The 72,089-nt window shown below is 50.4% G+C and overlaps 1 protein-coding gene across 6 annotated transcripts; it reads right to left on the bottom strand.

The window, feature by feature from the left end:
- Positions 1-2,561: 2,561 nt before the first annotated feature.
- LOC149340294 (uncharacterized) lies at positions 2,562-55,649 on the bottom strand. 6 transcript variants are annotated; one of them, XR_016283591.1, is made up of 6 exons: positions 55,138-55,649; positions 37,801-37,912; positions 27,633-27,957; positions 26,300-26,383; positions 15,092-15,214; positions 2,562-3,383 (listed from the first exon to the last, which is right to left on the bottom strand). XR_016283591.1 is itself a non-coding variant. In XM_089549039.1 (6 exons), exons 4-6 carry the CDS (start codon positions 26,305-26,307, stop codon positions 3,266-3,268), a joined length of 249 nt encoding a protein of 82 aa, XP_089405165.1. In that variant the 5' UTR covers positions 26,308-26,516; positions 27,633-27,957; positions 37,801-37,912; positions 55,138-55,643; the 3' UTR covers positions 2,562-3,265. The 6 variants fall into 6 exon arrangements, 3 of the variants coding, with proteins under 3 accessions (XP_089405165.1, XP_089405163.1, XP_089405164.1); XM_089549039.1 differs by having other exon boundaries at positions 26,300-26,516; positions 55,138-55,643; XM_089549037.1 differs by lacking the exons at positions 26,300-26,383; positions 55,138-55,649 and adding an exon at positions 53,485-53,794.
- Between the last annotated feature and the right edge of the window lie 16,440 nt (positions 55,650-72,089).

Genomic DNA, 72,089 nt, shown 5'->3' on the forward strand with positions numbered 1-72,089 from the left:
TTTCAATATGGCGGTCGAAAGGCGTCGTCCTCTTTTTTTTTTTACCTTTTACTTCATGCCTCTGTGATTAAGGGCGTAGAAATTAAGTGCAAAGTAGAGCAAAAATTGAGTGTACTTAAAAATTTCACGCCTTTACTGATATTGTGACCCCTGACACAGGCAAGATTGCGTTACGAGACTGCGTATGCCGAAGACTCGAAAGATTTCATCGCACTGCAGGTACAAATGATTACTGGCTGTAGCCAGGGATTTTTCTGAACAAGGCAAAAGTTTACTAAGTAACAGTGAACGCATAGGTTTTCGAAATGAAACCAGTTTCCAATATGTTACACAGAGGCGGATTGGATGTCCTATGACAGATAGATTACGCGCTTGCACCGAACGTGACGGAAATGCGAGCGTGTGTCAGGCAAATGAGGTCACTTCAGAGTGGGCAGTATAATGCAGTGGCATGGCGTCCCGAGATCCATTCAAATATGGCGTCTGTGCGGCCTTCACTTTTAAGTTCCCTTCATTGAACTCTGCTGCTGAACGCTGACGCTACAGACCGCGAAACGGCTAGAGAGAAGTTCGCACCAGAAACGCCATGTCCACGAAGAACTGACGGCGCAGGTACAGGTTAGCGGCCATCACTGAACGGTCCCGGTTTCCTGACAGCGCCTGACCGCGATCGATCGAGCGCGAGAGAAGCGAAGGGAGAAGAAGCAGGGTGAGCAGCACGGCTCGACTCACGGCTGTGGAAGGCGCTCGCCGTTTCGCCTCCTCCTGTCCAAGCGGCCGGTGTCGTCGCGCTGTGTGGCCGGCGACTGAGCAGGCCGAAGTGGCAGCCTCGGTTCTCCGCCGGGCTCTCCTCCCTCTTGCGCTGCGGCTGCCGGCCTCGTAGGCGTGGGACGGACCGAGAACGGGACCGGCTGTCTCCGTCGACGACGACTGGCCGATGATCGCCCGAAGAATGGAGGCCCAAGGTTCGAGCCTTCCGCGCGCTACTTCAGGTACCTGACTTTCGAACGCGTAGTCACAAGCACCTGATGCAGCACGTAGAGGCCAGGGGCAGACTGGTTGTGTGCGGAGGAGGCGACGATGGCGACCGGCGGGAGACGAGAAGGGTCGAAGAAGGATCTCGGATGCAGGAGGCAGGCGGGCAGAGGAACGGGGGTCAGGGGCGACAGAGACCAACAGCTGGGACTCGGGAGGGGTAGGACCACGACGACGAGGAACAAGGCCCGAGGGCGGCGCGGATCTGCGAGGTCCGCGGCCGCCGGCCGGGAGCGAACGGGTTGCGGGGGGAGACGACGACGAAGTGCTCCGAGCGGTGGCTCCGAGGAACCGTCTCGGCGCGCGTCCAGCCGCGACTACGCCCGGGCAGCGGCTGCGCCGCGGCAAAGTCCCCGCGCCGATCGATAATTCCGTTGCGGCGGAATGCAGAGGTGGACCCCGGCGCTTCGCTGAGCGGCGCCCAGCACAGAGCAGTAGCGGGCGGCGGAGGGAAGGGAAATACCGGGGGCTGACGCATGCGCCAACCGGAGGCCATGGCAGCACAAGCGCTCACAGCGCGACCGCACAGCGTCGCCAAGCGGCGGCGCCGCCGACGGCGCGCCGACGACGAGTGCACGCACCTTGGCGATTGCCGTCGCCGCCGCAGACGCAAGAGAAAGAGAAGGAAGAAGGGGGTCCTCTCCACCGCCGCCGCGTTTGCGCAGGCGCGCCAGACGGCTTCATCATTGTGCTCGCCGCCAAAAAAGAAAGGGTGAACGAGACAAAAGAGAACGAGAGAGACACGCCTGCGAGAAGGCGCTCGAAATGGAGGGGAAGGAGGAGGGAGACAATAAAAACGAAACGCGCGCACCGCCGCCGCCGCATGGAAAAGCAGCGCGAGCGCTGCGCTTCGCAACAAAACGCGAGACACCCAGGGCGGCCGCCAGGGGCCTTGGCCGGCGGGAGGACCGTCCCCGGCCGCCATTTTGGTTCTCTAGTCTCGAGACTGCCTTAGCTAGCCGCGACCTGGCTCCGGGAGGGAGCCTTTCACTCCAGTCGATACAAATCCCTGTCTGCTTTGCGCAACAGTTCGTTAAATTATCCGTTCGCGCATATCCGTACGGCAGACCCGAATGAAGCTCTGTAAGATGCCGGACGCGATAAGCTGTGGTACCCTGTCTACGCGATAAAACTTCCATTAATCATTACCGGCAGGTCGCAAATCTGCACATCTTCGCGCACAGTGAAGCGCGCTCTGGCATACCAGCCATTGATGAAGAGAGTACGCGACCGAACAAAGCGGCGCGATTATTAGGCTAATGATGACTGCGGAACGTCTCATGCACAATAATCAATTAACCGGTCAGGCTTTGTCTCAGTCTACATGGTGTCCTTCGGTAAAAAAAAAAAGAAGCCAAATAAAACTCACATCAAGGAATGTATCTCCTGCGCAAACCGTTCCTGCTCTTCATCCTCCTAAACGAACCGCAGCCGCATCATCTTCGTCCCTGGAGAGAGGCCGGTCTTGGAGAAGGCGTCGCGATCCTTTCCATCCTCGCAGGAGACGCAACAAGTTGCGCCGGTGGCTGGGAGACACGGCCGGCCCCCTTCTCCGTGCACCCTTCCTTCTCGCTCGCTACGCAGCCGTGGCGCGCACGCAGGGCCGCCCGTTCCCGCGCCACAGGCTGCTCGTGGGATTGCGCAAGAACGCTGGCCACTGCAGTCCGGCTCCTGGGATCTGCCCTCGTGGGGCTGTGTGCATTTTCGGCCCGCTTCAGTGGCATACCAATTTGGAGGAGGAGGTAGAAGAGGAAAGGCAGGGAGGTTAACCGGAAGAATAATCGGTTTGCTACCCTACACAGGGAGAAAGAATTGAGAAGATAAAAAAAAGAGAAAGGAGAGTAACAGAAAATTGAAATCACTCTAAAACGTCAGTGTTCGTTGAAGTCACAGACTGTCGTGCAGGCTATAGTTCTCAAGCAGCGGAGCAGTGCCTTGGAGGCCTTAAAGGAGGCCTTGGAGTAGGGTAAAGTCAACAGCGCAGTGAGTATTAATTCCCGCCCGAAAAAGGGCAGCAACTAGTGCTAGAAGAGATTCCGAATTCGCTAGTATGACGTTCGGGCAATCAAAGCCGTACGCGCTTCATGCCAGACATTTTGAGCGAAGCGTGTTTTTTTTTCCTTTTTCTCACGACGAGCTCTACAAAGTCCGGCTTCACGTTCCTGGCGGTGAAGCCGCAGTGGCATCAGTCTCCGACTCCGTGAACTTCGTCAGCAAGGCCGCTGGCTCTCTACCCGGTCACTCTGTGCTCCGCATGTCCTTCTGGGACAGGCCACCACCGCAACTGAGAAGGACGGTCCTTCAAATGCAGGCACGGTTGGACTGGACTGCACGGCCGGTGAACATTCCTGGAGTGAGAAAAACAAAAAGAGAAACGGCGGTTCAGAGCGCGACACGATCCATCTACTGCATTGGCGCGGATTTCTACTATCATTAGGTCCGCCGCGGAGCCGGCGACGGCAAGATGCGCCCGCGGGAACCAGTCCGCTTCGCGCCGAAACGATCCCGACGCGCTCCCGCTCCAGACGGTCACGAACCGCAAAGTATGCAAGGATCGCGACCAACCACCCTCTCTCCTCCGCGTGGGAAAGGATGCCCCAGGGCGAGAAAGGGTGGGATAACTAGTCTCCACCGCACTGGCTGCCGAGCTGGCGGTCGCAGAGTACCGTCTCTCTAACGGCACTGACCCGGTTCTTTCCTTGCTTCTGGACGCGGGTAACGGATACTACGGCCCTCGGGCAATGCGTGTCTGCTCACTGGGTGAGAGCTTTCGAAGCAGTGCTAGTTTCACACTCCGCGAGCCACAACGGATTCGCTTCCGCGTCGAACAGTGCGCGCCTGATGGATAGGGGCAAGGCGCAGCACGGGAATGGGACGCCATCGCAAGCGTTGCTTGTAAGAAGGCTCATAAAGTTCAATATCTTGCAACGCTTCACAACCGACCCGACTCGGACTGACGAGAACCGACAAGCATTACTCGCTCATGCAGAGCATCGACATAGATTGTACGCACGACGTCCTTGCTGTCCTGCGCAACTTTCTACGGCATCAATAATAGCCATAACTCAGCCCCACGTGCAGCACCACTTCTGCTGATGTAGACGCATCCTGACGGGTAAATTGGGGAGCCAGCACAGCAGCCATTCGCCAAAGCTGGGCCGAAATATCACGAGGAAATAGCCCGCACAAAACTCGTAGAAAGTCAGAGCACGAATCACCGCAAAAGCTGAGCGCGGCATAAGCAGATGAGACCAAAGAGATGGCGGAGTCGCCCATCAAGAAGCAGTCGCAAACCACGTAACCGACACCGTCGGAATCAGACTGCGCGGACACACTACACTGCCAGCCGTGCGCGCGCGCGGTCGAGGCGGTCCCGCGAAAAGACCGAGAGAGTGAGGATGACCGGCGAGGAAGTGGGCTTCCTGGCGCCATCTGTGCGGCCGGAAGAGAAACCGGAATCAGCAGGCGCGCTCGATTCATCGCGCGGGGAAATCCAGAGATGACGTCATGCGGGAGCGGCGGCGCGGACTACCGCGCAGTGGCGCGAGCGCTGGTCGATATTCTGGTCGGAGAGCACAGCGCATAGAAGTGACACTCCGGCAGACCCAAGGCACACGAATCGGTATCGAACGGACACCGTACAGCCATCGTCACGCAGGAAAAACCAGATGCATTCATTTTATGTCAATCTTTAAGCCTACTCATGCGATGCCAAAATCGATCTGCTCACACGGGACTATCCCCAGCGCACATCACCATGTCCAGTGAAATCTGACGGTACGAGGTACACACGTGTAAGCGCTGTTCCAGCTTTTGCGGCCGCGTGACACGATACGGACACGGAAAGCCTTCAACAAGAGTTTGTCTAGACCCTGACTCATGGAGGTCGATTCACTCGCGATTGCGAAATCAGTTAACGAGGACAGTACACAGTGATGCCGGATAAGCTGAGCGAGCACCGCAGCCAGCGTGGTGTGCACTAGCCGGAGGACGTTCTATTCACTGCGTCCACTGACTCATGCGCGCACAAGGAAGTACCAACATTTGGGAGGGCTTTTCCATTTGATTAAGAGAGGGGTTTTCCAGTGAGAGGAGGGCCACTGGCGGAATATACCAGCTATTTCATTACCTCCTCGACCAATTAGCAACGCGACTCAAAACTGATGCAGTGTCATCCTTAGCATCGCAACCAACGCTATCACACACAATGTAGAGGATGGATGTGTCATCTAACTGGGTACTACAGCACGAAACATCGCGAGCGGGCACTGGGTGAGCCTTAATTAGGAGCGAAACTTCTCTGAACCAACATGCGTTTACAAGAGAACTCATGCATTATTCGCTCCTTTCGTTAAGAAACACGAGCTCTAAGCCACTGAAAGTTATTGCACCTCACAGCGGACACATTCGTGCGCATTTTAATACCTCTTCCTTCCTCCTTAAGGCCGAGTTCTTGAAGACATTTGGTAACGCACGAGGAGGAACTTAGTGCAGAGAGATGGAGGTGGCCTTTACCACGAATAGGACGCCTGCTCCGAGCTTCTCGAGAAGCGAACAGCACTAGGTAGCGGTACACTGCATACCGCGAGATTTTGCTTATGGCTCGCGGAAGAGAGGCGATGGTACAATCATGGATAAAAGTATGCGGGATGCAGAATCGCCATAAAAGGTCTTTTTGCGCGATCAGGAAACGCAGATCAATGAAGAGTAAGGGTTTGAGGAGACATGCGTACTCCATCCTGTGGAACGAATCAGTTGGGTGGCTAAGCTAGCGTAGCAACACAGAAGTAAATATTTCTCCGCATCTAGCAAACGTTTGTCTCCTACTGTAAAAAGCGCTTGTGCGTCTCTCTTCTGTGTGCCGTCCTTTACAGCGCTCCATCGTCACACGGCGATGAGCCAACTTGTTCCACAACGTGTTCTTCTAAGACACGGTAGACTTTGTGCCGAAATCTAGCACAACAAGCAATACGACACAATTAAAACACAAGAAAGTGGGCGTAACAAGGCAGCGTACTCGTTTAAGCCTTACTACGCTGCCAGGAACCAAATGCCCCGTAAAAAGGAACATTGATTCGTACACTTCAGTCAGCACGTAGCCGCCTTATAAGCGCAAGAAGGCTGACGAGAATAAGGCCCGGGGCGAGCCCGTAGTCTTCGCCGCTGTGAGTGCGGAACCACTCAAGAAAACGGATCACAATGGCCCCCCTCCTCTCCCCCGCGCCGAGTCGCTGGCATGCGCAGCAGCTACGCACAGCCGCCGCGACGGGTGCGCGGCGTTTATACGGGGCGGCCCATTCATCAGACACGTGGGCCGCGACGCTGGCTGCGCGGCGGAGCCAGACCCCGGGGCCCGAGCGGCGGCGTCGGCGGTCGACCCAGGACGATGACCTCGCCGCGGCAGCCCGCGACGGCGGCGGCCAAGCCGTCGACGACGCGTGCGCTCTCTCGCTGGCAACGGGCCATTCAGAACCGACGGCTGCGCCCGCCCGCCCCGGCGCAGTCGTCGTGACGTGACGCACGAGACCCCGAGCGGTGGCAGCGGCCCGCTTCCGCCGCACCCACCGGCGCCACGTGGGTGTCACGAGGAGGACCCCGAAACGGAATGCGTCCCCGTGTTCGCTGTTTTATCGTGTGGAAGAGCACAGCTTCCATTCTCGCCTTCCGCATGCAGACTTAAAAGTAGATGTTTACGTCCTCGATGCAGTCAAAACTGTCCGGATGATAATTTTTTCTTGGCTGGAACCCAGATTTGAAGCGCGACCGGAAGACCACGTAAATTGGTAGCTAGCGGGACGTAGGCTTCGAAAAATACCGGATGGATGTAATCTCAGCCCCGCGGTGCAACGTCCACTTTTTATCGCAAATATATACATGTACACCAGAAAGGGCTCAATAGTTACCTCGCCGCAGAAGCGTGTTTTCATAAATAGCGCGCGTCCTTGACCTCCTGAAAAAGCAGATAGACTAAGGGTTTCGAGAACATGAAACGGATTTGCATACAAACAATTCAAATGTAGTCGCCCAGATTGTTCTTATCCTTGCGTACGCAGATCCATGAGTAGTAGCGCAAATTTCCTTCATCTGTAACGCTAGAACAGGGAGCATTAACAAATTCCATGACTCACCGCCGCGGTCTTCTGTGTGTGGTTAGCAATATGAAATCATTCTGTGGTCTAAGAAAACTGTGAAGTGGGGCGGGGGGGGGGGGGGGGGGGGGGGGGGGGGCTTCCCTGCCATGCGGGCAAACTGCTCGGTCCTTCTGAGACAAAGAACATTGTTAGGCTCACAAGGCAACGGGATTAACAAAATCATGTTGAAAAGCGCAAAGGAAGTCAGCAACAGACGGTACGGCCCGAAGGTCGAACAGACGAATCTAATGCGGCGTTCCGGTCAGCAGGCGGTGTAGTGGACATCATCACGGCCTCAGGACATATGAAATAATAGTAGTAATAATAATGACGCACGATTTACCCTGATTTGACCAAATACGAATTTGGTGCGCTAGCAACTTCGGTTTCGCTTCGATGCTCCGTTTTCAAGATCAAGCAGGTTTCATACAAAGATGGGCAAAATTGGTGAGTGGGGGCCTTTAAAACTGAGAGGCACACACAAGCTCTTCCTTAAGGGTATGATGCGATACCGTTAATGGGTTAATGCCCCTATATGCGGAATTGGTCAGTCGCTATTTTACAATCACAGATCGCTGGGAATCCTCACATCACTCCTCAGAGGTTAAGCGATGCGCCACTGCCCTGCGATGGCAGGTGCTGCCAGCGATGGGGCTTGTGAGACCCAGGTTCCTCTTCCCGAGCAACCTCTCGCGACCAATCACTGATTGAGCTGCCTCCTAGCACCGTGGGCAGTTTGCTCGCAATCAGGTGGACGGCTTGACCCAAGTGGCCTACCTGCCACCCAGAGCGGCCACATAGGTAACCGATGGGTGGCATCCGATTGTCTTACGTTCGGACACTAGTTTGCAAACGGGGACTGGACTAGCTGGGATAAACACACACTGTGGACGAAGCGTTGCTATCAGCTGTTTATTTTTGGAATAGAATACGGGCCTATACGCAAAAATCGACGTTGCATCCAGAGCAGAAAAAAAAAGTTAAACTACAAAGAGTAAATCCCGCCGCTAGGCACGGAAAAACAGAAAGAAACGGCATGTGCGAATCATAGGAGAGTAAGACTATGCTCCTCTATAAATTCAAATTCCATCTTGCCAAAGGGACCAAAGGCCAGCTGACTCCTGCATAACATAACATAGGTCAAACACCAACCAGCTCGCCTTAGATCGTCCGATTATCAGCTGGTCGCACCAACTTAGTTTCAACTTGCAAGGTGTCACTGTTTAGCCTTCAGAAGCAAGGCTCACCGATTACTTCAACTCGCACACAAGTTATGGCCTCGGACTTTCGTTAATGTTAGTACTGTTAGTTAGTTATGTTAATAGTAAGGTTGCAAGCGCGAGCTAGACAGTGCATCAACTCCGCCAAATGAGAGAAATTAGATATGCGGCTATGATCGCAGCATCCGCTACAGAAGAGTTCGGCGGCGAAGAGCACAGACCTGTGAAAAGCTGTCCTCTGTATCTCAGCCAGCTGAAGCGACAATCGCTGACCCCTCGCCTATATATGTAAAAGCGGACTAGGCACGCAGAAAAAAAAAGTTTTTCTTGTTTTATCTCTCATCTTCGATAAGAAGGCAGCGGTCGTGAAATTTCACTACGCTATAGCAAGCGACGTGAGCGCCACGGAAACAACTCGCACCCACTGCATGGAAAGCCGCCATCTTGCCATGCGAGCGGCAGTTGCGCACGCATCTCAATTCCGAGATGCAACGCGCAGCGCCGCCACCGCTGCGTGCAAAGGGGAAATGAGGGAAGCTAGATCAAGAGAGAGGGAGAAAAGATCATGGGGAGGCGCGCCGGCGCGCCGAGCCTTTTTTCCCTTCATGTCTCCCGTCTCGACCTCGCCACCATCCGCAGAAAGGTCAACAAGAGGCGCCCCAATCGATGTGCGGACTCCTCAAAAAGAACGCGTGCAGCGGCGCACGCTCACCACGGCACCTCTACTGCCGCGAACGCTCGCCACTGACTGCTGCTCCACGCCATTATTAGCCTCCGTTGGCATCACTCTCTTTTTCCGCCGTTTCGGAGAAAGAGTCGGCGGTGGTCGCTTCTTTTTGTTTCTACGTGTCTAGTTTTTTCCGGTCGCAACGAATGCGCTGCTTGCGACTCCGCCACAGCGGCGGCAGCCGGCGCTGGTGACAGCACGCATGCAGAGACACAAGGCAGCCATTGAGCATGCTGAGGTCGCCGTTGCGCCGACGGACGGTGCTTACGACATGTCTGGCTTTATTTTTTTTCTTTTTTCGATTTCATCCCTCGCTCTAGACATGACATCAGAGATCGCGTGGACTTTGTTTTCTTTGTATTTCAAGGCTATAAAGCAATAGTGATCGCTAGGACGTCCGGTCCGCGACGCGACAGTAAGTGGTCGATACTGCACTACCAAAGTGGAGCCATGCGGCCTTCCCAGCAGAGCCAAGGTCACAATGGCAGTGACAGCGAGGTTTTGTGAGGGAAAGAAAAGCTAGCCGGTTTTCACCAGGAGCGTGCCCGGCATGCGACGGCAGGAAGGTCCGTAATCTACAGATAAGGAAGCAAAATGTAAAGTAAAGAGGGCACACACAGAGCTTGATACACGCGAAGAATGCAGTAAGCGATTACTCAGGGCCATCGACTCCCTAGCGCTGCAGCAATGCATCCGGCGCTACGGGAAATTGAGGCTCCGAGGTGTGATGACCCTTTCTCGGGGAAAACCTCCTTCAAGCACTGGCAGGGCTTCCTCAGTTTACGAATGTGAACGCCTTTAATGTAGTCCGTTCCAGTGTCTGAGACGATATGAATTCTTGCGTGTAAATTGTTCAGCAAACGTGGACGAAGTGTCAAGAAGGCACGGCTGTTCGCTAATGCCTTAGAAGAGAGGGCAGTGAGGGTGCTGCCTGAACTCAAGCTGGCGGCAGATAGAGCGGAAAAGAATATATATATATATATATATATATATATATATATATATATATATATATATAACGTGTGCACGGTAAAATACAGCCGAGTACACACTAAATATTACATGAGGAAGGCGCTCTGCAAGTCGCACTGAGCGCGATTCCACATCTAACAACCACTTACGAATGCGTCGATCGTTTCGCACAGTCCGGCCGCATGGTACAGAAAAGCGAAACATAGCCACGAGGAAAGAAATGCGTGCCTCTCTTACGTCCGCTTGTCTATATACATTTCGCCTGACAGGCTCTCCTTTAGGAGCTGTTGCCTGTCACAAACTTTGCCACCTATGTCACCCCTACTCTGGCTTGGTCTCTTCACACTGACGAGATGAACAGCAACTCTAATCGCAGGATAGGCTACCTACGCCGTAGCTTTTCAACAGCTACAATTTCGTTAAGGCTTCTGCAATATCGACATTTCACATTATTCAAGAATGATTAATTACAACCAAGCTGACAGTTAATTAAATAGGTCATAAAATTAACTAGTACTCGGAAATATGCTTGAACAAAGTATTCACCACGCGAACATGAAAAGTATAGTGCTCTTTGACATTGAATGAATTGAGTCATGCTGCATAATGATCTCATTAATTCGAAATACAGTACACTATACTCCAATATTTCACCCATGCAAGGATAGCTGAACCGGTGCAGAACTTACTGGAACAGCACATATTTGAGCTGGTACAGAGTAACTACTCATACTGCGCCGGTTGCTCTGCCATAACATCTATGGAATATAATCCTCCCCTTCTGTCATTAGTGTATTAGTATACAGTACTGCAAGTCAGCTTACTCTTCAGGTTCGTTATACTTTGTGACCGCGACGATCAACCTTAGAGATGTGGCTTGATTCGCAGCACAGAACTTAACTTTTTTTTTTTAACTACGAAGGCGAAAAAACTCTTATCACCTCTCTTCCGATATTTGTTTCCTTTTGGAGTAATCATGACATTAGAGTTTAATGGGGCAAGGGAACTAAAAAGCCAAAAAGCGTCCACCACAGGGACAATTAACAATTTTAGATTAGGCGCGTTTTTATTATACCGTCGCTAATATTGCACAGTCATGAGCTTCCATTTGGTGTCACTTAATTTTGCAAACTTCGCGCCAAATTTTCATGCTCCTGCTTCACCCACTCGCCTGCGTAGCGACTCTGCTCTGAAGACAACCAATCAAAGAAAGCACACCGTGAAAAACATACCCCGCGACCTCTTCACGGAAAGCACCGTACTGCCAATCGGATCAACACGAAAGTGAGCCGTGTCTAGCGTGTTCGCATTAGTGTACGGATTCCTCACTCAGTCATAATTTCCTCTCCCTCTCCAAGTCAAGCTACAGCACTACGTTTCCGGCATCACCTCGAGGTCCCTAATCACGCAGCTCTGACCAGACCTGAGCAGCGATCGTGCAGCGAAGCACGCAGCCTACTCGTGTATACGCGCTATTGCAGTACGCGCTGCGCCCAACTGGGAGCCCTTATCAACTCGCTCTCTGATCACTCCGCGTCTCCATTCACAGTCCGGCGGCGCGCGTATCCTGCGGTGAGCAATTTAGCGACCAGCGGGGAGGCTTGACTGCGTATCGAGAGCATGCGCTTTCTCTCTTTCGTTCGTCCTTTCTGTTTCCTTGCTTTTTTTTTTCTGTTTCTCTACGGCATCACGCACGCTCGCGGGTGTGTGAGCGCACACTTTCATTCATGCGGTCGGGGAGGGGGAGTCTGTACATGTTCGCGGCCAGCTTTTACAAAGCCCGTGCGCTCGCTGTCGCGGGCGTGCGCCACTCATGCTCCATGCGTGCATGTGTAAGAGAACAGTGAATGACCCCCGTGCGCGGATAGCGCGGAAACGCGCCACGCGCTGTGCCCCGCCAGCTGCGACTGTGTTATCGCATGTAGGCACACACCGCAACCTGCAGCTAAGTAAAAATGAAAAGGAAAAAAGAAAAACAGCGCGCCTACCGCCCTTTATGCCACACGCATAGCGGGATCCGAATCAGCTAATCGCATTCGCGTTAAGGACGGCTTGAGGCCTCAACCACTCGTTTTCGAGATTGCGAATCGTGAAACGGCCGATGGATGTTTCGGGCTGTAGTAATAAAACGCTCGTGAACAGTTCTGTGTAGGAGACAACGCGATACGTCACCTCGCAATGCAAGAAGTGAGGGACTAAGAGAAAAAAAATGTTACGATGACTAAAGTAGGGTACCGCGAGTGGGTTTTTAGCTTCCGATTCCAGTCCACTGGGCATACCGTGGATTCTCCGCAGTACAGTGTCAGATACTCAATAAACGCAAAAGCGCCCGCGGCTCTCCCTTTGTGTAGAACTTTCCCGTATACGGACTGTTAGGCTTGCCGACATGCATCGCCGATCCTTTCGTCTGACACCCCAACCAGTTTAACTACACCTACATCCTCTTCAGATCTTAGCAAGAGTGCAGTCTGTCCAAGTTCTTATGGAACAAAACAAAAAAAAAAGAAACTTTGCAAGACCGTAGGTCCCGCATTTCTTCCCCTAATGTCCTGTCTCCATGCTCAGTGATACGGGTCTCTACATCTTCAGAAATATGCAACATTCTGTGATAGACATTTAGATAAATAAACACTGGATAGAATATACATTTAAAAGAAACTTACGAATAATCTCGAGGGGGAGCGCGCCAAACTTAGGAGTTATTTTCCCACTGTAAGCTGATTTAGCCGAAGCAACCTACCTGAAAGGAAGCAGCTAAGAACGCTCCCATTGCTGTGGAATTTTTGAGTTCACTAAGCGCCTGCTCTACGACGAGCGTTGCTACTTGGGCTGCGGAATTGAGTTTAAACAAAAATAAAACAAAAACACAAAAAGAGAGGTGTACACAGAGCCCGACAATGACAAGTCAGTGCTACTGCGGAGCGGCTAAAGAGTTACTCGCGGCTTTTCACTGTGCCATGCAATCTTCTGCCCTGGGATATGACGTCCACGCGCTGTTTACCGAACATGCGAATGTTCGCGTTCTGCGTCGAATGTATGTGCCGCAGAAAGCGCGCGTTGAGGATGCCCCCTCGAGGTATCGACGGTCAAATCGTACATGAATGAAAAAGAACACGATACTGCGCTTCACAGTACAGATGGCACACACGGCATAGAGACAAGCCACTCCGCTCAACTACTAGGCCTAGATCGCTGCGGCTCAAGTCATCTGTGAACCACTTTAGAAAATTGTCCGATAGCGCCGTGCACTGCAGATAGCACGCACAGTAAGAGACCAACGCCTGCCGCAGCCGCTACGTCCACGTCGCCCGCGCCACGGCACACAAAGACTTCTCAGCGGAGCAACGCACGATGACGTCCTCCCCTACTCGCGCACCCGTGCCTGACGACGGCGCGATTCGAAGCAATGACGCAACGAGGCCGCAGCGTCCCGCTATCCTTCGCGCGGTGTTGATACGGAGCTATCGCCCTCGAACGCACGCCAAGAGTTGGAACGGACCCACTCGACGCGCTTGGGAAGTCCCCCCTCCGGCCAGCTGCTGCTTCGCGGAATGCTCGCTAAGCGGGTTGATAAGGGGCCTCCGCTTATGCACCCGATATCGCACTCCAGGCCCATTCCGACATAATGTTGCACGAGTACGGTACGCGCAAACGGGGCGCGAGCCCGTGCATGGTTACGGCATTCTGACCGCTAAACATGAAGGCGACGTCTTACGCCTGCATTGTCCGCATTTCAATGGCGGCGCAATGCTACAGAAGCATTCGTGCATTGAGATTGAGATCGTGAGATCGTGCACGGTGCAGAATTCCTTGGCGTCGCAATTAAATAGACACTACTATGCTGCTACATTCACCGTAGCCAACAGAGTAGCTTCAACAAGGAAATATCCTTAAAATCACCAGCTTAGCGCGAAAAGGGAGATCAGAGGAGATGGTGCATTCAGACCGAGCAACGCTGAGCAAGGCTATAGGCAGGGCAAGGTCACGGAGGCCGTACCAGGACAAAGTGAGACAGGACACGAAGGGACAAAGCCACACGCAGCGTTGAAACGAATAAAATAAGAAAAATAGAATGAAGCAAGAACTAGAGAAGCAATGCAAGAGAGGGCGGGGAAAGGCAGCAGGTGAAAAGATAAACAAACGCGTCGCTGCGCACGCGGCTTATATGGCCGACTGCAGGGCGCTCTCGCATTTGGCCCGAGGGGGACAGAGTGTTAGTTAACGGGCGCCGGTTGGCCACGCGCCAGCAGCAACGGAGGCACGCGCCGCAGACCGTTAATCGAGGCCCGCGCGAGACACAAGGTTTCACTTTCCCCACGCGTACAGGCGCACCTAACCGTATACTAGTTAGCCAAGAACTAGCGCGGGGGCTGCGGAAGGAGCGGGTCAGGAAAGACGAGAGAGAAGCGGAGGGCTGCAGCTATACTTCCTGGGCGTGCCTCGGGCGCGATAGCACATTAACAGTTCCGGGAATGCGTAATGACTCCGGCGTCCTAACACGCCAGTTGCAGTGAAGAAAGACGAGCCTATACTATAGAGACTGTCGGTCTTGGCCGCTCGATCAACGCACGGAAATGGCGTTATTAGACGCTCTCCTCGCGGGGATGCGCACCTGAGAGCAGTGTTTTCGTTTAGATGGCTTGCCGGACGTGTAACGCCTTTTATTCAATTCCTAATGCTAATTTGTGCAACCCAGTAACTACTTTGCATGTTCCCAGAGCCTCGAAAAGACGTAAAAGGGCAACAACAAAACCGAAACAGAAAAGGAACAACGAAAGCGTGCAGACGACAAAAAGTCTTACGGGGATTAAGAAGATGAAACGTTATGCATGCGAACAAATTGATACAGTACGTGTGAAGCAGCAAAGCAAGGCGCTATAACTAATGGTGGTAACTGTCTCGCGACAAAATAGTAACCGCTTCGATAAGATGATAGGAAGGGTCTCAATTTCAAAAAAGAGCCCTACAGCCACAGAATAAATGCAAATAAGGGGTTGCGTACTCACTGGTGCAAAGCAGGCGCAAGGAGCCTGGTGCCGAGGTTCGCAGATGGCATGGTCACGCGCAATGTATACAGCGCCATCTCTCGGCAACAGCAGTCGCTAAACGCCGTGCACTGCACTTGTGGCCTGTTTAAGAGAAAGACAGAAAAAAAGAACACTGGTCAGTTTTCAGATCTCCTGACACCTTTAGGGCATACAATAATAAGATCCATATAAACGCCCTGGTGTTCAAGCAATTCAGCAACTACGGCAGCAGTAACACTCAGGCCCCGATGGTGGGTAAACAGTTCAAGAGCGGCCTTTGGAGCGGTTATTAGCGCCATATGAGAGAAATATGGACCTGACCATTGGGAATGACCTCAGGATATCAAACAATGCGTGTTTTAGTGTTTGCAGCGATGTTTTCATCCTGAGGTATAATAGAATGCGCATCAGTAAAGCGCCCATGACATGATCTTCCATTATCGGGACGTCACAAGCGCGGATAGAATGTTTTCAAGCTATGCATGGACGAATTTTTTTGCTTACGCTCTCGGTAGAGTGATCTGCCACAATAATTCTCCCTTTCTGCACATTAATTAACCAGGCTGTTTGCATAAATTTAAACGTTGTGTTCACTGTCGTCCATGCGCGCTTCACTGATCCTCTACCACGGGCCACCGACATTCCTAGAACATGACAGCTGCCCTGCGTCTCTCATTTATGGCTGTACTCCAGAGGTCGTCAAATCGCCGGAACTGAAGATCATTACGAAGCTGCAGCAAGAAGACAAGGAAAATAACGACCAGAACCCAAGGAAATATACGAGATTATGAGCTGAATACCGAACAACTTTTAAACAGCTCATTATTAATTGTCTTCTTTCTCCGGCTTTCCCAAAACGTACTGACGCAAAAATGATGAATACTGCTCAAGTAGAATTCCTTTTCCGAACGAGCAGCGCGCCCGAACTGTGGAGAGAGACTTCGCAGCATCGTTTCGTTCTATAATGACTGGCGCTATAATTTCTCACGGAGCTGCCACGGCGGGGACTTAATTGAGTTGTAACGAAAGCCGAGACGCTCAAGCGCCGCCAAAGGAAAGCGAGTGAGATACAAGAAAAATAAAACACACGAAGAGGGAAACAATTGAGCCTCACAGCGTGCGGCAGAAAAATGAAACACCTGGCCCCACATATACGCCTTCGGTGCGAGTCGCGGAGACCCCGCACTAATTGCACTCGTCGACGACAGCTTTGCCGGGAGCCCCATTAATTGGCAGGCGAACAATCGCCGCATTATGTATATAGCTCCATCGCGCCAGCCTTCGACCGTTACGCACGGCCGAGGAGTCAGCGACCGCCTGTTTATACGGGTACCGAGTTATTTTAATTTCGTCTACGACCAAGGTTTATGGCAAACAGTTGGCGTAGATGATGCTCGAAAGAGAACAGTCCGAACAATAGCATCGGACAGGCGCTGAACCAGCATCGACATTTTCGTGATAGTCTAACCGCCAACATCTTCCATCTTCCATTACCGAGAATTCGGGGCATCCGCCTCTAGTTCCTGTGGCTGACACCATGTGGCGCATGGGTTTGAAGATTCAAAAACAGCGCGTTGATATCATCCTTGACCTAGGAAGGAAAGAGAATAACTGAGCGGTTACCATTGAAGCTCAATAGGCCGCTAGGCTTAGCAGCACTGCCTCAGAGCTCTCCGATTTCCTGGCAATGATCAATGCTCTGTTCCGTTCAACTACTTGCCACTGTGGTCTGCGTGTCAGTGACGTTAGGTTGGAGAGCCCAAGGCCGCGGATTATATCCCATCCGCAGTGGCTGCACTTTGATGGAGGCGAGATAGAAGTCTTTTCATTCGCCTGTTTCGACTGAACAAGAAAGCAGCAAGCGGAATGCCTGCGTCCTTCGGTAGTGCATGGGCGCGCACAGCGCTTCGCCGGTGCCAGGGGACGACTGTCCGGCCGAGAAGAAAACAGCCACACGTGCCTGGAGACACGAGGCGCGAACGTGCCCGTGTCTTTTTTCGTTTCACTCTCCCGAGGACATAAAAGAGAGTAGAAAACGTGAGAGCCGACCCGGAGGTCCGTTGACTGCGTGCGTGTGTCACCGCTGGCCTTATCTCCGGCGGACGACGTGCAAATGAGGAAAGGCGCGATAAGGAAGGTGGCCCGCCCGTTTATCAGGAGCGCGCGAAAAGCGAGGACCAGAAAGAAGACTAGCAGCGCACCGAAGATCTCCAACGGCTGAGACTTCGTCGCATCCCCCCCCCCCCCCCCCCCCCCCCAAAAAAAAAGGACGCCATCGGTTTTCACGATATTTGCGAGATACTTATAATGAGCGCAAAGACTCAGGAATAATGCTGTAAATTAAGACAAGCACATAATGACAATATTTGCGTTGCTTCAGCATACAGACCGCGGTTCTTAGCAGCAACTAATTCGTCCATAAATTACCGACTCATTTGACGTCAAAGTGCTATTCCGCTTCTGCGCAGCACAGAGGCTGTTATGACAAGTTTCAGGTCCCGTGCTTGCAATGTATATACAGAAGAAACAGGCACGTATTTTAAAATAATAATCTAAATTAAACAGCTTCCGTGGTGGCTCAGTGGTTATGGTGCTCGACTGCTGGCCCGAAAGACGAGGGTTCGAACCCTGCCGCGGCGGTCGCATTGCGACGGAGGCGAAATGTCGGAGGCCCGTGTACTGTGCGATGTTAGAGCACGTTAAAGAACCCCAGGTGGTCGAAGTTATCCGGAGCACCGCGCTATATGGCGTCCTTCATGACCTGAGTCGCTTTGAGAGGTTGAATCGTATAAAAACAAAACCAAATTTCAATTAAACTGCACCAAGGCTAAGAGCAGTTTTGGCTGCCAGGACGCCTCCATCACCAAGCTAATAACTTGGAAGCGGCGAAATTCTGCACAATTTGTCCCCAAGGGAAGCCGGCACGGCAGCTGACGCAAAGCTACGCGACAGCTTTGCCGGATCTTCCTATGGAGAGCGCCCTTCAAAGAAAACGAGCATACCGTGAAAGCGATGACAGTATATGCTATATACTCGCCATGAGAGAACTGAATCCCGCGAAACTCCCTCGGGACATCCCCGCGCGACCTGCTAACACCACTCCCCCCCATTTCTTAGCAGTGTCCTGACTCCGACCCAGCTGCCGCACACGGCAGCTGTACAAGTAACAGAGCGGCGATACGTGCTCGGCGTTCCGGACCGAGAGAAACTATTGCAAGAGCCCAGCTTAAAAGGTGGCGCTCTCATCGTGGTCTTCTCCATCACTTCGAAAACGTCCCCGCGACGACGCCAGCGGTAAAGGGGCTGCCAACCACCTTTCCTCGTGCTACGGGGCGCCTTGCATGCTACAAAGAAATTTGTCTTCCTTTCCCACCGGCCAACCGTCGTGGCCATCTCCTCAACTCCTCCTCTGTGTCGCGTGCACCAAGTGGGCGCAGCGAAGCACGTCCTCAACGAGTGCGACGTTAAACGTCGCCTCGAAGGATCCTAAGATCCTGCATGCTCTGACCCCGGAGCGCTCTGCTGTGTAAACTATACAGGTGTGGCAGAGGATCATCACTTCAACGGACCGGAAATTAAGCACCGCTTGACGGATCTTCGCGATCCATCTTGTCGCGTCTCCACCCCCTACTCTAGCTCTCTCCTCCAAAAAGAAATTGCTTACACAACTTGCGCTTAGAGCGACGAGGAGACGGTGGGCTACTCGAGATAATTAACGTAGGTGATGCATCTTACTTTGTCGCGTACGCTGGCATCGGAGGTTTTGAGCCAGCCCTCGCTACATCTCGGAAACTCTAAACGCGGCGATTTTGGTACTGTTCGCGGTGTGGCATATGAAGACGGAAACGGGTTTCGTTCGCGCAAGACCGCTTCGTAATCTTCACCAAGCAAAAACCTTTCATATCGGTAATCACCCCAGCACTGCGCAGATTCGGCTGAAAGAGCGAGAACCGCTGGCGAGGTGGTTGAAATAGTACCTCAATAAAGTGCAGCATTTTTGGTATTTCGCGCCATTTTCTAGTAACTAGCCCTACTCTACATGGTTAAGTATCCACATTTGCTCTTTTTAGCTACAAAATACGAGCGGTCACCGCATCCCAAAAAAAAAACGGACTGACTTCAGGCACCTCGTCCTAATTGCAGTTAAGCGCTCCGCCGTTAAATGGCGTTAGCTGCCGTTGTCACGAGTCAGTATCCAGGCGGATATCGTCGTGGAAAGTAGTGCGGGCTTGTGTTGTCAACAGTTGCGAACTCTATTAAACGTGTCTTGCGAAGAAGTGAAGTCTGATGGTACCGAACAGCGAATCTATTTGAAATTTCCCTTTCATAGAAAAACGAGCACATGGAATGCTTGGAAGGACTTTTAGGAAAGAAACGCTGAGCCGTAAGTAAGTTTTGGAATGGTTTGCAGTATTCAAAACAAGAGAAACGAGCACTGAAGATCATACTAATTCGGGGCGCCCTTAAACAAGTTTCACCGACGAAAATACCGGAAAAGTTGGAGCAAAATCAACGAGGATTGTCGGTACACATTAGACGAGACTTGAGAAGCAACAGGTCTAAGGTGTAGCTCCTGTCACTTGATTTTGTCCGTTTATTTGAACATGAGACGCGTTGGTGCGATGTTCTATAGGTTTCCAACTGCTCACACGTGACCAAAGAAGCACGCGTTTGGCACATGTTTGGCACTGTGGAGGAGGCGATCAACCACATCAAGCTCGAGCAGTACCAGAGATGCTTCAAACACTGGTAAGAAACATTTGATTGGTGTACTGTTTCAAGTGGAGAGTAATTTGAAGGGGATTGCGTGCTTTTTGTACGAACTTTAAATAAATTGCCAAAAAAAATGTCAAATAATTGAAGTGTAATGCGGTTGTGTACTTTGGTTCTCACGATCTGGTTTCGCTGCAAACTCCATCGGGATCAAACTAAGAGGAGCAGCAATGGTATACAGCTATCATATCGTTTCTTCACCCCAAAATAGCAACAACAGTCAAGGAGCTTTCTTTGCTGTGGGCATACGAGGGGAAGCGCAGCCTATATACGCTTCGACGCAATGGAGCTGTAACCTGCTGTGCTAATAATATACAGCACGGCCGTACCGCCCAGCTCCGATTAGCCATTCAACACATGCGCCATGAACGAACAACTGCTGCCGACATAATCGTGCGAATGTAGAAGCACCACGGATGCAGGAACAAGTCACCTTCATCCATAACCGGCGTCGCTGTCCGGGGATGTCATCGGCAAGCGCTGACGCTACACCATCAATGCTATCCCAACGCACCTTTGCCGGTCCCGGCGTCCGTCACTGAACAACGACGTCGGAACGACCGGAAACTCGGTCGCGTACACAGGGACGCAAGCCCCGCAACATCAGACGGGCAAGTGTTAGTGTAGCGTCCGCAGAGGAGCTGGCTGACGCAGGCGAACCGAAATCATCCTCGATAGGCGGCAAAAAAACACGGCTGAAAGCATACACCCATCAGCACCTGCCGTCTTCTGGGCCCCAAAGGATTGATTGCCGGCGCTGTGATCCCTTCAGTCTCGCTCCGGTGGCCAAGGTTTCTACGCGTAGCACACGCACGTACACACCAGCACGCATCCCGAACACATCTGGCCACCGTTCTCCGAACCATGACGCCCCTGGGAGCGGGTGTGTGTGAGTCAGTCGCCGCAAGAGCCCCGAGCCGCAGCAGCCGCCAGGCAAACACGGCGGAACAATGGCCGGCTTAAATTAGCCGAGGGTTCGCTAACCGACCGCCGCCACGCGAGTCACTTGCGCGAGGGTGAGGGAAACAAGAGCGCAGGGCTTTCCCGCGCAAGCCACAGGGCCAGCCGAAAGGAGACGATATCAACCAGTTTCGAGGGTGAAAAATGGGGATGCCATCTTACGGGGGCTGTTGACCTACGACCGGCCAGAGATTCTACGTGTGCCACGAGAAATAAAGAAGCATCATAAAACGCCACGTTTTACGCTTCATTCGATGTAAAGAGGAGACCGCAATAACAAACCTTCAGACAGCCGATAGAGCCTTCCAGCCCCAGATGGTTTACATAGTCATCGGTGAACTGGTGAACGCTGGTGTTATTTGGGTTGCGGCTCAACAGGCCAATGAAGAGTACGCCGCAAACCCAGGAGAAGGTCGCTCCACAGTTAGCAACGCAAAAAGGAATTTTTCGCGCCCTCCTCAAACGTTCACCCTCAAAGGTGCTAAGCGCGTTCGCCCATGGTCTACAGCGCCTTCGAGGGTTCAGTAGCGCCAGCGGAGGGGCTCCAAACTATCCATTCCAGGCAGTTAAGCAGGCCTTCTGCGGGACACTTCGCAGTGAATCTGGAACGACTTGGGCTCGAGCGGCGACACAACGGAGCTCCCCTTCGAGGAGCGCACCACAGGAGCGCACGGCAGCCGATGTCGGCAGCCGGCAGTTGTCCAACGAAAGAACGCCACGAGCCGAGCCTAAAACAGGGGGGGGGGGGGGGGGGGGGGCTCTGAGCCTTGGCTGAGCCGAGTGAGAGTTTGACGTACGACGAGTCATCACGAGGTGAACAATAGTAGTTCGAACGTTGCACAAAGTATCGAGCGGCTAGACGGAGGGAAGAGGGCACGAGACAGGTAACGTTGAGGCGGAGGAGGTGGAGGGGCGACGAGAGAGGCAGCAACCGGCGCCATGCCCCGACACAGCAACAGATGCTTCGGCGCCAGGTGCCCGCAGCGGTAGACGGGAGAGCAGCACGCAAAGCACGCGCACTCCTCACCTGTCGCCAACGCCGCCGTAGCTGCTGCTATGGAGGAGGTATGCACGTATACTGACGTCACGGAAAAGCCTGCGCCGGCTGCTCAAAACGGCGCGTGCCCCGCTCTCGCGCTGACGCCTGTGCTGACGCTGACGGGCGTGCGCGCGTAGCCATTTTGCCTGCTCTTTGCACGTGCTGCACTGACGTCAGGGGACGTAGTCGTCTCCTGCAGCTCGCTCTTTTGCAACTTTTTTCTTTTTTGGTACTACCACGAACGGGCTATCAGGATACGACATCTACAGTTGTCGGAAATTCTAAGGATTGCGAAATCCGTTCTGTTCGGCGACACGCCTAATATGCGCATCGACTATTACGAGGGATGTGTTTTCCGATTCAAATGAACTCAAAGAGTCTTGTAGCTCCCGGCCGTTGAAAAAGAAGCTATAAAGCAGCTTCTAGTCGTACGTGCTCCTACATTCTTATACTGGTTCTGGCCTTTTCCTTGAATTCCACTTTCTTTCTCTTCCCCTCACGGAACAATCACCACTGGAAACTTTAGACTCTATTGTATAATCTCAGCGCAATAAATCAGCACAAACTGCGCGTTAAGCCGCAAAACCCTGCGCGAACGCACTGTCACGTCGCTTTCCGCACGACCAGGACTAGCCTCCACGAGAATCTCCGAGTGGCGACACAGAGCCACAGCACTATGCATCCGCCCTGAAAACTCTAAAGCTCGCAGCACTAGATTCTCGCAGGGTGCGCACTGGCCTGCCTGCGCGATAGTACCCGTTGCCACGCACCAAGAATGCCAGAATCCGCAACTGGCCGGCGATTAAGGAGCCCAGATTGATTTATGAGCGCGCTGCGATGTTACCGGGACCGGCTGTGCGGAATATATGACTTCCGGCGGTCAACACAGCACCACACGAAGAACCGAACAGACCGGAACCATGAGAACAGGCAGAGTAAGCGGCACAATGCGACCGCGGAACAGTTCACGCGCACTCACGCCGACGTGTGGCGCCTGCTTAGCGTCGCAATACGCGAGGACACAGCCCAACGCGCATTCACGGGCCGCGCAGCAGCGGCGACCCGGGCGAAATGAATGGGGCACGGCCACGCTTAGGCATGATCCGCGCTTTGCGCCGGCCGCCATAAATCAAACCGCGGGCGTCGTTGGTTGTTGTGGGACAAGAGGGCGCGACGCACGCAAGAACCGAGCCGGCAGCTCGTCACGCGACTTAGCAAGTGCGAAAGGCACGGCGGAAGAGCCCACAGTGGCGCCACCTTCGTGGCAGCAAACAAAGCAGAATAAAAAAAAAAAACACGACAGGAAAGAAAGGAAAAGGGCATTACGGAAATAGGGAGCCCGTGTAGTGGATTTATTGGCCTACACTCTACAGAGAAAGGTGTAAGAAGCGAGTAAACTGTCCTCTAGCGGAGTGCGCTAGAGGACGGCTAACTCCCAATTTACCCCCATTTAGGCGTGTTCCTGTTTAGAGAGTATGACCAGTTCTAAATGTGGTCTAAGGTGCATTATCAACCGCCGCCCCAAGTGACCTGAAAGATCCTGCTAAGCTCTGCCTAACCACGGCAACCGAATACGTCAGTTGAATGACTACAGTTGCACCACGGAAAGTAACTCGCCAAGGAGAAGATACCGTGCAGCAGCTGCGTCACTGGAATCATCTCGGCCGCGAAGCTGTTACAGCAGAAGGACACACGACGAACAGGAACTTTAGCCCATGTTCCTGTTCTCGCTTGGCACAGCACTGCTCCGAACAGGAATTGAACGCAGTCCCAGGCGCGTCTCTGTAAACACCGAGCACGTTCGCGGTGGGGAAACAAGAGTGCTGAGAAGGCGGCACGTGACATGCGTGGTAGTGCACTCTGGCGGCCAGACTGTTTAACGAGCACTGGCTAGTGAAGATTCGTCTTTTTTTTCTTTTCTGGCGTTGCGCAAAGTGAGACGGGAAAGAATGAGACAAAGAGTGAGGGGTGGAAGTATAATCGAAGAAGTAGCCGAGTGTGTGCCGCCGATTTCCCTCGACCGTGAAACTCTCGAGGGCGTGCAAACGAGCGTTGCTCACGCGATGCGAGCACGCGACGCCTGTGCGACGGTGAAGAGGCGCTAGAGAGCGCATGAGCGATGGCTGGCTCGACGCCGCGGTTGCCACTCCCTATGGTCTTTTTAGATCCATGCGTGTACAAGGGAACCAAAAAAAAGAATACTGCCCGTCTCCACATGTGTATGATAGGCCTCCATACATATTTATCTCCAGGTCTGTTGGCCCACCTATGGAGATGTCGAAAGGGCGTTAAAATATGCGCGTTTTCCCAGCCTCCAAAAAAAAAAAACATAAAGAGGGAGAAATGCTGGCCTAGAGATCCATGGCATTAAGACCGGAAGCTGGTCTCCGATTGGACTACTAGATAGATATGCTCGAGATGTTGCTACCTCTATTTTCTGGTAATTTTCGTTTCCAGACAATGATGCTGGTGGGCCAAAGTAATAGGAGAATAGGAATGAAAGGAACGGAAGTACATTTGGAAGTTTGCGGCAAGGAGTTTCTTGCGCCGTCAAACGCTGCGAAAAATAAAAAAAAAACAGCAGGGCAAACAGACAGCAAACGAACTTTTTCCACGCTGCCAAGGTCAGCAGTGTGAGAGCTAGGCCTAACATGGATGCCGGAGGGAAATTTCGAGACAAACGGAACTCTTTGAGAGAATCAGAGTAACACAGCGACAGCAACAAAGAAACCAGAAGGAAAGAACAGAAAACTAAGAAACGAAAAAAAAAAACACGCGACTCATGCACTGGCACTGCAAAACTGCGTGCTTAATATGTTTTCGTGTCCCGAAACATCGTTCTCTGTCGAAGCTGACAATGAAAAACAAGCACTGACGTGGCTAGACAATCAGAAATCGCTCTCTACACTTACGCACCGAAAGCCAGTGGTAGCAAAGCGATGAAGGCCTTGAGGATGAAGCAGACTTGGCTGAAGCGACAGACAGAGGAGCGACTGAGCTCGGTGGCTGTGACGTAAAAAGATCGTGTCTTTGCGACATTAGTGCCACTACTCAGCGTAACCAAAGATGGCATATGCCAAACCAAACGATGTCTCGACTACCGAAGCGTACAAGACCACGACCAATTCAAATCAAGTGTCTGAGAGGGTTAGCAAAATCAAACCACGAGGCTCAGCGCTGCACCCACGTCAAGGGAAAATTTACAAGAGCGGCCATAATGTCCCTGAACGGTAATGATGAAGAAAAATCGCCACGTCACCTCTACCATGAGCACTAGCACAACTGTAGGCAAACACCGTCAGGTGGCGTCACATGTCAACATAAGGTGGCACTCAATGAGTACGCCAATAGTGTCTACCTTATAAACTCGTGTAAATCGGGCTTGAGTTTCGATGGTGCGGATCATACATGAATTAAGAAAAAAAGCCTACAACCGTACTTTTTTCTGAATTACCTAGTTCAAAACAGGGGGTGCGCCCCATCACGGGCGCGCCCTTACACGAGATTATACATTTTTTGTATAATCCCTGCCACCGGGTTCACTGCACTTGTAGGAACTTATCCCCTTGTTACTTAGCACACGAACGTTTCCAGCCGCATGCTTCGCCCCTCAAGATTTCCAGAATTGCACGAAGTGGCGCACTACATTTTAGTACGCAGTTGTTGTTTGATTCACTGCATATTTCCCAGTCGCGTACTCTGTGTCTAAACACAGGAACAGCAGTTTTGTGATGTACCACAGCACAAAAATCCTAACTAATCATCTTTATGTAAAAGAGAGACAGAAAAATGATTTTAAACCAACGCGAGGATGGCATATTATCCGAAACCACTGTTACAAAATAAAGTATTGCCGGAAATGCTGCTTCCATTCAAGCCAGTTAAACTTCGCATTCATGCCATCCTTCGACGTCGGTTTAACCAGAGCTGACCCTAACTTTCAGCAACGGCCGGACACGCACGGTGAGCGCGTGTTTTATTTTTTTTGTCGCTTGCGACAATCAGGAACCCGCTCCACACTAAGCGGCATTGGAAAGTGGGCGGAATCTCTAATACGACACGCAAGTGGTGCGAGTGAACAAACAGGCGGAAAAGTCCGAACGCGTCACGAGGACGACAGACGTCCTTTTACAGGAAGTAGCGCGGGAGGGCGCCTTTCACAATGACTTACGGAAAACGCGAGCGAATCCGGATGGGGTTGCGCGCAATCCGCTATCCGTTGACGTCGCAGTTCTCGGTACGAGACAGAAGACTGGGGAGACAAAGAAAAAAAAAAGAAAACTATAGGCTGGTCTGCTACTTCCTGCCCTACAGAGGAGTGAAACGGCGGCAGTGGAGATAATGACAGCTACGGCTTAACGGAAGGCCACAACGCAGAACATCTGCGCAGCCGTGGTACATATACGCCCACTCACGTTGACATGACGTTGACTGAAGCAGGGTGGCTCTCATCCGTTCCGGCGAATCCGATGGCGGCGCTAGCGGCGGTCGTTGCCAGACTGCGGATGACGTCGTAGAGATGAGCCGGCTCAATGCGGCGACGTCAGGCGCATGGGCATGGCGTTATACTTTCGCCAATGGAATGTACTACGCCCGGTTTTGGAATGGCCTTTGTGAATCGAGGTGTACTTCCTGCATTGTTGCCGCCTTCCGAATCACAGGCACGGCCGAGATTTCAAAGCAGTGAAAGAAAGATCCTTCGAAACACGTTTTAGAGCTATAGACGTGATGATTTTGAGTTCCCTGACTGATCTCAATTAACTAACCGCGTAGCCAGAGTACAGTCGTGAGCAATACCAGAGAGAACAAACTTTACGCACAAAATTGCGTGATTTCTCCAGTAAATTTGAGAATGACATTTGGATATTATACGCCAAGAGGAAAACTAAGTAAAAACACTGCTTGTCACACATTAGCAATAGAAAAATTCTCGAACTTTGTTCCCTCTAATATTGCTCGCGACTGTGCATCGATTGCTATGTGCTAAAGTGACGGCACGAGTCAGTAGCGCAGAGCGATCGGCGTGGGCAAGGCCACACTTCGCCGGTAAAGCCTGGATGCTCGCTCGCATTGTGCGATCCACCAGACCAGCACTGAGGACCACAACAGAAAGTAATCTGGAGGAAAGTAGTGGAGGGAAAAGACTCGAGAGAAATGACAAAGTTATAGCGGCTTCTGTCCAACACCGATACCATGACTGCTAACACGGGCAGAGAAAACGAGTAAAGCATGGCGGCAACCTGATTGGCTCCAGCTTCAAGGTCACTACTTAACCACGTGCGACTTCATTTACCCACAGCAACACAGACCATGCTTGTAGAGAAGGCACTACAGCCAGAGATATGATCGAGAGAGTCAACCATGCTGCCTTAGATGATAGTTAAGGCGATATCCCAAGTTGGCGGCTGATCTATGAGGTCGAAAATTTATTGTCTACGAAGAGGGACACGAGGTTAGGTCTGACAATAGTACTTGTCCCAACACTCCGATAGCTATTTCTCAGAGTCAACAAGGCACCCAAGCTGTCGGTAGAGAAACAAGGTGATGCCCGCAAATTCGAGGATAATATTAGTCGTGACCGAGTGTGCATTCCAGACTACACAGGCTACCCAGTCACGCTAACTCACTGCTCAAGAAACATTCGCCTTCAGCAAACGTGATTCAGTAATAACACCAGAAAGAACTCTTCGGTGACTAAACGAAGAAGAAAACCGTCTTCGACATTAGTATAGACAACGCGATTCATACCAAGTCACGTCGACCGGCGCTCAGTCCCAGAAAGCCAAGGAGATCTACAGCGAGGATCATCCTGATGCAGTGCCATGCAAACGGTCCGGGTAGAGTCCACAGCAAGAGCTCGAGATGAGAGAGCCGAGCACATCCAACGTGCGCGCAGCGAGGAAAGGGGCCAGGCCTCGGGGCGGCGAAGTCAGCGCTAACGGCAGCGGCGGCGACGACGAAGAGGGCGACGGCACCGCACGGCAGGAGCCGCACACGTGCGGCCTGGCGCCGACCGGACGGACGACTCCGACGCCAGTGGCGTGCCGGCGACACGAGCGCGCCTTCCCGTAACCTATGGGGTGGGGGCAGATGCGAACAGCTCAAGCACGCGTAGGCGGCTGCGGCGCCGGCAGCGCAGAGAGCTTTGGCGGCGCAGCAGCCTCCATGACGTCACCGAGCGCGAGTCACTGTTTGCGCAAGGAGACTGAAATCGAGCAGCGCCGTGACGTCAGCGCTTCCTGCGGCCGGCGTTCCTCGCGCTGCCGCGCGCCGCTAGCGTCGCCAGCGCGAGCTGCGTCGAAGCTGCGCTGCTGCCGCTCGCATCCGCGCGTCGTCTGCTCATGGCGAGGAGTCCGCGGGTGTCCAGAAAAAAAACCAGTTCCCGGACACAGTACCACCGACTATGTGCCAGTAGCTCCATGTTAACTTGCACCTGATTCAGGACGATAAACGCTTGGCGCTTTTTTTCTACTGTGACGTTTGCTCGGAATTCTGTTGCATGAAACAACGTTCTTCCTGGTTATTCAACTCTCGGGCTCATCGGATGTTACACAACTTGCACCCATCTGACGAAACTCGGGAACACCGGAGAAAAAGCCGCACTCGAGATAAAAACCTCTACTCGGTAACGTCCGCGATAGCAGACGATTCTGAAGGATCTAGCACGAAGCCACATATACTATCGTGCCACGAACGACGTGACTGAGACCCGGACTGCAGACGGAGTCATGCATATGGTGACTCATATGGCGTAGACTCACGAAACAAAATAAAAAAAGCAGTCTGCGTTTCTCCGAAAACACTTCTGTGATCTCATCGTCACGCGGATATCGCGGACGAAGCCGTGAGTCACATTCCAGCTTCTACGACGGAAGTCACGAGCGAGGAAAACCAGCACAGGACTAAGCATTATGCAGAACTATGCGGGACGAGCTCGTACAAAAAGGCTTCTCTAAACAGATTTCATTGCTTTCTTTGTTTTTTTACTCCTTATTATTCTTTAAACGACAGCTGCTTGATTTAAAACAAGCTGGTTCTGATGTCAACTCGCGGCCGTCTCTGTCGCAGCATGCCACGATAATCACACAAATCTACGCCGTTTCTCGTATTGAAGAATGTACAGAAGCAATCTCCAAACAATGCGTCATCCAATGACTCTCTCCAGTGCTCACATCAAGCGCCGGCAAGACGGACGTGACTTCATGAGAACGGTCACTCAAGTAGCTGTCCGCCCTTGACGTCACCGACCATCAATAGCACGAATACCGCGGAAGGACGCCAAGCGTGCCGCTTTCCCGCACACAGTCCCACGCACGGTCTACGCCGGAGTTCTGCGAAACGCGCCTGTTGACTATCTTCGACTCGCAGAGAAAAATTTCCTCGAGTGGTTTTGCGTGCTTTGAGTGTTGCATCCCGTGTACAGGATGCCCTGTTTCCGGCTCCCTCTGCCGAATACGTCTTGTCGAACGAAGAAAGGTTTCATCGCCGCGAGCTCATCTTATATGTTTAGAAACTTTGCAGCACGGGAGCACCTAAGACTGAAGGTTTCTAGCCAGTTGCATCTCGGCGGAGTGGTGTTTGACAAAGTTACCTCCTCATACCAGATTTAAGAAATTCGAAAAGCCAAATTCCTACCCTTATGATCTTTATAAAGATCCAGACAAGTAAAACGAGGATACCTAGAAGCGTTTGTAAAATTTTTACGCTTTGTGAACGGCGAACTTTCAGAACGCAGAAAAGTGACAAATCTCCCTAATTTTTTGAAATTGGCACGAACTAACAGCTGATAGACCACGTTTCTGGAGTATCGACTGGCAGGCTTACTATGCAAGATGTAATCGATCACAAATTTTGTCGTACTTCATAGAGGCGTACCAGCGAAAATACAAAGACGCGTGCACAAGAAGAAAGGTGCTAGACACGGACAGACGCTGGGATTTCCAGTCCATCGTCCATCAGTCTCTAACACCTCTCTGCTTGTGTACGCGTCTTTGAATTTCCACATAGACTGGAGCCTTCAGAAACGTAAAGCTAGATTATTAAATATTTCCTGCATGCAGTTCAAGATGTGGGCTAAAATAAGAATATCAATAGAGGCCGAATGTTTACGTTTATCTCTTAAACAGAGAACTGTTAAACGCAATGGCACAGAAGAATGCAAAACAATGACATATACGCCTTCCTCTTTCTTAAATAACTGAACCGGTTCGCAGCAACTTATTTCATCAACAGCTCGAAGATCTATAGGGTTGCGAAAACACTCACCGCTGCGTCGTAGCGGCTTCGTAAACATTTGAGCTTCAGGTGACAGAAGGTTTGAAGACAAAGGAATAAAAGGTACACGTGCGCTGTCTCACGTGCAGGCGGTGACTGGACGCCATCTTCTGTACCAGCCGGTTTCGTTTTGTCCATTGTGTCAATGTGAAGAAGCTCGCGTTGACACCTTTGTGTCAGCGCGAGCTCCTTTCCTGCTCGCATCGCGGTTCTTGTTTTCCACACCATGCCTCGCTATGAAAGCTTGTGGCCACGTACACAATCGAACACCTCACAAGCGCTTCAGCAGTTCCCGGTCTCCGTGCAAGACCTACATAAGCGGTGACTCGATGCAAGCCCTCCGTTGGTACCGTACAAAAAGCCATTCAATATATAGAGCCCGCTCCGCGGCCGCAAGGAAACCAAATTGTGTTTGTTCGCACAGACAATTTCAGCAACGACGTGCTAATCACAGGCTTCTTGCCACACGGGGAACTAGCCAACACAGGACAATGCGCGAAAAAATGACAAAAAGAAATGAATTTCGACCTCGACTACTGCCTGTCGCAATCAGGCGTGATGGTACAGCTGTGGTGCTACTATCAGATACAACTCAAGAACTAAGCAGCTGATGTCCCTCAAAGGAGGCCCTCCAGTCAATGACGCGACTGATTTTCATAACTCGGTTATTAATCCGATTAAGCCGTCGTTAACTAGCTTTCATCCGCCACATACCCCCTGTGTTGTCCAGCTAACAGGTCGAAGAAGGTTGACCACGACGTCACGAGAATCGGTCGACGCCATTGGCTGGGGTATCCTTTAAGGGGCATTTGCCGCTTCGTTCTTTAGTTGAAGGCGGCAACAGCAGAGACAGTATCTCTCTATTCCTTTCCAATTTAGCCGCAGTGTTCAGTAAACAGGATGCGTCGCTCTGTAAGTACAGTCATGGCTCCTTGGGCCGTTCGAGGGAATAGCGGGGCCATCTGTAAACCCCCCAGTCGCACCGAGGGCGGTCGGTGACGCATCGGAAGCGGGTCTCTCTATCGAAGCGCGGCGCGAGAACTTGCCCGTACGGAGGCGCTCCTATCAGAAACAGAGAGATACGCTACCTCGCTTCCCTTGGGGCTCGTACGCACTCTGCCCTCGACCCGGACTGCCGAGTGTGACGCACGTCAAGGCGCCGTGCGTGGGCGCATCCGCGTTCACGACGGCCGACACACCGCCCAGGCAGGCGCGATAATACTGCACTAGAACAGTGGTGGCACTGCCCACGAGGGCCGCGTATACAAAAACGTGGCGGCTATGCACCCAGCTGCTCTATATGGCCATACTTGTTTATACTTATGCGTCGCTGTGCCTCTTGCAGTCATAGCGGCAGGACGCACTCGAAGTGCGTTGCGTTCGGGGCTGCCATTCATAGACGAGCTTCAAGAAGCAGGTAAGTATACGAAGCTCATCGGCAACGAAACCAGGCGGCGTCGGCGTTAGTGACCAGCAGGAGTGGTCCGAAAACCCTGATGACGTCACCGTGGTCTCGCGTACGTCAGAAGTAGACTATAAAATTCACGTCGACACCAAATAAAAATAGAACTTCTTCCGAAGGTGCGGGGAACTGAACTAAGGACCTTCAGGCTGCGAGGCGAACGAGCAATCCATACGGTACAAAACGACGTTGCTCCTTGGCGAATGAAGGTGAACGTATATGTGTATGTGTTGCCTTATAACTGTATGCGAAGGAGTTGCTGTGTCATTATAAAGGAAGGAATGTTCATTGAACCCCGCAACAAAACTCACAACGAGACAATGTTTTCGCATTCAAAGCACATCAGTATTCTTATGTACCCTCAATAATTTTTTTAGTGTGTGCGCGTGGAATGGCAAGCCTTCGAGTTTGTTTTGCAATTAATTTCTTTATTTATTCCAATGTTTTATTTACATATTCAATTTTGTATTGTTTACAGCTTTCCTTATTTTGGACTGTTCAAAGGTGTATTTGCTAATGCATGTAAAACTGCAATGGAAATGACCAGCTTTATAAAGATGTACAAACGACGAGTGATCTTCTTCATTGAAAAACTTTGCAAAAAGTCTGTTTCAATCCTGCTAATCACGCTCTTGAAATACGGCCAGACAATCAACGACTGTTGTTGGGACATGATTGGTTTATGTTATTGACACGAAACGCTTTATGACTTGCTACTACGAAGACAATAACTAGCTCTACCCACTGTGCTTTACAATAATAAGGCCCTAGAATTGAAACGTTTGTCAGAGATCTGATTTGAGTGCAAGCAGCTGGAGAATGCGGGCACATGTGGTTGCTCCCACTAGTGTTAATGTGCGCAGCTCCTGCGTAGGTGGCGAAAGGTCATGCGGAGCACGCTGCCCAACTACTGCACCTACTGACGACTCCGTGAGGTCGCTGAGCCTCACTTAGGCCCCTGTTACCTACCCTAGTCATTGAACCTATAGTTCAACTCCCGTTCAAGTCACCATCACTGGAGTCACGGAGAAGACATAGGACACCAGTGTCCCGTCGCTTCAGGACGGTCTGTGTTGGCAGCCAGCGCCAGTCTACTCAGCGATACGCCTTTACACCTTCGGTCTCAGTCGCGGACGGGCCAAGGAAAGCGCCTGCGCGCGTTTAACAGCCACGAAAGCGCGAGACTATAGGCGTCGCAGACCGAAGCGCGAGTGCCGCAACACAATTCTAATAGCTCCTGTCCGACCTAGCACCAATACACTCTAGAGGATAGTATTTGCAGCCTCTCTAACGCCTCTTGATTCGCTGCCGTTCACCTCACTTTTGCTAATGCGCATGCGCTTGTTGCACCGCGACGCGCATGGACTTCTACATGACGAAAAGCGAGGTGACTGCGCGTAACATTCAACTAATTCCCTAGCTCTGCGTAGCGCTTGTTTGCCAAATTAAGCGGTAACGCGCAGTCAACAGCAAGTCCCGATATAGCCCGCTCTGCGCATACAAACAAAAAAACGAGGTCTTGCACCTTTCGCAGCCAATGTTTACGCGTCACGACGAAACGCGTGTTTCTCTTGCCCCACTTGCAGCACGGACATGAGACTCCAGAGTACGCTCGTAGCAGCAGGAACGTAAGCAAGCAAGAAACAGGGACCCTGCGCGGGTCTGTTGTTTCGCGAAGATTTCACAGTTGTTGCTACGCCGTCGGCGAGATCAAAGGGGGTTCGCGCAGCTACGCCTGTGGGAGGGAGCTCGCGCGCTAACGAAGCGCGGTATACGACAGTTGCACTGCGACTCCTGGGCGCGGTCGTCGAGCTCGGAATCGCAGCTGAAGTGCGAAATAGCAGCGATAGCGTGCACAGCAGTGCTGTGCTCGCGCGTCATCAGAACCTTCGTCCAGCTGCTTGTGTTTACTCCGGGCGACCTCCCTATCAGCGCCACTGGCCCTCCTCCTCCTCTCGCACGGTTCCACCGCGTTCACGTGCAAGATTGCAACGCCGCACGCCCCGCGTAGCAGTCGCGATATCGCTGCTGGGGCCGAGGCGCACGTGAGCGTTGCGGCACAAACACAATTCGGCCGGGTGGCTGGCGATCGGCCACGTGAGCGCATCCGCATGCAGCGGCGCTATTCCGGGAGTGCAGAAAGGGGGGGCCGAGATCGAGCCTACGGCGCAGGCAGGTTCAAGGCCGGTTATTGGTTGGAGGAAAAAAGCTCACGTTCTCTCTCTCTCTCAGTACAGCAACACCTGTGTCGGGGACTCTTTGAGGGGTTCGCAGCGTGGTGAGAGAAGTGCAGGAAAGATCGAGGCGCAGCGCACAGGTCCCGCCCGTGGCTATTAAATGTGATTTAAGGTCTGCAGCCTGTCCACTGACAACGTTCGCCAAGGAGAACATGTGATGTGTGGCGATGAAAGCTTAGTGAACTCGGACCATGTGGCTTGTGTTGTCTCAACAACAGGACGTCTGTAGAGCTAGCTAGGAGGATGGGAGGAAAATGCACGCCATACTTCACCGCAGGAAGGGAAATGCGTGATGTTTGGAAGCTACGCGCGAAAGTACAGAATGAACATTAAGAGCTTATCTGATGATTTGCGTGAGATTTTCAGAGCAGGACTACTAGGTAGATATCGCAACACAAACGATTTGATGAGAGAACTCCAGCAAAATCACCGCCGTGGCCTCACATCTTCTAGGCAAGAGCAGCAGAAATATTCGAAACAGAAAAGAGCAGACAGATATCTGCCGGAAGGGAGGAAACACGGGGAGCATAAAGGGCTTCGAGTAAACTTCGCTTACAGGGTAATTTTCTTGCTTCCACTGCCACGACAATGTACCGCTTTCTGACTTCGCCAAGATGTTTCGCTTTTCTTAATTGTTTTTCTCTTCTTGATGACCGGGGCATGACGCCCAAAACCAACATTCGGCTAATCTTGGCCCTATCATCGGACGCACTTAGAGTGCATGCTCCCTTTCTCGCGTCGTACTTTAGAGCAGTGCTTTGTTGTCGAATGGCGCAGCAAACCGTGAACGCTGCTGCTTTTTAGGAAGCTCTCCGGCCACCAGTGGCCTAACAGAGAGTGACAAGGAGGGCAGGAGGGGGGGGGGGGGGGGGGCGAAGGGAGATTGCAGTTGTTTTAAAAAGAAGAAAAGAAGGAAACAACAAACTGATACCCAAAACATTCACTTAAGTATACTCGAGCAATCTCGGCAGCAACAAAGGACGGCATGCAGCTACCCTTCGTCGGCACATACTTCCCGAGATAGCGCCCTCGCCGCGGGCACGTATACATGCCGAGGAGCGGTTCGGGGATCAACGACCAGATCCGGACAATTAGGCGGTCCCTAAAACAATGAGCAGCGTGGAAAACAAACGCTGTGCGCAGCGGACTGTGCTATGCTACAGCGCCGGCGCCCCGATGGGCGGACGTTCTAAAGCGGGCCCGCCGGCAACAGGCGCGTAACGAAGGCCGAGCCGGGCGAAGCGGCGGCTCAGGTCGCGACGACAAAGCGCCGCGGTGGATGTCGTCACCGAGTGTGCGATGACAAATGACAGAGTCATCAACACCCGGCCTACAGATGGGCGGCAGCCCTCTGCCACCTCGGCTCCGTGTCCTGCCCTCCACTCTGCCGAAAACCCATCCGCATCTTCCCTCTGGTGAGATGAGGTCGAACCAAAATACATTTTGCAGTTGCGCTTCTTGCGTGCGTAGAGGATCACGTGTGCCCCGAGAGAGAACGTTGCAAGAGGATGACTGTGGTAACGCTGCGAAGATACTTCCAACAATGCAAAAGGATTTGCCGGGCTAGTTGGTTCATTTCTGAAATAAAGATTTAACTGCGCGAAAGGCTTAGGACACAAGGGAGACACATTCACGACACATTCACTGCGCTTCTAAGTGTCGTGAATGTGTCTCCCTTGTGTCCTAACCGTTTCGCGCAGTTAAATCTTTATTGCAATAATGCCCCGCGTGAACGCTTATTATGCGGTATGATGAGAAAACATTTTGTGTAGCGACAATGGTCGGTGATTGCTCCGCCTGTTCCTGATTTCTGGGAGAAATGTATCTCTTATAACTGGCCCATAAAAGCTTCAGAAAGTTAAAGTCACGCAAAAATGTTAAAAGCAGCCTTGCTGCCACAAGACAACGCACAGGTGCGTGAAAAAAAAAAAAATCCCAGTGCTGACATGTAGTGAGTCTAATTGTCCACTGTCGTTAGGGCTTCGTCATATGCTCAAGCAACTTGTTCAATCTTTGACCTTTGGTATACGGACAACGAATTTATTTATGACAACGAACATGCAAAAATGGGCTCGTGATGAAGCGCCGTTTGATGCCGATACTCCACACAACTCGCGAGGATGGCTACAAGGAGCAGGAACGCGAAGAAGCTGTACAGGAAACGCTGACGTGAGCCCTCGCTACTTCATGGGAGCCGTATCTAATCGATCGCCGTTGAAGCCTTTCGGAGTAGAAGAAGCGGCACTGGAACGTTCCCAAAAGCCGCCGCTCCTTCACTTGTGTCACACGCGAGCAACCATCGCGGAACCGATAAAGGTCAGAGGGCTCAGAATAAAGCTTATCAACGCAACTATAGTAACGGCCTAGCAACACCGGTCGTTCTCATTGCACTGGACGAGTCGATTTCAGGCACGTGGTGTAAGTCGCAGTGTAGACGACAGATCCACATATGCAGATTTCACTCGCGCACCCCCAAACTGGCACCCCCAAACTGAATGAGTACGGCGGGTCCTATAGCAGTTTCAAATTATAAAGCAAGGGATTCAACTTGACTGAACGTGACAAAGCTCCAGGTTACAGTTGAAGCTGCGATTCGATCACAGACAGCTCGCAGTAATGAAATCTTAATCCTCACTTGGTCATAAGTCAGCCATGCCACAAGCAAACTTGATATAATCGAGTGCACTAATCCTAAAAGGAATGGAAGCACAGACTGGATTCCAAAAAAAGGCAAGCGTAGCAGGGAGCAGCAGAGAGTTAAGTGGGCGTATTAGATTAAGAATTTTGGGGGCATATGGTGGCTGCCTCTGGCACAGGACAGAGTTAACTGGAGAGATATGGGAGAAGGCTTCGCCCTGCAGTGGGCGTAGTCAGGCTGATGATAATGAATACGCCTGAATGCCGCATGGCTATAACACGTGTATGGCAGGCCGCACACAAGCACGCACGCACACACGCGCTCACACGCACACACACAAAAGAATTTGCTTCCAGCAACTAAATCGGCGGTTAGTACTGATGTTATAACGGCGCTGCACTGTACTACAACACCTGCGACCGTGCTTATATTATTAGTGAGCTTCTTGTTCTTTGTTTATAAACATTCATTTTCTGTCCTTTTGGGAACTCCCAGCCCGGGGCCATGTAGGAGTAGCTCTGTATTCCATACTATCAAAAATAGGGCAACACAGAGAGAGACGAAAATAAGTTATTAGTAGTACTTGACAAGGTAGTTTGAAGGTACTGCTTCCAGCTTTCATTAGGTATTCGTACGTGTTGCCCTACTTTAGTCTATGAAGTATTAATATGCACAAATTTTTGGGCACTTTTCACGCCGCGGAGAGCTGCCAATATCTCACTGACAGCTTTTGTCGTTCATCAGCGGAAGGTACATACATTCGAACTCGCGTCCCCGACGCTTCACGGGGACCGAAAGGTCAGCGGCGACCTGTGACGTCAGCACTGTGCAGCCCACCGATTGGTCCCCGAGCCCTGTCGGACCCTCTCAGAGCCAGACTTCGAGCGCGACGCATACGAGCAGGTGTTACGAGCACTAACGTGAACTCGCCTGTAGGCGTCAGGGCACAATGCGAACTGACTACCCGTCAGTCGAGTCGCGCGAAAGCCAAGAAACACAGCATATAGACGCAGGGGGGGGGGGGGGGGGGGGCGTCGTCGGTGACTCCAAAGGTCGTTTAACTATATACTGAACGTCTGATGTTACTTTTACGCTTTCCATTAGGTCAGGCGGCAGCAGCGCAAGTGAGCAAGAGCGAAAGGGCCTTGTTACTATTCGCCAAGCATGCACCAGCTAGCCTGGCCTGGCAGAACGCTCTATTCAGACGCCTGTCCAAGTGGAGTACAGTGGCAACAGCATAAACGATTCTTTGCCAATAAGCAACACCCTACGCCCGTCACAGGAGAAAATGAATTCGATACGCACCCTATTCGTTCCTTTCTTCAGTTGCTCTTCAAAATTGGATCGGATGGCGCGACGGAAGCCATGCTGCGCTGCCGTGTGCCGGGCAAAGATGCAAGAGTTCGCGGGCTGTCGCCTGCACAGACAAGGAAGAGAACAAAGAAAAACATAAGAACACGAAGCAGTGAAGAGGCTGGGCCTTTATCTCATCTCCAGTCGCCGCAAAAGAAAAGAACGCCGGCAAAATAAAGTGCGCGCAGCGACAGGTGTGGTCGTGCACGCAACGGACTGGCATTCTGTCCTTAGGGGACCGATCCGTCCGCGGCAGCCATCGCCGACACCTACGCAGGAGACGCAACCGAGCACCTCACATTACTTATGCCTCTCAAAGGAGCGTTTAGTGTCGCGGGCGTCCTCACAGTGCCCGATGCACGCGTTCTAGTTTAGCAGCGTGTTTCCAACGCCCACACTTTTGCTGTCCAGTGAGAAGAATATAACGCGGTACACGTCTGTACTGTGTGCATGAGGGAGAAGGACAGTCACTGAAACTGGAGGAAGTATGCCAGCGAAAAGCGCGAGAGCTTCCGCATGAGTTTGTCCGCTGTCTGCTCGCTAACCGTGGAAGTGATGTAACTAGTTACTGCTCTCTGGGGTTGTTTCACCTCTTGCTCCAGCGGTACTGTAAAGCCGACGGCTGTGAAAAAAGTTGAGCGTTTGGTTGGGCGTCATAACTTGGGTAGAAACTGCGCGCTCCTGCTCAGGTACAATTTCTTTCTCTGTTCACCTCTGCCGATGTTACTTCGAATAATGGACATCCACACTGAAGACGCAAAGAGCTAGCCTCGTGAGTGATAATAATTTGAAATTAAAAGCTCGACAGCAGTTCCGTTTCAGTACGAAATAGCGAAACAAAAGCAGCTCTTCACGTGCATGTTGCAAGTTCAGCTTTTTCGGACGTCACTTTTATTTCTAAGGCAACTGTGGAATATTGTAAAATACTGCTATGAATAAAGTTAATAGTCTAACCTTCCTAGGCATCTGTCCTAGGAAAAACCAGAAAACCAATAGAGTACATTTTTGACAAAAAATGGCAGAAAACATGAAGCATCCCGAGGAGAGATTCGCTATATATTGATCGTATGGCACACCTTTAAGATGTGCAATAAAATTACGTTCGTAAACATCTTCCCGTTAAAAAAATTCGCTTTTAGAGAATTGTTGCATATAAGCGACGTTCTTCCATATAGCTCCTAATAGCTTTACCTGGTGATGAAGCGCGCGCGGTATATCTGATGAGGTTTGGTGTTTGCAGCAAGCACATACTTTGTTTAGCATCAGGCCTAGCTGCTGGCAATGGCAATCAAACGAAGGCAGAAGATAAATTCACAAGTACTTCATATCTGAAACATCCATGACCGCTTTCGTTACGAGTGTCCGTCAGAACGTTACGCGTTTGTTCAAGACAGGCACCATTCGCCGCCAGGAATATTTTCATTTGCAATTGAAAGAACACTAAAGAGTGCAGTGAGATATTGCGCGAAGGTGATGACACTAGCTGCCTACAGCACTCTTCTTACGCGCTGCAGAATATGAGTTATAAAAGTGCTTCCTGCACTAGCGCCGATTAATTCCGACGGCCATAGGAGATCAAGAGGGTGTATAAAACATTCAAATTTTCCGCCCTTATTCCTTACGATGTTCAGCGTCATGCAGCACACGGTGACAACCCAGCAAACCAGAATCGTTTGTCCAGATTTTCCGGGACTGTAGGTGTCCACAACCTGACCGTTAGCCGCTTCCCTTCTTTCGCTGCGTATATCGCACGAGTACGCGCGAGCCCCACGGCAACGAGAAGCCCAAACGACGCGCTATCAACGCGCGTCCAATGGTACGAGGTGTCCGCGCTGCTCAGAATGCTAATGGCGGGGAGTTCGTCCGCTTAGCGGTAACGGCAGGGTTCCACATACATGTGAAGCGCGGCGGCAGGCCTTGAGGCCGAGAGGAGCGCGGTCAGCGCCGGTAATAGGCTGGACACTCGCCAGCTTGTCGCAACGCGCGCGCACCTCGTGACACCGAGTCTCTCCTTTCTTCGCTGTGTCGCCACAGGCCCGCGGCTACGGGGGCCGCCGCAATATATACGTGGTGAAGGAGGGCATTATCTCAATCGCGCCCCGGGCGGCGAAGAGTTGCGCGCACGTCGCGTACGTGGCGTAACAGGCGCGACAGCCCGTTAGGCGCAGCCTTCTATTTCCGGGATGCCGAAGAAGAAAGGGACTGCTCTCCAAGAGAACACGAGCCGTCCGGTACAGCGGCTGCTGAAGGCGGTGTACAGGCGCGGATAGTGGCTGGCGAAGCACGCTAGCGACTTCCCTGGCCGCGTTCCCGCCGCTGCTTGCTGGAAACTGCTGCAGAGTTACGTCGCGACAATGTCGACCAATATTGCCCCCGTGCGAACAACTCATACCTGCGAGTGTTTGCTAAGCATCTCGTAGGGGAGGGTTCTAGCTCGCCGACTTGACTGTAGACGTCTGTCCGCGAGTGCATGGGGAGCTTCGACGCGTCTGTAGTATCCAACAAAATGATCACTCCCCTAGACTGAGCGCGGCCATCACACGAAGGGATCTGTTAAGTAATGACTTCTACGCTGATGAACGAACCTTGTGCTGCTACCTTCAGGCTGAACGCACAACTAAGAACAACACTGGCTAGGCGGTGGTAGATAAGTGCCACCGGTCCCGCCGCAAGTGTAGAAATGAACGTCAGACACACCACTGCCAACGCGCGCCGGTTTTTTTGTTTTGTTTGTTTGTGTATCCGTGTACGCAGAGCAGCGTTTGCTTTGCAGTACAAACAAAAGATCATCTCTTTTACTCTCAATCATCTGTCCAGCAAAGCCAGCGTACATGAAGAACAATCAAGAAACTGCGGAAAGCCGCAGCCCAGGAAATGCCAGCATCACAATCCTCCACCACCTCGGGCAGTTCGTCCGGTGCTAGCGCGACCATGACGTGGTTTGAAGCACATTCTGTATTGGGACCACGCGTGCGAATGCGTTCTCTAGTCCTTGAGTGAAAGTGGCGAAAGGCGGAATCTTATTCTGAGTGGCACAGCAAAAGATACCATTACGCAACGGAAACCCACCAAGGATGCCGAGTTTTGTTACGTAATTAAGGATACATTAAGCAGCAAACGCCACTGGGTACGTCGAGAGCATGGAAAGGCAGGTGACAGTCGTTGCCAGCATTTTTTTCAATCCAGTTCAGTTGCACCACATCCAAATAAATTCAACCACGACGAGGGAATGAGAGAGAAATGCAGAAAAACGTCGACATGGGCTCATCCGGCCTCGCCGCCTTTAATACAAGGTTTCGCTGAACACTTACGTTAATTAGCTGTATTTCAACTTGTTCATCTCCACTACTATTTCTGCACGCTCAACGGGCAAGACTGATTCACAGCGCTAGTCAGACATTAGCATTCACTAGCGTCGCCGCGTTTGTTTCTTTCCTGCCTTCACTTTCTTCTTTTATTTTCATCTTTTCTGCCTTCACTGTATCCTTTTTACTCTCTCTCCTTCCTCTGCTGCAGCGTTCGCCGCCTCGGTGCCAGGCTGTTCGCGCCGCGTGGGCGGCCGGAAATGCCGGCACTGCTTTCTCCCCCATATCCTCGCCCTTCTCTTTTTTTTTTCCTCTCTGTAGGGCGGCTGCGTCGGGTGAATAGCACAAGACGGTTGCAACGGCCGCGGCAAGAGCCCTGCAACAACCGCCGGCCATGCCGACACGCCTAACTGAAACTTCGAGAAATATCCCTCCTGCCGAGACGAGGGGGGGGCATTGGTGAAAACAGAACGAAGCGCGGGAAGGAAAAAAAATACGCACACAAAGAAACAAACGCAGAGGCGAATAAAAAGAAAGGGAAACAAAATAACGTGACCGACGTTTACGACGGGGGCAGCAAAAGAGTTAATGACTACGGAAAGCAGACATCTTGGGAAGCGGACGCGCGCTTTGCATTTAGGACCGTGTTTTTTGTGAGGATTCTTTCCCTCATTGTTATTCATTATTCCCCGCCGTTTCTGTTAATGGTTGTGTTAGTTCGGGGCGCGGGAGCCCCGCATGCGAGGAACCTCTCAAGGCAGTTGCTGGGTGTAGACTGGGGGTTTATTACCGTAGAGGGAGAGAGAGAGCGAGGGTACAAGAAACCACTTCCGCTGCTGTGGAATGCGGACGGTCACGGTAAGGAAATGGGGAATGCGCCAGTCGACGGGGCCGTGGGGATCAGACGTCGTCGGGGGAGACAGACGCCTGCCTGCTTTTGTGGGGAATGGCCGGCCCGCGCTTGTTTCTGGGAAGCGGGCGGCGAGTATGCGCGGAGGAGGCAAAGGCTGCCGGAGCGGCCTGGCGTCGCTTGGTCGACGAACACGACATCCCTTCCTCCTTATCTGTGGTCACCGTATCGGTCGGGCGGGCGCCGTTCACGCTGGGGTCGTAGCGCTTGCCGTTAAGTGGACCCGTTGGGTTGGTCTCCGCAAGGTTGTGTCGCACGGTCGTCCAGACTGGCCACAGGTTCTCCATGTTCGGAGGGGGGCGCTGATGGTAGGTCGTGCGCAGGCGAAGTTTCCGCTGGCAGCGTGATCACGAACGTAGCTGGCACAGTGTATTGTTTACTTGCTGCTGGTCCGTTCGTCCGATCGTGCGGCGGCGGATCATCCGTCGGGTAGGCTGCTGCACCTGGTTTAATGTGACCAAGGTGCCTACGAACCGTTCCGTTTCTGTGTTGAGAAGTCTTGTGGACTTCTGCGGAGCTCGTCACTCCCTTGAGTCCTCGCTGCTGCCTTGACGCACTTTTTGATGGCAGGGCCAGGTCCAAAGCACGCTTCTGGTGGCGTTGATGTTGCAGACGTTGTCGTCAGCACTCCAGAGTTGCAGTCGGCTGTCAAACTTCTGAGGCTGCGACGTAGCTGCTGATCGAGTGGCTTTCTGTCGGCGTCGTCGATGTTGCAGGCGTTGTCGTCAGCACTCCAGGGTTGCAGTCGGCTGTCAAACTTCCGAGGGCTGCGACGTAGCTGCTGATCGACTGTTACGGCAGTTGGTCACGTCGCTGGAAAACGTTACGGCTGTACAGCTCGGATGGTCAAGCGTACCGGCTGTACAGCTCGGATGGTCTGCCATCGACGTGCTTCTGGAGAAGTGTGACTTGGTCTCCATAGCTGACTTCTCCGGGAGTCTTCGGTGTGACCAGCACGCGAGCAGTCTCGAAGGTGTCGGTTCCGCATAGCGTCAGGAGGAGCGCGCGCTTCTTTGCTTCGTCGGAGACGTCATTTGCCACGAAGTAGAAGGCGAGGCGCTGCATCCACGATCCACGAAAAGGCTCGATGATACCGTGTAGTCCTCCAGTAGCCATCGGCGACACTTCGAACTGCGTACGCTCTACATCCCATTTCTCGTCGCCAGTGTTAATGGCGTCGTTGGTGCGGTGCGTGGGAGCCCCGCGTGCGAGGAACCTCTCAAGGCAGTTGCTGGGTGTAGACTGGGGGTTTATTACCGTAGAGGGAGAGAGAGAGCGAGGGTACAAGAAACCACTTCCGCTGCTGTGGAATGCGGACGGTCACGGTAAGGAAATGGGGAATGCGCCAGTCGACGGGGCCGTGGGGATCAGACGTCGTCGGGGGAGACAGACGCCTGCCTGCTTTTGTGGGGAATGGCCGGCCCGCGCTTGTTTCTGGGAAGCGGGCGGCGAGTATGCGCGGAGGAGGCAAAGGCTGCCGGAGCGGCCTGGCGTCGCTTGGTCGACGAACACGACAGTTTCATTGCCCAGCCAACACCACCTCTGCAGTATCTTGTGGTACCAGAGCCGGGTTCTGCTTTATCAGCCATGACGTCAAAGGAATCGTTACAAAGCGAAGCCTATCAGAAAACGATCCGTCGCATTCCTGCCGCCCCTGAAAAATACAAAGCATCGAGGCGTACCTTGACCGACGGTGACTCCCGGCAAACTTGTACGTCGCTTACACCAAACCTGTGCAGCAGCACTTAGGAAGCCAAGGACTGCACAATTTCATCATAGACCGAACAAAAAGTGTCCGCAACTGAGAAGCCAGTGAGGACTCAGCAGCGTTCACATACGCTTGGCAATCTCGGAGTAGTTCTCAGGTGTCTACACCATTACGAATTCGGTTCCGGCACTTCTGAGGCGTTGTCTCAGAATCTGTGTTGAAAGTGAAATACTGGAAGCGTTCAGCCGACGCCAGCGAATCATTGGTCGAACTGTGAAGGCGTATCAGACAGAAATAGAAGTCAATGACTGACTAGCGTCCGCGGCTTCAGCACTCGCAACAGCCAAACGTACGACAGCCAAGACTCCCACCAATCACGCACAGTTGTAATGTGCGAAGAATTTCCAAAATTCTGACTCAGTCGGCTGGCGGCAGAAGGACCTCCCTCAACGTTGCCAGATTTCAGACACGCAGTGTACTATTCACAATGTAAACCTGTTTTTGAAGGACTAAGTTTCTTTAAATTAATTTTACTCGAAAAGTCGAAGAGACGACCATCTCCTGATCCCTGTCCCTTCATAGTCCACGTGTCACGTTGGCAACTTTGAATGTGCGCCAGTCGTGGAAAGCCAACCCGTGACACACGCTTCGGGAACTGCGGGAATTTTATGCTCGAGCGCGTTTGCTTTATGTAGTTCTTTCCTTTAAGCCAGGCATTAATCACATCGCTAGACGTGCGTATAGGCAGAGAAACGTTTCCGGTAATCAGCGAGCTGCTAACCGATGTGTGGTAATTGGGTGTGAACAAAGATGCCGTGCCAATCGGCGCGAGGAGCGAAGAAAAGGCATCGACGACGCATCGGCAATAATAGAAACAAATGGCCTAGGAATAGGGCTCGACACTCTATTAAAGCTGTCTGGTGTAAATACATGCAGGTGGCAGCGTTGGCATCTCATTTGAGGGATAAACTCAGACAGCGAAACAATAATGGCTAACATAAAGGCCGATCGGAGGCATTTCTGGTCGTCAATTACCAAATTCTGGCTGGCTAAACTACAGTCGAGACAAAATTTTGGGATGAAAGAAATAAGTGAAGACCAAAAGCCTATTGTTCGAGGACGGAAGAAGCAAAGCCCGCAACGACAGTAGCAGCAATGATTCCTCGAAGGCTCATTAAAGCCGCCAATTTTGATGCTACTCGGGATCAGTGCCTGACAAACGTGACACAATGCAGCAGCACACAGCTAGATGCGCAAAGGCACATACGGCACCCATCATTTTACATGCTGAACAGTATCAGCCATGCGCTTGCATTCGGAAGAACCAAGAAATCAGAACGGAGTTCCTACTATGACACAACTGTTTTTGTCAAGAAATAGGTTCGGATAAGCACCTTGTAATCTACATGGAGTTCTGTTTTACTCCACACAGAACTAAATTAGAAAAAAAAAAGCTTTAAGTTAACTAAAACGGGCACGGGGCCTCGCCTCTAAAGTGGCGCTGCGTAGCCAAACAACGTCCTAAAAAAATATGTATTGATTAAAATTAAAACCCTGTACATAGAAAGCGATACAATACCGGTACCAGTAACGGCGAGTGCTCTTCACTGTACGTGATTTCATCTATTTAGAACGAAGTGAAACAATTAAAAAAAATGCGTTTCTAAGCGCCTGGCACAGGCACGTATGATAGACGTGTCTACGAGCACCGCAGAAATGCGCCCCGCGCCACAACAGGAAAAGGCGCGGAGATCAAAGAACTCAAAGACCGTCGGCAGGCGGTCGGGCAGACTCGCGAAGACAGGCGGCATACAGGGGGCCCAGAGCGGCGGCAGTAAAGTTGTTGTTTTTGCGCGAGTTCCAGAAACCGATGCATCACATTCGTGGGGCGCGTCTGAATGGGCGCTGCAGCGGCGACGAGGCCCACCCGCCCGTACCGCGCGAGGAGACGCGTACCAGAGTCGTTCACGCGCAGAATCAAACGAAACGGAGCGAAAGGATGATGAATGCCCACCTGCTGCATCGAGCCGTGCGCGGTCTATGCGGGGACAAAGACGAAGCGCCCACACGCGGACAGGTAGAGTCGCGGGAGTAGATGAATGACACCAGAGAAAACAAACAATGCGAGCAAGCCGGTGCGATCTTCGCAGACGCAAAGGCGCGAGGGTATGCTTACAGAGCTCTCGCACTTTGCATGACTCAACTCATTGGCGCCTTCGGAGTAGCATACTAGGCTCATAACCAGGCAGACCTCTCCTTTATTCATTAAACTCTCTCTCTCTCTAATTGGCTCCGTGTCTGTAGTAACAGACTTAGTTTGGGAGGTTACGATGAAAGGAAAGGTGCGGTAACTGCAAAAACTTCGCGGACAGCTGAAAACCGCGCCTTGAGGGTTGCGATGAGGGGAGATAGGGCTTATGCTGCAACGGCATCTGAGTACTGGCAGGTGAGTACTGGCACGATGAAATTATTACATACTGTCCCTGGGGGATATTAGCAAACATCATTCATGACCTGAATGAACACACATGCCAACCAACACATTATTACTCTCCGAGCTATTTCTCTCTCATGGTCTGGGTCTTCGGTCACTACTTGCTCTACAGATAGATTCCAATACCACTTCCAACCTTGAAACTTGGGAAAAAACCCACCTAGGCGCAAATGATTTCACGACACAAAAAGAGACGAGGAGACAACCGACAGGCGCCAACTTCCAACGTGGGTTTTTTCCCAAGTTTCAAGATGAATAACCAACTAGCCTGTCAACATGCCTTACTGGGCTACACTTCCAACCCCTTCCCGCCTATCACAAACTTTGGTTTGGTTTGGTTTATTGGGGTTTAACGTCCCAAAGCAACTTAGGCTATGAGGGACGCCGTCCTTACCCATACAGGTGAGCATTACTTTTATTACGGCGTTAGCATTAGACGGTTCGGTGAACACAGAAATGGCGAGCGCCATCTGTCAGTAGACAGTGGCCCACCTGCCTGCCCACCAGGCTACGAACTAACTTAGTATACTACATCGGATATAACGAATCTTAGTACGCCATCTCGGATATAACGACCTTTCTCGTGTTAACCTCGGATATACCGAACTTTAGCACGCAAACCCGGATATAGCCACCTTCATGTATGTACCTCATGTGTGCTAACCGCCGATATAACGAACTTTCGTACGTTAATCGCGAACATAAACTCTGGAGGCCTACGCTCGCTGTGCAGTACGTGTAGATCTTTTCTACGTCATTTGCACATACACCTTCCACACCCTGGGTGCATAATTCCTGCATGATTATTCACGTTTCGAGTAAAGCAAATGCGCATCGTAATCTGTCGGATTTAACATCTCCAAGCGACACGTGGGCTATGAGGGGCTGCCGGAGTAGAGGACTCCCGGTTAATTTAGATTGATATTTATTTCTTAAAATAATTTCTCTAAATCAATGAAGGCTACATAGATGGGCTGGTTATATCCTGCGAATTTCACAACAGCAATACGTTTCCCACTCGAATTTGCACAGCGTCGATAGCGGCTATACGCAGTTACGCGCAAATACATGACGAAATGTCGACAAAAATGACGTCATCACTAGCTGCATCACCCATGTTCAGATGGTCCTTAACGGCTACAGCGCACTCAGCCCAGTGCAATGCTGGTCTTCGTCAAAGAGGCGCTTAACGTAAACTAAAACCTACAAAAAAAGTGTGGGACTGTATGTCCATTGTAGCATATAGAAAGATTGCCAGACTAGACATGCCGGCGTCGAGATGACGAAATTCACTAGGAAAATGACGCAATCTCTACCTCTCTCAAATCACTCTCGTCTGACCTTCATTGCCAGCGTTGTGCTAGATGTGCCCGAACAAGAACAAAAAAATAGGCGCAGCTTCGGCCAGCAATTCTACGCAGTAACGGATTCCCGAAATGCGGCAGCCACCACCCACGAAAGTGCTCGCTTAACCAAGGCGGGCCCTTCCCCTTTAGACCAGTAGCGTAGGCAAGACGGGAATGCCACTTTCATGTCACTAGTTTTTTCGTGTCTTCGTTAATGCCTGTCCTGCTGTTAATGCGGTCGCTGAGTGTTATAGAGTGAAGAACAGCACTAAGGTTTCTTGCCTCTGCCTACAAAAAGGGAGCAGTTTAAGCGCTGCATAAGTTTGGTTTTACATTTGCCTATATATACTACAAAGGTCTGCTACCGTACTAAGTATGCCACACGAAGTGAAGCTGCCTCGTGGCCAACGTTTCCTCAGACCCAAATAAGGATGACATCAGACATTCCTAGCCACAGAATGTTCGAAATACGATTATTTCACAGCAATCACACTGCCGACACAGCGTTATAATCTCAGCAACAGATCGCCTTCTTTGCTGTAAATGAGCTATACGACTGGTTCGTGACATGCCACTCGTTCCAAGCTTTTCCATGCGCGGTTTCCATGCACAAGAGATCCCTCCTTGCAACCGCGCTGTAGTTCACAATAACGCTGACGCAACTCAATATCGGCTTGATCTTTCCGCCACTTTGCGCACAGAAGTCGCCAGACACCATCCATCCTCCACTTGTTTGCACAACTGTTCACTCCGCTCAAGCATCGACAGTCTCTGGCATTGCTACCAGTGCGCAGGAAGCCCTCACTGTGCCGATAAAATCTTCCTAGAATATACCCTTGTCGCGCGGCCGAGCGAATGCCATTTCTATCGAATGACATTAGCTGATAATGTCATCCACTCGCTGTCGCAAGGCAAGAATTTAATGTCATTCTTTGCGAATGATGTTCGCGACCGAGTGAGCCCGGGAAACGTGTTCAGTTAGGGACCGAATTCTGGCCGACGGCAGGGCTTTAGCAATAGACATACATAGACAAAAATAATAGTAAAACAAACAGGAGCGCAAAACGCCATGGTCTTAGTAACTTTACTTAATCAATAACCCTACTACGCAAGAAGGAAAAAACGTCCACGGTTATTACTAGCTCTTACTAACCTAGCACCCCTGTCCATCGCGGGAATCGCTACGGAAGCCCGCCGCTGCTATTCAAAACAACTTCACGCGCTTATTTATTAAGTACCACTTTTCATTCTACAAATGGCTACCCAGTAACAGAGACGAGGAGGTGGCGGAAAAACTTTTACTTAATCCCTGTTAGCGTAACTGCTCGGCGTCAGGGGCCAAGAAAAATCTTTGTTAAATTGGACGGCTGCCACACCGTCGTGTTCGTTTCCGTCTAAGGCTCGTATGTCGGCATATGCTTGTTTCTGTAGCAATAACTTTTATCAGTTGTTTTTAACATTACTTGCAATGTTTTAATACGGGTAATTCCGATAACAGCGTTTTTCGCGTGAAATACGGTAGTTCATCATCGCGCAAACATTGTTCAGACGTTTAATTGTTACTATAGTCACTGCCACCATTCCAAATATGCATTAGGTTCTGTCGTGTGAGAGCGACGCACAGAAAACTACGAGTACATTAATTTTCGCAAATGTCGCTGGTCAGAAATGACACGAAATTTCGCCGCGTGACGGGCGCATTAACAACTTACATAAACACCACAAAGGTGACCAGTACATTCGCTGTTGCCCCTAGCAACACCGCTCGGCCGGCTGCTGCAAACAAAGGGAAAACAGATCCAAGTGCCCTAAGTCTGGCGTCACGCTCAGTAAATGATGCAGAGTCTGCCAGGCGCTCTCGGAATACAGGGCTCTAGTCTCAGGTTGTATACAGCCACCGTCAAACTCAACCCCAACACGCATACACGATTCGCTTACTCCAAATACAAAGCATTGAAAGTTCAGAAAAAAAAAAAAAACTCGATCAGGCTAGCATGCGCACGACAACAGCGTAGGCAGACTAAAATCCTTAAAGAAACGTAAAGGCCCCAAGCAGTGTCCGGGTTAATTATGGCGGCGGCTGCACATCGTTGCCAAACGCGGCAACCGCACCTGGTGCATCACGCGCAGTTGTGACGCAAGGCTGTATTTGAGACATGAGCTCTGGCGGCATGCCCGAGAACCGCGTGCAGAGGTGGTGTTGTCAGAATACTGGCACCAGGCCGTCTTCGAAAGGAAATCACGCGCTGCGGACAGGCGGTCGCGTTCAGGTGCTCTCTGAGCGTCGACGGCGCTCTTTAGCCCAGTCGTGTAGCTGGAGTAAACTCGACGGCATCGTATAAGCGGTTCCGGCACCCACAAATAAATGTTTCTTTTTAATTTTCTTTCTCCTGACGAACGTCCGCTGTTGCGCAGCATCCTACTCAATCAACCGACCCCTGATCTGCTGACCATTGTCTTTTCTGCCCGCACGTGAAGAGCTGATGACGACATACAGGTGGAATATTACGTCATTAGCAACATATTTTCCCCAAACGGCAAACGCGCACCGGAATCCCATAGCAACGCAGTGTAAGAAGGCGGCTACACACTGAACAGAAAGCAGACCCTTTTTTAAAGTGTGTGCGCTAGAGGACAACGCTACTCCCTTTTCACTCTCATATAGGTTTATTCGCGTAGAGGTTTATTGAAGTCATATAGGTTTATTGGTTTAGAGTGTATGGAACATGCGCAACTCTTGAGACTACTGAAAGGTGGTTCACTTGAACGCGCAGTAACCTTGAGCGGTTAGCACAAGTTCAAGTGGTCGATAACAAGTGCATAGCTGATGATGGAAAGACGGGGCAAAATTTGATTCCGGACTCAATGACAAGTCAGCTTTAACAGGCCTAACACACACAAGTTTTGAGCACTATCCATCGATGCGAACTAGCTTAATGCAATAAGCAATCTTAATTACCTGTTTGCTGTCTGTGCACGGTTAAAGGCAGAAGAGATCTTAGCAAAGTCGAAAAGCGACTGTTTTAACAGTTTCGTGACACGTCTTGACTCTTCTGGAGATAGGTCTTCACTCTTCTGGAGATAGTCGGGCGGCAAGCGAAAAAGAAAACGGTTGAAAGAAAGTACGGAGCGGATAGGCCTAAAGCAAGCTGTTAATCAATCACCTTGTGTGCTGTATTCGGAAAGCACCTCTATCACTGTGAATTATCTCACAGTAGCAGGCAGTACTTATATTAGACAGTCACAGTGCTACAAAGAATACATGTATCAGAGCATCAGAGCACCGTCGATGAGAACTTGAAATCGAGAACCCAGGCCACTATGACGCACTTCCGTTTGCATGAATATGTTTACTCCCCTGATAGGATTTGTGATGTACCATCGGGGACAAAAGTGGTATACTCCACGCGGCTGGAGCCGGCGCAACGAAAAACTGCTTTGCAACGCCATCTACAGGCTGCATCTGGGATGGAGACAGCTAATATGTGACCTTTATTGTCAGCAGGCATGTCGCTTGGCTCGTTTCAATGTTTCGTGCTTTAGCTCGCCAAAATGCCGCAGATTTCCGTTGCTCCGGCTCCCGTCGCATGGAGTATACCACTTTTGTCTCGGATAGTACATCCGGAAACTACATATGCCTGCTGCAGCGCTCCATTTATTATTTTTTTTTTCGAAAAGCTGTTGCATACAACACTGATGTTTACAACTTCGGCGCCTTCGGGGCCAATTTCCCGCAAGTTGGATGTGTCACCGTTAACTCGAATAAACGAGAAACATCACTGCGTCATGAACAGCAGCAGACGGCTAGCAACAGCCGTCACTGGTGACGCGGGAGGGGATATTGATCGGAAAAATCGAATGATGACTCTCCGGCTGGTCAATTCTGGGAAGCCCCACCGTTATCGATCTGTCCAGCAAACAAAGTTCCCCATTTTTTCTCCCTTTATTTCCCTTCTCTCTCTCTCTCTCTAAGCCAATTTTTCCGAGAATCAATCCGGGAGCCCGGTCCTCAGCAAAAGTACAGATTCTTGTGCAAATGCTGCTGGCAACGGAGATGCAATGTCCGGCTACGGACCAGCTTCAGTGCTTCTCGAAGCAGAGTTTGTTTTTGTTCTTGTTGTTGTTCTCAAGAATTCTTCGTGAATTCGCAAAGTTTCCAGTGTGGAATTCTTTCGGACATGGCACTGTGTGCGAAAAAAAAAAACTAACCATCAATCAGAACGGTTGGCCAACGCTAGCGTTCTGTCGGCCATAAGTTTGCACAAAACTCAGTACAGTTCCACGGAAACTAGATTTCCATATGAGTGTTGTCGTAACCAAGCAGACGAACCAAGAACAGAAACGAACGCTCATCCACTTCGGTACAGCTCCGAATTTCACGGAATCATTCATTGCACAAGACCCCACGGCAAAGAGGAAGATCACGTGGCAGTGGAGAAGCTGTTCTTTAAAACTTCAGGGCTCAAAAGCGCTCTAAGTTAAGAAAAATAGGATGCGGCATGTGTCCGCGTTGCTTGAACGCCTTTAGAAAACGCTCGCCGTTCGGAGCGCCCCCGAGGTTCCGCTTTCACAAGCACTGCACGCCAGACGGCGGTATGCGAGTGGCTCTCCTCGTTCGCTCACCCAACCCTTTAGCTCTGATACCGGGCGGACTACTATAAATATGAGAGAGAGAGGGAGAGAAGATATAAATGGAGGGAGAGAGAGGCAGGGAGGCAGAGAATAAAGAGAGCGCGGACTGCTACGCAGGCAGAGGATGGGGGTAGAACGGAACATTCCAGCCGAGTCAGCAGATCGCAGGACGGGAACCAGTTTTTCTCTTTGAACTCGCGCAGCACCAGCATCCCAGCTCGGCAGGCAAGAGGCCGGCAGGTCGCTGGCGACCAAGCCAAGGAATTTTGCCGTACAGCATGCCCTCTTCACATGAGCGCATGCGCTCCCGTTCCCATGGCTATGCGCGCCGAAACGCTGGGTTGTTTGTTGACAACACGACGACATGTTATTCTGGGGATCAATGACTAGGGTGTCCTGGTAAGAAACACAGAGGAAGAATGGTAGCCTATAAACTTAAATTTTGAGTCGTTATTACCTCTTCTATACCAGCACAGGCTAGAGGGGTGTCGAGCATTTGTTGAGAAGAGGAAACTATAGCAACGAAAAATACGGACGGCGAGAAACGATAGAAGAGATGATACGAAAGGAGCATCTAAACAAAATGATACGCGTTATGTTAACTGCGCGCCCGAGGGCTGTTCAAGGAACTACAGCAACCCATCAATCCGCACGGTAGCTAACGGTATGACACATGCACGAGGAGCAGGTAAGAAAAACATCAAAGTCAAATCAATACCGCACAGTTTGTCTGCACTGCCTCTGACTATGCTCGAAAAGACTGGCGTCACAGCAACTATTTCACAACAGATTTCGTGTCCACTGAATCCGCAGAAATGCCGCCAAAAAATGAAACTGTAATAGCAAGCAGCACCATCGTATGCGAAGAACGTTAAGGATCTTACAAGATGAGTTCAGCGACCGCACTCATTCCAACCTAAACTAAGAATGCGTGGAAAAAACAACACAAGGCCACAAAACAAAGCAGTGCTGCTCTGAACATTCTTCTTTCAATATTTCTACGCTGCAAACGAAATTGCAATGCGTAATCTACTTACCACCATCGGTAGAATTGGGCCCTGTAGAACGTGTTAGTAAACAGCCAAAAGGTAGCCATGAAAATTAACTTTCTTGTAGTTACTACAGCGAACGCCTCGCTCGCACCCCTACATTCCCACGCCGTTTTTCCAGTGCACCGAATAATGCTTCGAATGATGACCGAAAAATTACAGGGAGATACGAAATGTTCGGCAAAGACTCACGATCCGCATTCGAGGCCAGGTAGTATCGCCGCCCCGTTCGCTCCGAGGTCCCCGACGCGTCCGGACGCGCCGAATGAAAACGGCCCGGGACGATGGGGGGGCATCCCCGATACCGCGGACGCCAGCGCCACCGCCGCCATCTTTCTTTCCGCTGCTCTTGTTTTTGTGTGTGCGTGCGTTTTTCGTTCTTTCCCGCCTGCACTCAAGTTTAGGCCAAGTTGTGCGCGCGCGCGGGCGCACGGCACTGACTCTCTTGCGTCGCCCACCACCCTTTCCCGCGGACCGCTCGCGGACCAAGATGGCGGCCAAACAACACCAAACAAACCCGCCGCCGTCCCGAACAAAGAACGCACTGCCGCGCCGCTGTTGCGACCCAGCTAGGCCTCGACACCGCGCGGCGATTACCTCTTTAAAGCAAGGACGCCGGGGTATCAGCACAACGGAATACGCACCACCGATAACCGGTCACTGCGTTTTGTATCCAAAGCTTAACGCTTTGTCGGGATGGAATTTCGAGGCTTCTTCGCTCGTCGCAGGCCATCGGAATGCACCGCTTGACCAGACGTTAGAGGAAAAGCAACGTGATCGTGAAAGAGAGAACGTCCTTGGTTTTCTTTGTTGTTCGTCGACATCGAAGCGCGTTCTAAGAGTCACGTAAGCATCAGCGCTCATCGAAGCGTTGAGCTTAACTAATTCCTGATAAGCTAGCAGAGGGAAATGGCAGGTGAACGTACGGGAATAGCATGTAAATAGAAAGCGTCAAAATTTTTACGCCTTGCGTGGTAGTGGAGGAATCTGCGTCCTGGATACTTGGCGCAAGCACAGAAACAGGCACAGCATCTCCTTTGTTCGCGACTCCGGCTGTAGCGGAGGCTGCTATCGGCGGTGCTTTCACAGTGTCTATACGTATAATGAACGTAATATTAAAAATTCGAGCTGTCATTCGTTCTAGAGAAGCTCTCGCACCTGCCACGGCGCGGCCTCCTCTGGTTTCGCGGGAATCTTCGAAACGAAAGGGAAAATATTCATGTGAACGACATCGCGCGAATGCCCGGGTAGAAACGAAAATGAATTGAGTGTCTGCGCCCAGAATGTTCAGCGCTGAGCCTGAATGCTGCGCGCTGTGCTCTCGTGGCCTGACTCAACGGCTTGTTGCGAAAGCATGACAAAGGCCTTATCGAATTCTTTCGCGCTGACAAGGAGAACGTATGCACTCGCCGCTGAAGTTACTTTTCTCTGAGCAGCGCGCTCCGACTCGCATTACCAGCCGCTCTAAATTTTCTAACCAAAAAGCCATTGCGTAAGCCCATTGCAGGTGAGAAAAGAACAGATGAAATTTGAAATTTGTCTTCAATCTCTAATGCCGAGAAGGTAGTCTGCCAAAGCATGAGTCCTATGTTCTGCCCGAGAGCGCATGGAGCATAAAGCTAGCGTCGGGATGTCAGCGCCATTTCGTAGTGCCGAGTCTTAACACGCTGAGGTGCTGACATAGCCGGCATAGCCGTTTGTGAATGGGACCAAAATATGTCATCCATCCGCTTAGTGAAGCCAAAGAGCATTTGGAATGCATACTTCACTCGGACATCGACAATGATCCCGGTGAAGTAAAACACACGCACGCGTACTCGATAATGGTCAAGAAAATTCACTTACCCTGGTGCTCGAACTGTCCAGCCCGTGCACGTCAGCACTGACCGCTCTAGAACGGTCCGCTCTTCGCCACTGCGTCGTGTCCTTTCGTCGCAGTTGATATATATACACAGTCACGTTTTTTTCCCCGAAGAGAGGCACGATCGATGTCGCCCGCTCTGTTCGGGCGAGGCGCCTGCTTCACAGCACCGGTACCTTGCGACGGGAAAAACAAAACGAAAACGAAGTTTCGGGAGAAATTTTCTGGAGCGATGACGAAGGAAGGAGTCGGAACGGCGCAGTCTGCGTCGAAGTGGAGGGGGGAGGGACCGGGGGGGGGGGGGGTAGCGTAGCTGCAACGGCGCATACGAAACCACGGCTAGGAGCAGACGACGGCGGCGGCGCCGCTACACAAGCGAGGCGTTGCGCTGACAATAAAAACCACGCTGACGGCGGCGGCGGCGACTCAACGGGCCGCCCGCGGCCGACGCGACACACGCAGCACGCACTGACGCCGCGGCCGCTTGGCAACTCACTTTTTATGCGGCTCGCTCCAAGTTCTGCGTATCGACATCACCTCTGAGAGAGCGCGTCGCGGCGGCGCGGCCGGAAGTTACGAAAAATAAAAATGGCGGCGGGGCCGCTGCTGCTGCTGCTGCTGAGCCCGGCGTTTGCGCTGGAGAGGTTATGGTACCGTAGCGCGGTTGCAGAGAGACCGGCCGGCGGCGAGAAATGTTCTTTTTCTTGATCTCTTCCTCGACTGGTGTTTAGCTTCGTTTCTCCTTTCTCTCCTGCCCTCTTTCTTGTGAGGAGCGAAAGAGTTGGCCGCCCTGTTGCTCGATGCGAGGAGGGAGCTTTGGCTGAAGCGGGGGATCCCTCGGTCCGCCGCGCGCTCGCACTTTGTTGACTGATGCGGTTTATTTGTGTGGATTTCTTTACGGTTCGGAAGGAAAGGGTGTGGGAGGATCCGTCTGCGAGCGTCTGGACCCCGTTGCGTTTTCGTCTCGCCGGCTGACGCGTCGCTCCCGATGACGCGTTGTTGCTGCCACTCGCTCTCTTTGTTGTGGCCTGTTGCTAACGTGCGATCGCTGCGAGCCGTAGCGGATGCTCACCGAAGCAATCCTTTTGTGGCTTAGAGCTGCGCTCGCGCGAGAATGGACCACATCATCGGCGGCTATTGGTCAATGTGAAAAACAGAGTTGCGGGGGCAATACGGCAAGGCGGACTAAACATAGTGGAGGCGTGGAATGTAGAGTGAAGTGAAGTGAATGAAAATGGCAGGCAGACGGGGGTTGGGACGAGGAGAGTAAATCTGCTGCATCGCCGCACTCTTACGGAGACTCTAGAGAGGCACATGCACGAAAACTGTAAATCTTGCGAACGATTTGATGTGTTCTGTCTCGTCTTAATGTCTTTTAAAGCAGTTTCTATGCCGATGGACCCGCAGGAACTCATCATGCTTATGCACCGATACACAGCCGAAAGGTTTTCAGCAACAAAACATGTAAAAATACAACTCCTTTGTCGTTCGGACGCGAACCCGTGGTTACCGCGCTGGGATCGCACCACGGAGCTGACGTCAGTCCTGAGTTCAATCCCTCACCAGGGCGGTTTATATTCAACAGTATTTGTCAAAGCCGTTCACTTTCCTCTCGAGGACGTAACGCTCATGTATGTCTGGTTGATATGTATGTAAATTGCAATACCTTGTTAAAAACCCACTCTAAGTTGAGAGGTTGCTTTGAATAGTCCAGCAAGAAAACTGATGCAGTGTATCAGCTAAATCTCCCCGGATATAGCAAAACTATCAATGCCTTCAAAAGCGGCATGGTGAAGAGGAGGAGCTACGAAACGGACCCCTCTTTCGTCACTGGGAATTCCTCCTTGCCATTGGCCGATCTCTCCAAACACCGCCTCCAGTACTGGCCGCGATGTCTTGAGCGTCCACTTCTCTTGCCGGGAACCTCCAGACGTTGTTTGTTTCGTCGTTAGGTGCGCCGACCCCCGCAGACCGGGACTGTGATTCAGCGGTGTCGGCCGTTGTTCGGAGAATGGGCTCCGTGATCTGCGGCTGCACCCCCCTGAACACCTACCACCACAGGGCCTCCTTCCTTTGCGGGTCCGGTTCAGGAATTGCGAAGAATGTTGCAACGCGTTTCGGATGTTCCATGCCCATTTTCTTTCCGCGTAAATAGTCACAGTGTTGCTTGTTTCCATTTACAACTCACGTTCGTTTTTCCGCCGAAAACTTATGCCCCTGTATCGTCGAGCCCATTGCGTCGTCTTGTTCTTTGACGAGTACAGTGGGCGCGGTTTACATTCATAACCACCCAGAACAAGAAACAGTTGAGATCGCATTTATCATTGAACGACTCTTAACTTGGTTGAAATCCTGACTTTTCACTGGCCCAGAGCATAAATACCTCGGGAGGCTACACCTTGGGTCAGCCGGCGAATAGCTGCCGTAGAACACTCCCAATCTTTGACCTAACTGCCTCAAGTGCAGGACTTCTGAGAGCCGGAGATGCTCCAGCGCTTGCGATGTCCTCGGTAGACCACGACGGCGCGAAGGCGATTACAGCCGCGCTCAAAAGACAATGGGTACTTGGAAGACCCCACACGTGTTTTCTTTGGCGCGTGTATTTCACTGCGCCGGCATTTATGCGCTGAGCAGACGAACTTGCGAAGTCTGAAGATTATGTAGTTAGAAAATCGAACATTAGAGGTGAGATCGCGTCATGTTAGTGTGCGCTGCTTCCAGAATGTTCGCCAAGCAAATTGAAATCCACAAGTGCAGTGGTGTTTAACAGCTACAACAACCGACACATTCCATTCCTTAATTTTTGCAGTTCGAAAGCACTATTGGCGCCCTAGCCTGGAAAATGCCATTGTGTGTGAAGCATCTGTAGTTAGCCATGTTACGCGGGAAATGGCGAGAAATAAACGAGGCGTTGGATGAAGCTGATCTCGGACAACCAAGAGAAATAAAATAAATATTGCCGCCACTTCCAACCCGCGCCGGTGCGAACCGATCAGTTTCGCTGGCCACTGCACGACAGCGCAATGCTTTCGCCGCAGCCGATGACGCCTCGTGCTAAACTGCAACACACTCTCGCGCTGCGCATGGGACGCCGTCTTCATCAACTGGCGTCTGTGTGTATGTCACGAAAGGAAAGGAAACGCGCCTTACATCGCGCTTTCGGGTACATGGCGTTCCACCTAAAAAAAAAAACAAAAAAACCCTGCTTTCGCACAATATTTCGTGGTTAGCAATGCTTAATCGCCAACAGTTTTCTTTTTGGGGGGATGGGGGGGGGGGGGGGGGGGGGCAGCTTTGTATCCTTAAAACACCTTTGGTGTTGAAAAATAGGAGCCCTGTATATTGTCGGTCCGTGTTAACAAGTGAAACGTCTGGGGGTGTGGTGCAAAGTAGAAAATTTTCTGCGAGCACAGATAACTGCCACACCCTCTATTCAGGTTGGGCGCGGGCAATTTAAGACCGTTGGTTGATGGTATGGAGTAATTTTTGAGAAACATATGAAGATTGCATTTAGTGTGCCCTCCCATGGCTACATATCTTGAGCCGCGTCGCAATAACCTCACAATGAATCCTTCCTTAACTTGCCGAAAAAAAAAAAGTCAGGCGCCTGTTGCTAGTATACATGTAACAGGATGAGCACATTTCCAGAAGGATTCAAACAAAAAAACTAGAAAAGAGCGCCTGCGAGACCCCCAAGATGACGCCAGGTCTCGGGAAACACTGCCATCGGGTTACCTCAGCCGCCATCGGGTTACCTCATCCTCAGAGCGATCGAGCGGTATTGACAGTCCGCGCAATAAAATGGGGGTGCTGCGGACGACCGAATGCGTCTTTCAAGACTCGCTCCTTCTGGGGTACGCGACTTCATAGGGCTTAGACTAGCGCATGCCGTATTTCTCCACTTCACTGAACGACAAGAAGGACAGATAAAAGAAATGAAAGGCGTAAAGCTCGATTGGCTAACTAGCGTACGAAGAGGGCTGTAATAATAGCGAAAGAGAAATGAAAGAAAGAAGAAGTCCATCGTATCCATGGTAACGTGAAAATACATAGCACACAACAAGACGAAGGCAGCGAAGACATACTTTGCTGTGCTCGTCTTGCTATCCGTGCTTTATATTTTTATGCCATGTGACACCAACAAGCCGAAACTACCACGTTAGCCATGTTAAGGGTGCGTGGCCAATGAAAAGAAAAAAATTTCCAACGAACAAGGCACAAATTGTACATTAACTTATTTGTGACGTAGCAGACAGTTTAGAAGAAACGTAATTAGCCGGCTAGTATTTTAAGTTTACAGATATCTTAAACAACTCAAAATATGCAAAAACGCAATACAAAGTTGATTATTTGATTATGCATCGCCGACCTGTAAGTGTCAAAATTGAAATTGTTATGCTGTTTTTCCTCCTTTTGACGAACCTCAAGTGATGGTTAAAGTATTAGAAAATAAAAAATAAATATTGCTGGACATCACTGCCTTCATTTGACTCGTTTAAGAGGCCCCACAACTTTTCTTGGCAGCAACGCTTTCCCGTTGGTACACGTGGCTTTTGGCAACTCGAGACACATGCTGAAACATTAACCGTTGTAAAGGGCATAGCTTTTCAGATTCTACGATGTTAAACTAGGTAACATTAAAGATATTTGTATTACTGGCGTATGAAGTGTACCAAAAATTGCTTCACTGTTATCTGTAATATCGAAATATCAATCAAATATATTGCCCTATTTTGTGTAAATATTGCACGACAGCCCCTGATTTGCAAAGTTGCGGGTTAGTTGTGATTGTTTTCGTTACGGACAGGAAACACCTGGAAACGATTCCGGTACCTTCGTTTAGTGGCATTACTTCACTCTTTTTTTTCAGTCCGTTTATTTCTGTGCCGCTTCCTCTCAGACGACAACACAACTTCCTTTTTGTTTCTTTCATTTCATAATTTATTCACCCATGATCCCAGCCTCGTCAATGCCGCCGGTTATTTTACTATGCTTTTTTTCCCACTTGCAGGCAGGCAACCATCCTGTAGTTTCTTTCGTCTGCATTTAATTCATTCTTGCTTGTTTAATTTCCAAGAACACTCAAGTTTTGGACACACGTCTGGCTGATGGTTCATGAATCAATATAGGGCGAGGTGCCAGGCCGCGCGTCGTATGATTGGTGTACTTTCCGAGGACTTTTTCTGAAAAATAGCAGCAAGGCACGAAAAGTTATATTTGTAACTTTTTTGACTGCTTGTTCCGTCCTCTTTGCTCGTGTCGCTATATCCTCATTTCACTCGTGCCTCACAAAGGAGTGCAAGGATCTGACCCCTCGTTTGTTGCAACGAGCGTCGCCTATTGCGTCCGCTCTATGTATTACTTCACGCGATACAGACCCGACCGCTTATCTAGCTTCGCTCGCGGCTTCTCCCACGATTGTAGTAGTTCCTTCTTGAACAGACGAGGAAACATACGATAGACGTCTCTTGCATGTTGTTGCACTTACTGGGGAACATAAGCGGCGCGTTGCTGCGCCCGGCATGTATACGAGGCTGCCTGTTCTACGCGCGCAAGTTCATTTCGCCATTTACCGGTAGAAAAGCGGTAACCTTGGCCGTCGTGCGTTCTTAATTGCGCTTGATGCGGCATTTCACTTTTATATAGGCGAGCGAATAGAGATCAGAGAATAATATGCCATCTGTCGCTCTCAGACTTGCGAAGACCCCCAATTACTTGATCAGTAGATTAAATTGGTCGTCTGCAGTTACATTTCAGGACAATGCAGTTGCTATCGTCTCCTAGAAGCAGGCGTAGAGGTACCAGTCTTCCGACTTGTTTCTCAGAGCTCGATCGTTAATGGCTGCCGGAACTAAAGGTTTCTTCATTTGCAGACGGACTGACAACTGATATTTAAAAACCCCAATTCTTTACGGCGCAGCCTATAGGTTGATGCCCACAATGCAGATCCCGCAACAACTCCGTTGGCAGCACCGTAAACCAGTTTGCGGTTTTAAAACCAGTTTTTCGATTAGCCGACCCACTCATTCTAAGAGGCCGAGGCTGGAGAGAGAAAGTGCAGCTTAGTAAGAGCAAAGGTTGAGAGCTGGGCCGGCTGAAACTTGTCCCTGGCGGGCTACTACACTCGGGGAAAATGAGGGATACAAACCGTAACAAGCGCAAATGGAGGATGATGAAGTCAACACAATTATTTGCATACGGTGATCCAAGCAACAAATATACATTTTTACAGTTAAGTTTAACATGCAAGAGGCTTCCATAGCGTGATCCCCTCCGACCAGTGACTGGGGAGCGGGGTGACGATCATACGCCGGCAAGCTGAAGAATAAAAAAAAAAAAATGAAGACCTGGTCCAAGCAGGAAGCAAGAACACCTTCGTCGCACGTTGCGACTGCAGTGATTTCGGCACATGGCTCCAGGGCTGTATCTGTGAGATACAAACGATGAATATGACGGCTGCCGCCTTTTCCTCGTTCTATGTCGGGTACAACTCAGGAATGAAGCGGCGGCAGATGCCCCTCAAAGAAGGCCATCTGTACAATGGCGTCTGCTGATTTTCACGACTCGAGGAGAATCCGATTAAGCCGTAATGAATCCCCTTTCATATCCCACACCCTGCGATGTCACGCTAGGGATTACTTACGACGTCATGAGAATCGGTCGACGCCATTGGAGGGTATCCTTTAAAGGGGCCCAGAAACACAATCTTAGTTGACTGTTTTGCCTGTTAATCGCATACAGGGAGTTACAATGGTGCTATTAGCGTCGGTAATACCGCGTATATTCCGTTTTTTAATATTTTAATGTCCTCCCAAAAACAACTTCATGGCTCTGATGGTGTCGCCACACAGTGGCGGGTTTTTAGCAGCGGATATGACATCACCGGGCGCGAGCTTGATGATCGGACAAACAGTAAATATACTGCAAATTGTGTGAATAAATAAAGACACATTTTGTCACCTGTCTGCGTTTTATATTAGATCAACAAAAACAACTTGTTTGTCTTAGATAAAAGCCCTGCAAAGCAAGTAAAATAAAAATACACCACGAGGGGGTTCTGGCATGGAAACGACGCTGCCAGTCTCAGCAAGAACGAGTTACAGAGAGCAGGCAACCATGGAGTACAAACTTCCGCGACGTGCTCTGGCAGGCTGTTTTGATTGGTTGCGCCAGGTGCCGTAATTGGGAGAGCGAAATAGGAGTGGGAAGCCCCGCCAAAATCGAGTTGAGGGCAGCGTTTTGTTTGCTTGTATTTTGAAATTTCTTCATTGAATAACTCCGGTTCCTGTGCATCGATTCCTGTAATTCTTTTTAAGTCAGCATCTGTGTGACATAAAGAATCCACCTGAAGTATAGCCGGTATCCCTCCAAGCAGTGTTTCGCAGCCCCTTTAAGGGGCATTCGGCCGCTGCGTTCTTTAGTTGCAACTCACTGTAGTCGCCGACGCTAATGCAGCGCCGGTCTGCAGCACATTATGCATCTGTGTTTGATGACACATTGAAAAAAAAAACGATAAGGCAAATAAAATTAAAGCCTATTGACAAGAATATACGCAACACATCTGATAAGTGTTACTTATGGAAAAACTGTTATAAACAAAGATTTTTTTTTTTCACTCGCATTGGGAGAATAGAACAACCTTGGTCATTTCATTACTAGCAGCCTTTCACACGTCATTTCTGTAAAATTTTTAGAGGGTCACTTTGGCTCATAAGTGAGCCTGATTTATTAACACGAATTTGATGCTGCATACTACTGGCGATCAATTTTGTAGTTTTTTATGCAAATTTAGCCATATGCTTAATACATCGAATGTATTCGTGTTTTGAGATGTATTATGTCTCTTTTGCATTTATGTGCTAAGAATGCTTCGTTAAGTGTCTGACTATATTCACTCTATATTATACCTTTGTCCTTTCTTGGTGTGTGCTTACTGCATCGGTGATTTCAGATTGCTATTGTTTGGGATATTTCATCTCACTATTTTGTTTGTTTACTGCAATATAGTCTTTCTGTTACAAACATCAATTTCCTTACCTGAATTCAAAAACAAACTTAAGGTATTTTTATTGGAATGCTGATGTATTATTCTCTTTTTGCTGATGTGTTGTATTACCTGCGTTATTGTGATTTTTGACCTTGTTTTATGAAGTATTGATTTTATATTTTCTATATTCTGTATTTATCCGCTAACTATGCTGTAACCATTTCTTGTACTAATGATTTATCGAGGGTCCCGGTGCAGTCTTTGACTTTGGGACCCTCGTCTGTACATTTATGTTGTTTTGTATTTTTTTTGGGACCAATAAGGCCTAACTTTCCTAAAAAAAAAATTCCTAGTAAATCGACAACATGTGTACGTAAAAATAAATAAATAAATTTCATATGCTTTGCGTGGGATACGCCGTCACGCCCAAAGTTTCAAGGCAGAACTTCACCTCATTTATTTTATACACTTTCTTACGCTGAACTAAAATAAAAGTCCTTAGTTGAACCGGTCATATCACGTTTGATTTAAGCTAGTAAGGTAAAATATTTTCATTTCAATAACCATTTCACACCGCCTCGCGGTCAGTTGTCGCTCGTTTTAAATTCGGCGCCAAACTTGGCACTTGGACCAACATCACAAAAGCAGAGATAAAACCAGACCCTTGATTAGCATTTCATGTTTACCTTTTTGAGCTGGATACTTCTATCGGCTGATTCCTCTGACAACAGTAGGCTTGAAATTCAATACACATTTTTCACTATAAACCATTATGTCGGAACTAATGGTTCCCTCTAAATTCGACCTCTTTTTATTGCTGCCTTGTGTCCCGTAAAAATAAACATCGTCATCACTCACCTGCACGTGTGTGGTCCATCTGCAGTTCTTCATCGCTTCAGCTCGTAATCTTCCGACAGCTTAGCTGGTACCAAGCCGCGCACAGACCACAGGCGCTTCTATTCCACTCGAAGGCCATGCCTCCACGCGAACTAAGACTCAAGAGAAGGAATTCCCCGGTCAGCACTCGCACAACTATCGCTACTGCAGTTGGTTGTCATCGCATGGCATATATCACTAGTTTTACTCAAGTCGCTTATAAAACAGCCACTCGTAACGATTTACACTTTGCTTTCTCGAGGACACAAAATTTGATGCTCGTCAAGCAAGTATGCGAATTCTCTATGAAGCAGCGCTTGGTCTACCAGTAAAATGCACCGAAATAGAGACAAAGAAAAAAGAGAGGAATGAGCATTGCGCTCGTAGTTAAAGGCATCGCGAGAACGGTTCAGGCAGAGACGTACATACTGCACCCACGCAGTTTACATATGCGTAGTGTTCAAAGCGATTTCGCTAATTCCTTTATTTCTATATCACCACCATTCCGCTACGATGGCGTTTCGCTGAATGCATTGCAATAAGAGAGCGATCCAGTGCATCTAGTGTGCTTCACAATGTCACCTTAACGACGGCACCGGGTCATGCTCGCAGAAGGGCGGCTGGCGCGTCACACGAACAAAGCAAATTAAGCCAAAGGGCGCGAAGCACGTCACATGGACCTAAGTTCAGGCGAAGTCTCGACCGGTCGAACAGAGCACCGAAGAGGTGCGAGCTTTTGCGGGCGTAGGAACATCGCACAATGTAAGGCCAGCGTTGCTTGGAGGTATCGCTTTATACGGGGTCAGCTAGCAGCGGATAACCCGAAGTCGCTCTTGCCTAACTAACCAAACAGCCGCGCGGTATATGCTCCGAAGCACTACGCCCGCACAGGGAGACTGCCTTCGCAGACCTTTCACACTACATGCGTTAGTGCTAAACCAAGCGTCCTTCGTGCGCTACTCGCCGTCAAGCACCTCATTAGAACTCAGATGATCGCCCACCTGATCGGGGAACATTCCGTTGCCAGAAAAATGCAAATCACCACAGTACATGATGTAGTTTGTAAATGGAGATAAGCGGCTAATCAGCAGGGACATTGTAGTACCTTGCTTCCCGGTCGATATCCGTTAAAGCCTTTGTTCTCAGCCGCATTTAACTCATAATGTGCGTTTTGTACTGCCGGTTATCTCCATCCGACTGGGGCTGCAGATGCGGTATGCAGGCGCGCGGGAAAATTTTTATTTTGACACAATCACGCATGCCAATCGCCTGAAATGTCTGAAGGCCTGTGATAACATTGATGCTTCATCAGCTGGTAGCATTGTCAGGTGGCTGGGGCGCGAGGCAGTGCTACAATGTTTTTTTTTGTTTTTTCCGAGAACATGCGCCACGTGAAATTTCTCGTGCGGTAGTACCTTGGAAGCGTACTTTTTCGGTTTGTCCAGTGGCACATACGAGCAGCTCAATGCGATGTTGTCGAACGTTTTTCGTTTTGCTCATTAAATCAGTATTATGAACCATGACACACACACACAAAAAAAAAAACATTTACCAAGACTGTTCCCACTTTGAGTTATTTATCAATTCGCTCTCGCTCTACCATAAGCTTGCCGTCCCGATTAGCTCAGTTGGTAGAGCGACTGCTCTCGTGAAGCGGTGGTGCCGGGTTCGAACCCCGAACCAGGACGAATTTTTCTTTAACCACGAAGTTTCTGGGGAAGCTGTATAGGTTTCCTTTGTAGCCGTATGACTGCACTTGGGTGAATGCCAGTAAGTAATTTGTTCCCTTATTACCACGACACAAAGCACCAGACATGCGATTGCAGTGTAGTGAGACTTTCCCGTTTCCTTTCTAACAAGCGATAGGCTACCGAGTGCGCGCTGCCTCATAAACGGAAAGCCTACAATGCCATATAAGCTGTGTTGCAGGTTAGAATGAGGGCGAGTGTGGATTATTAATTCGTCCAAACTGAGGACATGTCCGTAGTCACCCTGCGCGGTGGCTCAGTGACTTCGGCTGATCCGAAGGCCGTGGGATCGAATCTTGGGCGCTGCATCTTGTGCTTGACGGAGGCGAAATGCGAAAACGTCCTTGTGCAGTACGTTAAAGAACCCCAGGTGGACTAAATTAATCCGGAGCTGTGCACTGCGGCGTCCCTCGTAATCCATCCCTTAGCGAAAAAGAGGATTTGCTAAAAATGCATTTCAAACGTATTGTATTAATTTCATATTTATTTCGTATTTTTTGTCCCTATGCTTAAACTGCAATACGAATGCTTTCTAAGTATACTAGGAATAATATTTTAAACGTTCTTAAAAATACGTGAAAAGTACATTTTTGCCCGCTTAGCATATTTATAATGCATTAAAAATATAATAAAAATATACTTTAGAAATATACTAAAAATATACATTTAATACATTAAAAACGTGTTTACTCGGGCTTAAAAAAAGTCTACTGGGCGGCTCCATGGAATGACACGGGTTAATTCCTCAACTGGTGATCAAATCGTACACGGGTATTACCATTAATCAACAGGAGTCTAATATTATAAGGTCACGTGATTGAATGGGAACGGCAGATACCTACACACAGCATACCAAGACGACAGTGACACAACAAACAACAAATCCTACGACAAGCGCTATACTTGACTTGCCGTATATATACCCAGCGAAAGCGACGCACTATTTTTCACGGTGAGGCCTTTTTTGCGCAAATACTGTGGACTGCCAAATTATCGCAGAAGTACCCTATTGGTCGGGTTCGAATCTGGGGTTAATTAAGAACGGAATTGCTAGTTGAAACTTGCGTCAGGCACAGGTCAGGAGCCGACCGGTCAACCAACAGATACATGGGTGTGTAAGGGAGACGGTCTGCCCTGCCAGACGGGGTCCTTTCCGCTGGCTTATTCGGACCCAGAAGTACCCAAGGCGCTTTTGCTGGTATAATGCTATGACGTTCTCACACGGAAATGTTCGAATGACATTGAGTGGAATGACATTCGAGAATAGCAATGACATTCGGACTCGACGGACTGCCGCGGTGCTGCACAACACTTTCGAAACGCATTCGAAAGCCTCAGCTCGTTTTCAGTGTACAGCGACGACGACGACGGCGGTCACACTAGTCCGACAACGACAATATATATCACGCTGAACAACAGCATGTAATTATAGTGAAATATCTAGTTTACTATAATATGATTCTAGAGGGACACGTTTTTCCGGCCAACGACACCGACGAATCCGGTCGGCGGACGGTCAGCCTTGTCGGCGGCTGAGCGAGAGCACGGTGGTGAGGCGGCGATGTGTATATGCTCGCGCTTCTAAATGAGCGAAACGAACGGCTATATTTCACGTGTGTACACCTGAACACTCACCAGCGATAAGCGCTTGCCAAATAAATTTCAATCGACGACGGCTCTGTTCCCTTCCGCGACGACTAGGCCCAGCGAGTTCGCAGGGTTGGATCTGTGATTTCGGGGGTTGTGAAGAGCGAATCACAAGCTTTAGCGAATGCAAATGGTCACCAGGTGTAGTTTTGGCAACAGTGACCTGAAATCAAATATTTCTTACATCGCAGGGCACGCGTACGATGAACGGGAATCGCCGGTGTGACCCAGACTGCCGAGCCGTGCTTTACGGCCAGCAGCAGTCGTCGCCGTCGCTAGCTTGTGGATAACAAGTTAGGCCGTTTCAGTTAAAGCGAACAGTCGCCAGACATACTTCTGGATAAAGTAGTTTAAAAAAAAGTACTGGTCACGTCGGAGAAATCCGGGACAAGAAGCGAGAAGCGCCAGTCCTGCGCGATGCCAACAACCCGGCTTTCTCGGGCGTGCGATCGCATCATCGTATTGTCGCACTGCGTAAACAAGCACGAGTACAACCAGTAAAAAAGAAAACAGATTGTTTAATAGAACGAAAGCGCAGATTGCGTTTTATGTTATGTAAACAAGCGATGTAAACAACAGTATGAGTGCAGTCGTCCTCATCGGCGCACTCCCGGGGAAATTTCATGCCGACGCGGTTAATATTCATTGGCGTAATATTATCTTCAAGCACTCCCTTAGACAGAACACGTGTAGCATCGTTAGATGACATTCGGCTGGAAGGCATTCGAAGCGTCCGTGTAGCAGGGGTATAAGTGGTGATCACCCTCCTGCTAGAAGTTACCATAAGCGAAAGGATGACAAGAAAGGGAAAGTTTTCACTCTTCGCTGAAACGTCATTTCGAGCCCTAGATTGTTCCACGGTAGCTTGAAGTGTAATGCAAATATGTTTACGCGGACAACCCATTTGTTAGAGTTTAAATATACTTCAGACGGATTAATTGAGTATTTACCAAAGTACACTCTAAATAGATGGCCAGCACCAAAATGCGATGTCCCGAAAATCGATTTTGAGCATTAGATTGTTCAACGACAGCTTGTAGTGCGCTGCAAACATGCTAATGCGGACTGCCAATTTGCTAGAATTTCAGTGCTCTTTGGACGAATTAATTGCGTATTTACGGAAGTACACTTCAAATACATTGACGACACGCAAATGCCATTTCGCGAAACGCGATTTCGAGCACTCGACTGTTCAACGGCAGCTAGAAGTGTGCAAAGACGTTTAAAAGGACTACCCGTTTGTTAGAATTGAAGTATATTTCGGATGAATTAATTTCATATTGCCACGTATCATTGTAGTGTTTGTTCGTTCACGCTCAAGGCTGCAGGAAAGGGTTTTATCACTTTTGTTCGTGACGCGAGAAGCGACCAGTCTAATCTCGATTGATCGCAGCCATGATAGGCTGCATCTAGGTTTTTCTAGATTACTGTAGATGATCTTGTCCTGTTATCTGGAAGTTTCCTTCCCGCCTTTAAATTGAGCGATGCCGCGAGCGGCGGGCATTCGTAGTTCGACGATTGACAAGCACGCTTGTTGCTTACGCCGCCACCGAGTGATTCAGTTCTTTTGAGGGCGCAAGTCAGCCCAAATAAAGAGCTTCGTTTGCAAGTATTTCTGGTGTCTTCCTGACCGCTGGACTGCCGTCACTACAACGTGACATCTGGTGGAGGTGCGGGGTAGCCTTCCATGTACCGGACACCCCCAGCAAGTGGCGACGCCAGCCCTTCGAGTCATTCACCGGAGGACTTGACTCCAGTCTACCACGCAGCCTCTAGGAGCCTCCAGCCATGACTTACGCCGCAGCAGTGCGCCGTCCTGCACATCGACGACGGCACCTAAGCCCCTATCGCCATTAGCCAGCTGCGCTGGAGCGCCGCTCTCTGGCCCCAACTCGCCCGTCCTACGAGCGTCGCACACGGCCTTGGAAATGCGACGAGTGGAGAACACCCGACCAGCGCCGCTAACTATGCTTCCACTGCGGAGAAGCCGGTGACATTCTCCGGTACTGCCCATACAGGAGAATGGGCATCCGAGGATTTTCTTACGACGCCCCACGACCCCGACCTGGCCTGCGACCAGCCGAAATCGAGGAGTATTTGCGTCGGGAAGAATGCTCACCGCCCAACCGCCTATCACGTTCCCCGTCGCCATCGTCACCGCGCTTGGTATCTCTTAGCCGAGGCTACGCAGTGCGCCGACGCTCCCCCAGGCCCCGAAGGTTAAACTGAATAAAGCAGCCTCTGGAGGTGAGGTTGCTGATGAGAGCAAGAACTAAGATCCTCCATCGACGACGACCCCTACGACAACGACGACCCCTACGACAACGACGACCCCTACGACGACGACGACCCCTACGACGACGACGACCCCTACGACGACGACGACCCCTACGACGACGACGACCCCTACGACGACGACGACCCTTACGACGACGACGACCCCTACGACGACGACGACCCCTACGACGACGACGACCCCTACGACGACGACGACCCCTACGACGACGACGATCCCTACGACGACGAGGACAAATACGACGACAAAAACTACGACAACACCGACGACGACGACGACACGTCCAGACTTGAAGCTTTTACCGCTGCCCTTACACCTTATTAGGAACGCTAAAGGACACTAAGTTCTCGAAGCATTCTCCGTGTTTATTTCCATTTTAAAGCATCGAGACGATGCTTCTTTGGAAGGGGGGTAATGCCACGTATCATTGTAGTGTTTGTTCGTTCACGCTCAAGGCTGCAGGAAAGGGTTTTATCACTTTTGTTCGTGACGCGAGAAGCGACCAGTCTAATCTCGATTGATCGCAGCCATGATAGGCTGCATCTAGGTTTTTCTAGATTACTGTAGATGATCTTGTCCTGTTATCTGGAAGTTTCCTTCCCGCCTTTAAATTGAGCGATGCCGCGAGCGGCGGGCATTCGTAGTTCGACGATTGACAAGCACGCTTGTTGCTTACGCCGCCACCGAGTGATTCAGTTCTTTTGAGGGCGCAAGTCAGCCCAAATAAAGAGCTTCGTTTGCAAGTATTTCTGGTGTCTTCCTGACCGCTGGACTGCCGTCACTACAACGTGACAATATTTACGAAAGTTCACTTTTAATACATTGACAAGATGCTAAAACTGCATACATATACGTTTACAAGGGCTGCCCGTTTTCTAGAATTGAAGTATACTTTCGATGAATTAATTTCATATTTCCGAAAATACACTTTTAATACACTGACAAGATGCTAAAACTGCATACATATTTTTTCACGTATTTGAAAAGTGCTCGAAGTATGCTTTAAGTCAGGTATTTTTGGCACATTTTAAAAATATATTTCGAATACCAAGCATGAAATTTCAGAAACGTATTTCCTACATATTTTTAGTGCATTCATGAATACAAAATATGTTTAAAATACATTTTAAATAGCCCACCGTATATTCCAAACGTATTAGTTTTTGCTAAGGGATGCGTCGCTTCGGGGCATCCAACTCTACATACAGCGACAGGTCCGGAGGCGATGTAAGGCTGTGCTACGTGTCTGATATGACAATTTTAGAAGTGCTAATTGCGATAAAGCCGACGATATTTGCCCGTTGCAGTACTGAGACCTTTTAAGCGCGGAAAGGGGAGCGGAACGCTCCATGTACATATTTCGTCGCCAGCTTCGCCCGCACTGGGCTTTGACTTTTTACGTTAGACACGGACTGTACACAGATGATGGTTTACCTCAGTGGGTAAAGCGTCAGCAGTCAACCTCTGCGGACAAAAGTAAATACAGTACACTATAAGTTCCTAAAGCTAATTACACGTTGCCTAAGGAATGCTGGGGAGGCATGGTTTAATGGAAAGCTGGAATAGTTCTCTTGAGAATTCCAGGTTATTCAAGAATTCGAATCTATAGAGCTTCTACGTAAAGCATGCAAAGTATTTTTGCACTAGCATTTAAAATAGTGACATAATCTTCGATCAAATCTGCGACAATGTTCAGACTTCTCATCACTGCGTCGGAGAGGTGCAGGGAAACTCGTAGTGACGTCATTGTTGCCGAAATTTCAGATGTCCGCTGCCTTCGCCTGCATGATGCTTGCTGTGCGTTGTCCGATGTCTCCGAACAGTGCTTCGTGCGCTTCACCTTCGATGGCGTTGGTTTTTTTTCCATGAAACAACCGTTTCTTCACTGGAAACGTAGCGTCGTTGTACGTGACGTCATTATCCGGGTCTCTACCCGCTGTTGTGCACTGCGGAGAAGCCTGAACGCTGATGCCGCTTTATTCGGGCTATTACGCCACCATTTCAAATACCTGAGCAAAGCGATTTCGCAGGCTTTACCTGCATTTTTCACACATTCGAGCCTTTTAACCTAATCGTTTTCTAAAACTTCTTCAGTTGCCCTTTAAGCAGGCTGTTAGTGACCACTGGTGCGGTTTTCCGTGGACACACTGAGTTGAAAAATTTCTGCTAGGAGAGGCATGACAGCACTTTGGACATAGCGTGCTCCATTTACACATACTTATTTATGTCCATGCTTGTATGTCTGTTTTACTTTCTTTACGGTTTGTTAGCTTCTGTTCATCAACAGTGGGCTTTCCTTCGTTCAGTCTTGTATATTATTTATTAAACTACAGCTTAATACCCGAACGTGTCTGGGTACATGGCCGTGCAGACGAATGAAAG

This window comes from Amblyomma mixtum, chromosome 6, assembly GCF_055824585.1.
Source record: "Amblyomma mixtum isolate Tamu chromosome 6, ASM5582458v1, whole genome shotgun sequence".
Lineage (NCBI taxonomy): Eukaryota > Metazoa > Arthropoda > Arachnida > Ixodida > Ixodidae > Amblyomma > Amblyomma mixtum.

What these genes read in the sequence shown, in the direction of transcription:
- LOC149340294 (XM_089549037.1), bottom strand. Translation starts at nt 53,624, where the DNA reads ATGGCGGCGGTGGCGCTGGCGTCCGCGGTATCGGGGATGCCCCCCCAT. An exon ending in CCTGGCCTCGAATGCGGATC is followed by an intron (nt 37,913 to 53,484) that starts GTGAGTCTTTGC and finishes TTGTCTGTGCAG; the next exon opens with GCGACAGCCCGCGAACTCTT. An exon ending in TGAAGAAAGGAACGAATAGG is followed by an intron (nt 27,958 to 37,800) that starts GTGCGTATCGAA and finishes CCCACCCCATAG; the next exon opens with GTTACGGGAAGGCGCGCTCG.